Below are 72,089 nucleotides of genomic sequence, written 5' to 3' on the forward strand. Positions count from 1 at the left end.
TTTTAAATCTTTAGTCCTCATGCATTCCCTTGTGGTGACCACGTTCCCAAAGTCACTGAAATGAGTGTGGCTGGGATGATGGTGGAGTGGCAGGAAGTGGCCCTGGATTCTTCCAAAAGGAGTAAGATGATTTGAGTTCAGACAGATGAGACTGACCTTTGAAAAAAATATGTCTGTACAAATGATGTTGATTTTCACCCATGGAAGCTCCAAGTGTCCAACACAACTTTGCTGGACACACGGCCTTGAAAACTCAAGTTTGGAACATCGTCACACAGCCTCACAACTATAACCGGTCCCCGGATCCTCTTTCAATCTGAAGAGCAAGGATTAGTACCGGAAAAATCCTGTTCTCCCTCTGTCCTTTTCTGTCTTTTCCGCCTGGGCAACTGGGCTTTCATCTCCAGCAAATTGGGGAGAGACCCGAACACTCCCTCAGTGGGAACCAAAGCCGCTAAAGGACAAATAATGAAACTGCCTTTCATATTCCAGGCTTCACATTTCACTTTCCTTTCCCCTTTCTCCACGCTTTGCTTCATTTGGGAAGAAAACCTATTTTTAAAAGCACCAAACCCCCTTTCTGTCAGGAAGCCTGGCAGGATTGATAAATAAGGGGAGACATCTTAATGGGGGTGCTGTCAGCAAACTCCTTCTTTTAAACAAATAAATGTGAGAAATGAGAACATTCCAGAGGCCTCTGTGTTTTGTAAGAGAAAAGAAACAGAAGATTCATTTCCACAGCAATATCGGACTACTGAACTTGGCCCACAGGAACCTCCCTCGTTATTGGAAGGCCTGGTTAACCGGCATATCAGCACTAATCTGGCCCCTTCCCCCATGGAGCTAAGGGGTGGCCTCTGCAAGCTGCCGGGTGTCCCTGGCTCTCCAGCACTCTCCGCCTTCCCCGGTTCCTATCAGTGCTCTGGCGGCTCCAGGCGCTGCCGTCTGCTCCAACACAAGTCTGGTTGCCACAGATTTTCTGGGCTTAAATAAGAATCAGACCGCTCTCGTTTATCTCCACGTAGACAGAGCAATTTGTCAAACTCAGAAATGCCCATCGGTGTAAAGGATTTAGGGAAAGCGGAGGACTGAGTGAGGAACAAGAGACTGGTGTGGCAGACGGGCCTTTAAAGAAACCCGGTTTGATCAATCAACCGCGAGACATGAACGGCGCCCTCACCACCTCTAACCGAGCAGTGCGGAGCCTGTCTCCCGCATTCTCCCACCCAGAGTGCACAGGCCACTGGCTCTCCTCCAGGGAAATGCAGGAGCCTGGTCCATTCGACTCCAAGAAAGAACATTTCCATTCATTTCCAATTGAATGTGCTCTGCTCTCAGAGTCTACTTAAAAAAAAATAAAAATATATATATAAAAAACCCAAATCCCTGATTCCCCTCTGAGTCTGACCTGCTAACAATGGGGTCTTAGCTCCATGGGGTGGTGCCAACAGGGTGACTGACATGCTTTGCCACCGAATACTACTTGGCATGTGACACTCTGTCTCAATCCAGAGACTTGGATTCTATTGCTGTTTTTCTTGTTTCCAAGTCTATCTCCCCTGAACTATGTGCTACAACAGAGCTCTTAGGGAGATTTCAAGATTTTTTAGTCTGTGGGACAATTGAGTTAAATGCTCATCAAACTTGTTTCTTCTTCTTTCCAGGCTCACGGTTAAACTGTATTTTCAAACCGCCCTCCCCGTGAGGAGGAGCCACGTGGCAGAATTCTGACCAAAGAAACACAGGCACCAGGGGTCCCACATCCAGCCCTGGCGCATACATGAGCCCATGCGATGCTCGTTTCTCTCTTCTCTGGCCTGCTCACCTGATACGAAAATCCCAGCAAGGACTTGGAGGCCCCAGGGGACATTTGCGCCCTTAGAAGGAAACGTGGGCCCATGAACGTGACTGTGTGGAACAGAGCTTCTGCAGAAGCCTGCACTGGACCCAGACAGGAGCAACACGCAAACCTTTTTAAGTTAATTCACTGAGGCCTAACCGTTGGTTGTTACACGCTTAGTCTGCCCTCTGAATACAGGGTGGGGCAGAGCAGGTTTACAGTTGTGAGGACATGAAACCCAGAGTTTATGCTTATAGTACTATTTATTAATCATTTGTATTCTTTTCCATACAGGCCACTATAAGCCTACTTGTGCCCCACACTGTTTAAACTAAGAGGAGAAATCTCTGTGTTAGGTGTATTGCACCATGATTAGCTTGAGGGGTGCCAAACCTTAAGTCACTTTTATAGCCCCAGCCTCTGACAAAAAGCATACCTTACAACAGGAGAGGGTGAGAGGGGACAGGGGAACAGGGAAGCATCTATAAAGTATGTTAAGATATGGTATTGTATGCCATGTGCAACATTCAATTAGCTTTACAGTCAAAGGAAAGTATGCAGTGAAAAAAAAGAACAGAGAACAATTACTTATGACTGGGAGCATCTGGAAGGCTTCATGGAGGAAGGGGACAGGTAAGTAGATTTTCACCGCTACAGAAGCAGAAAGGGAACTCCGCTAGTTAAGAAAAAACATTTTTAATTTAATCTTTTTTCTATTTCTTCCATTACCATTTAGTCCCCTTAAACCCCCCATCCACTGCCATCACCACACTGTTTTCTGTGTTTTTGAGTCCTTTTTCCTTTTGGCTTAATCCCTCCGCCCCCTGAACCCCTCCACTGGCTGTCATCTGCTCTCCATCTATGAGTCTGTCTCTGTTGAAGCAAAGCCCTTTTAAATTCCGTGGCTGTTCTAAGAATGGTAAGTGATGAGCTGGAGGAATAAATGATTTCTAAAGAAGTGGCATTATCTTTACCCGAGTTTTAGAAAACCAACTCTGACAATACTATGAAAAATGGATTTGACAAGCACAAGAGTGGCGTTAGCACCTGCTGCAAGGGCATTGTGACAACGGATGGTAAAGTGTCCTGCCAGAGGCTCTGGGACTCTGAGCAGGGATGATGGTAGGAAATTAGATTGACAAAGACATTTGGATTAGCCAAGAATCACCAGAGTGCCAAGCCAAATAAAAACCACCGTGTAGATATAGATGAAGCTTAGCTGTGGTTAGAGGAATTTTAATTTTGAATCATGACTATGTATTTCCATTTATCATGAGGGATTTTCATGGGTAGCCCTGTGCAGTACACACCAGAGAAAATTTGACTTCCTGTTATTATTAATATTAATCTCCTGTGGTTACCAGCTGACAGTGACCGATGAGGCGGTATCCAAGACCAGGTAATCTACCATGGCATCAGTAATGCTAAGAATGGAGCAAATTAATGGAAAATTTTAGCTGGATCAGGGTAATGCAATCCTATAAGGTACTCCCTAGTTTTAAACATTCCCAGAGCTTCTTATCACCTGCAGCAATTTCTCAGATGGTGATTCTTAGACCGCTTGCATCTAAATCATCAGAAACACTGGAAGGTCATATTCTTGCTCACTGAAGTCTCACTAGTGACCTACTTAATTATAACCTAAGTAGATAAGATTTAGGAATTTGAATTTTAAATATCATGTCCCTCACTCCTATCACATGATCCTTCATCGCGTTGAAGTTTGGGAACCAGTACCCTAAAACTAAATTCATCTTTCTCAGCACAGTGGTTCAAAGGCCTTCGTAAACTTGCCCCAACCATCTTTTATCCCTCCTCACTCTTTCCCACTGGTCCTGTATTCCAGCATACAGAATGAATAACCATTCCTGAACATACTAGCTTTCCCTCCAACCTCAAAACCCGACATACATTATTCACATTGTCTAGAAAACTTCCTCTCTGACCATTTCCCAAAATTCCATTCATCTCAATAAATTATAGCTACTATACAACCTTTTGAAAAAAACTTAGAATCAGTACATGAAGCTTTAACTAGATCTTTGCTGAGTTTGTGATAAACTCCATGGCCGCGGTGCGAGAAGGGCACGTGACCGAGTCAGGCCTGGGTCTCCCAGTGCCAAGCAGATCCCGCTGTGTGACCGCGATCATCACTCTGAAAACCACTCTTCCGTGGAGTGAGACAGGCTCAGTGGTGCAAGATCGGTTTTCAGAAATATTTGAATGAATGATTAGACTGGAATAATTGTTACCAACCCCTCATTTCATTCTGGCTGATTTAAACAGTTTTTATGCTATTCAAATTACGGCCGGTTCAGTTAAAAGCCCAGTCACTTAAGTGTTGGAATACTAAACAATGGGTTGATTGAACAGATTTTTCACTCTTCAACTGTGCAGCTTTGCCGCATTGAACCTTGGCCTAGTATAGAATACAACGCTGGCCTTCTGTCTTCGCCGTGCAGCCAGTGCAGGTGCGGTTCACATCTACGCGCAATGGCAAAGGGGCATGAATTATTTATGCAGGCGGAATCCAGTCCATCATGCCCACAGCCCAGTCAAGCAGGTTAGGCTACAGGAAAACACCGCTTGCACCTGTCTCCATAGTTATGTCACAGCCTTGAACCAGCCAAATGCGGTGAGGCCAAGAGTTGAGGAACTCTACTCTTTTTTGGAGGATGCTGTCCTAGGGCAAATTTTCTATAACACACTGGCCGCTGCCGGCATCACAGTCTTTTAGACATAATTGCAAAACACAAAAAATGTGTTGTTGTCACTGTTCCCTTATCCTTCCCTCTGGCCGTAGCTTTCACAATGACCACAGACTGCCCACCACACTCTGCTTTCACATAACACTATCTGAGGTCCAAAATTACTTTGGATTTTTACTGATAATTGAAAAATGCTGTATTGTTTCAGACACATAGATCTTGTGAGACAATGTGAGTAGGACACTGGTAATTTAAGGCTTTCCCACACATAGTCCTTCATATCCATACTGCTCTCTCTCTCCTCTTGCATGAATACATCCTTCTCATCCCTCCTCTCTCACTTTAAATGCCAACTTCTCAATGAACCTCCCCTGACCACTCCAGCTGAGGAGGTTGCATCCTTCCCCCAGACTCTATCATATCACCCTGTTTACTTCATAGCACTTCTCTCATTGCTCTTGCTCAATTGTTTATTTACTTGTTTACTGCTTATGTTTTTTGAGATAAGCTTTATAAGCTCCATGAGGAGAGGAACTATGTGCAATGTACTGCTCTGGTCACAGCTAATAATATGAATGCCTGGCACATAGAAGGCACTTACTAAATATTTGTTAAGTGAATGGATGATTAGAAGACCTATCTCAAGAAGGACTTATACTCTTGGAGGAGTAGATCTTTAATAACCCAAATCAAGTAGATCTTTAATAACCCAAATCAAGGGCGAAAGAAATAACTCCCTTTACACCTTTCCTTTTGCTACTGTGCCTATGTAACAGGGTACAGCCAAGAGGGGGGCCCCAAATAGGGGTTTGAAATGGGAGCCAGAACTCAAGGTATTCAGGAAATATTAGGATGTACTTACCTCCCCCCACCACAGGTGTGGGTTGGGGGAAGGGACACATGGAGCAGGGCCATTAAGAGCTGTTTTGCATAGCAACAGCTTTGCAGCTAACCTCTGGTGTGATCATTTAACATATTTATAACCTTCAACTGGTTGCATAGATATGTTAAATAGCTGTGGCCATCCTCTGAGCCAGGGGAAGGGAAGTAACTTCCCCACCAAGATGTAACTAGGGGCCGGTCTCCTGAGTTACAGCTCCTGCGTGGGAGCTTGGAGAAGATTGGCTCCATGACATGGGGCCACACCTGCCCAGACTCAGGATGGCAGCCCAGTAAAGCTGGAAGGATATGAGTGCTGGCAGGTGTAACTGATTGTAGGAGGAGTCAGAAATGGGCTGCAGAGGAAGACTGGCGCGAGGATTTAAACCCAGACGTGTCAGCCATTGAGGGAAGGATCACTCGGCTTTGCCAGAGTAGAGACTCCCGTGGCCCTGACAGAGAGAACAGTCTTTAGCTGAGTGGGACTCCACAGCCCTGCGAGAGAGAATCACCATGCAGCTTTAGCAGAGAACCACCACTCAGCTTTGGCAGAGTGGTGACCCCCCTCCTTGCAGCCATTGAGGAGGGAGAACCATTTAGTTTTGGCTGAGAGGGGACTCCCTCGGCCCTGGGAGAGAGAGGACCATGCAGCTGGGGCAGTGGAGAGAGAACCACTCAGCTTTGCCAGAGTGTGGACCCCGCAGCTTTAGAAGGGGGAACCACCTACCAGCTTTAGCAGAGATTCTAGAGATACAGCTGATGGTGCCAGGAACCGAGGGAGACCTACCAGCCGAGATGGATTACTGGGAAGAACCGAGGGGCTGCCTGAGCCACAGACTTCTATTTCTTTTCCTGAGATACGGTACCCCAGACTGGGAAAAGGGGGGAAAGGAAGGACTATGTGTGTTTATGGGTGTTTTAAGGGACTTTGGGATTTTGATGAAGACATTAGGTCACTACTTTAAGTCTATACAGCATTAAATAAACATTTTCTTTCCTTTTCACAAATCTCTGGCATTGAGAGACGTCTTTCCTCTGGCGGCAGACATAATGAACCTGGGGGGTTCCTTTCGGGTAATAGTATATTGCCTCAGCACCCCCACCCTTGTTGTTCTGGTACACCTACACTAAATATTTGTATAATCTGAATTTGTGTTGTTCATGCCATAGACATAAGTATACATTCAGAGAGAGAAGTCAGTGTCTGCTGTGGTATGTAACACTCTGGAACAACACTTGCAAGGCAGGCAGAGGCTATGTCTATGCAGTGGGCAGTCGAATGGGACCACAGCTGATCCCTGACTTCCTTTGTCTTCCTCCCTGCTCCTGATTGCCTGGGCCAGGTTATTCATGGAGCAACGCAAGTGGATTGTAGAGCTGGCTGCAATGACTGATTTGGTCCATGTGCACGTCCCATAAGTGATCATGCAAGCAAAGGAAAATGAAAAAAAACCCTTCTTTAAGTTCTCAGTACTCTGCTTATTAGTGTTTACTATCATTCAACCCCGAGAATATAGAAGTAAAATATTAATGCATGCACTTAACACTAATGTCCATAATAATAACGAACGTCTTTGTAGCCGACTTAGTGCCCGGAGAACAGAATGTTATAAGCATAATTTCTTGGTTTTGTTTTATGATAATTGGTAGCAGTTGGTATTAAATTGCAACTATCCAGCTCCAAGACAGCATAGAAAAGCACCAGCCCTCACCGGGAGTTATCCTCGGGGTAAATACATGCTAGACTTTCATGATGAAAAACCCACTAAACAAGACAAACCTGTTTTTCTCGGCCCTTCGCATGTACACACACTCATTTCAGGAAAGAGACAACTAAGCGTGTTCAGGAAATATAAAGCCATGCCTAACAATGACAAATGTCAGGGCTACCGTCTTCTGCACAGCTAGAAATCACCACGCTGCGTGGGAATAAACAGCTGTATTGCAAACAGAGATGAAGAGCCTATCCGAGGCAAACAGCCCACAAAAAAATAGAGAGGAAAGGCGGGGGTGGAGAACACTGGCAAGCCTTATCTCCAATGAACACAATGAGCTTCTTAAAGATGGCAATAAGAAGAGTTTCTACCATGCGCCTGGAAAAGAGAAAGCACACGGCATTTCTCCAGGCCAATCCCTGCCAAGCCCCTGAGGCCTTCCTCAACACCCTCTGGGGGCGGCCAGGTTCTGGTGTTGGTTGTCCTGGACTGGGCGCTGTCCCTCGGCTGTCACGGAGGAGTTCCTCCGGAAGTGCCGTCTCCAGACCAGCAGCAGCGACAGCATCACCAGGGAAGCTGTTTAAAATGCAAACTCTCGGCCCCTGCCCTGGACTCACCGAATCAGAAACTCTAATCAGCAGTTTGTTTCAGCAAGCCCTGCAAGGGATTTTGTGCATGCGCGCTCAGACGGAAAAGGCGCAGCTCTGAGCCACGGCGGGTGGGCCTGGAGGACTGGTTCTCCGGTACATTACTCCGAGGGCCACGTCAGCCCCTCCGAGCCTCAGATGGCCCTTGTTAGACACTGAAGTGTGTCTTTCAAAATTCCCCGGTTGGGGTCTAACCCCCAGGACCTGAGAATAGGACTGTATTTGGAGACGGGTTCCTGAACAAGGTAATTACGTTAAAACGAGGTCATTAGGGTGGGCCCTCAATCAGCATGACTGGTGTCCTTATACAAAGAAGAGATCAGAACACATGAGAAACACCAGGCTTGCAGCCATCTGGAAGCCAAGAAAAGTGCTCTCAGGAGAAAACAGACCTGCCAAAACCTTGGTCTTGAACTCCCAGCCTCTAGAACTGGGAGAAAATAAATTTTTGTTGTTGAAAGCACTCAGTCTGTGGAATCTTGCTATGGTAGCCAGAGAAACTGGTACGGCTTCTTCACTTCGTATCTCCCCACTCAGCAGGCCTCTCCTCGTGGGCCCTCAGGGGTTTCTCGGAGGTTTGCCGTCACCGAGCTTAGAATGCCGTGTGACAATATCCTCAGTTCCATTCTCCCTTGCCTACAAGGCTGTCTTTATCTTTGACTCCCCACTGGATAGTGCATGCATAACTCAGAGAACCATTCAATTAATATAAGAATAAATAAAAGTGGCTTGGAGAATTACTAAGTAAGGCTTCATAATTTAACCATCTCTGATAGTAAAATTTATAGAGCTGAACAATGTCTTTGAGATTGGGAGCTTGGTGCAATCTCTGCCTGTCTTCAACCATACATAAAGACTGCGAGGAAATTCAGGTGACCTAGCTTTAAATCTCCACTTTGCTACTTATTTGTCCAGTGACCTAGAACACATTTCTAACCTGTTTCTAGCCACAGTCTCCTCATCAGTAACATGGGGATTAAACAGCACCTACTTTTCAGGTGAGTGTAGGGAAGATTAAGCCAGATAATTTTTGTCAATGACTTAGTGCTATTGCCTACACATAACTAACATTTACTGAGTGCTCATGATCAATGAAAAAGTTCCTTATAGAAGAAAATAATTCACCTACAGCTCAAGGTATCTTACACGATTTCTTACCTGAAAGACTGTGAGTTTTGCCGGTCACTAATTTATCTGGATCGCACCTTCCCATTTCCTCCCTGCTCTGCTCAGCCTGCGCCGCTTCTATGCTCCCTGCTCCTGCTCCTTTTCATTCCTCCCAATACTATTGTGCATCAGTCTGACAATTTCCCAAGTTTTGTCCTTTTTATCTATGCAAGAAAGAGAACTTACTAGTGATTTACGACAATTTGAATAAGATATCATCATTCTAAGGCAGCTTTGTGATTCAGTTGCCCGAGACCGATTCAGTTCTGATTACTTGCAAGGCTGGAACCGCTGTTAGCACAATGGAAATAATTAAGATAACATACTAGAAAAAAATATCAGGCTAAGAGTTAAGAGCCTGTCATACATACCTGGCTCTTTCGCTAACTGATTCCATAACTGAACAATCAGTTGCCTCTTTAAGCTTCCATTTCCTTCCCTGCAAATGGCACAGTGAGCTTTTTCTTGAAAAGGGAACATTTTTGAAAAACATTTTCCTAATGTTGTGCTATCAAGCTAAGAGCCTGAGGAGCTAGTGTGTAGGGAGAAGGATGTGGGGGGAAGAGACGAAACTCTGAGGAATGAGGTTCTCACGTGGTTCCTGATGATGGGGCTAGAGAAAGTGTGGGTGACAGGAAACGCAAGGAAGCTTTTAGAGTCACTAGGTAAGGCTTGTGTGCCCCAACCTGTAGCTAATGCTCACTCGTGCGGGTTAGTTAACATGGCAGAGCTAGGAGGTGCCAACAAAGCAGACAGGTCCCTGAAACTCGGGTCTCCAGAAAAAGGGATCTGAAATAGAATTTAGTTATATCAGGGATACTCAACTTCCTCTGCGCTATCGGTTGCCTTTATTCTAAGTATATCTGTACAATCATCAGCTTCACATTTTCAGGCTTATACAATCATTGGGTTTTATTCATAATGATTACCATCTTGGTACTTTTCTCTCGTAAGTGAAATTAGCATTCTCTCATAAACTGTAAACGCTAAATTGCTAATAGTCTCCCTGGGGTTTTCCTCACATGATGATGCCTTCAATGATTCCATCCCAGTTTAGTATATTAAAATATCATGATTTATACTCTTAAGCATAATAATTTCCCTAAGGTTTTATCTAAAAATGGTGGATGTATTTTTTAAATAACTCAGTAAAACCTTGGATAAATGCTAATCAAATGACCAGTCCCAAAGAAACAGCCAATTTTTTTTTTTAGGAATTGACATCACAATCAGAAACCAGTAATTCTTAGATAACTCAAAACTCTGTAACAAAAAACTGAAGTCTCAGACAAAAAAAACATGCAAATTACAACACTGGTTTTGAAAGAATTTGTGCATGTTAATTACCATCAGCAAGGTCCATAAAGCATGAAATTTCACACTTTGTCAGACTGGTTCCAGGTAGGGAGTGTCATAGAATCTAATGTTTATTCCATTGGAAAAGTAAGAAAACAATTTGCAATAAACCAATGGAAATAACTGCCCTTTTTTCTCTACCATTTTGGGGACTCTAGGGAACTAAGGTACACAAAAGGAGGCAGCAGCGACCAAAAAACAAATTACAGCATATGATCAGGGAATACAGGGACCTGCCTACAGTTTCCAAAATGCAACTCTGCTATGTTTGAAATTCCTGTGAGACCAAACTTCTAACTGCATTCTAGTTCAGAGGAAAACTTTGGAGAAATCAAAATAATTTATAGAAAGCTAAGCGCCCAAAAAGGGCCACATTGAAAATTCTTTTCCATATTTTCAACTAAAGGGGAAAAATGTGTGTGAGGCTGGGGACATCCAGAGACCTGGAGAGCAGGGTGGACAGGTGGTGAGCACAGCACCTCAGTGCGCCATCCCTGAGGGGCCGGCGCCTCCAACCCAGGGGTCCAGCCAGTGAAAGGAGACAGAGCATGGAGGAGTGCTCGGGGAGGGTCACTGTGGGGTGGGAGGGTAGGGAAGATGAAGGGGCAGAGGTTACAGCCCAGACCTGGAAGTGGCATTACATCATTTTAGCCCACTGCAACTCAACAATCTGGTCTCATCCAACTACAAAGGTGTGGTACCTATTTGGCCTTTGTCCTATTCCTTGCAGGAATCTCCTAAAACCATTGGGATTGACTGGGATGACAGTGATAAAGGTGTCTTTTGTTATGTTAATGAGATGACTTGGAAAACACCTGAGGATGGAAGAAGCTAATTGCCAGTGCAAACAACCTCTTGGTTAGAGGGTTGGAACTTTCAGTCCCTTCTCTGACTTCTAAGGAAGAAAGAGGGGCTAAATGTGGAGTTCAACCAGCAGTGGCTAATGATTTACCCAGTCTTTCCTACGTAATAAAGCCTCAACAAAAACCCAAAGAGTTTAGGGAGCTTCCCCCAAGTGGAGGTGCAGGGAGAGTGGTGGGTCCAGAGTGCATGGAACTCCTCATCCCTTACCCCGTACTTGTCCTATGCATGTCTTTCATCAAGTTGTCCCTGAGTTACATCCTTTTATGATAAACCAGTCATCTAGTAAGTAGAATGTTTCTCTGAGTTCTGTGAGAGAGATGCTCTAGTAACTTAATTAGATCCCAAGAGGGAGTCATGTGAACCTCTCATTTATAACTGGTTGATCAGAGGTACAGGTGACAATGTGGATTTTCATTTAGCATTTAAAATGAGGTTGGGGAGGGCAGTCTTGTAGGACTGAGCACTTAACCTGTGTGATCTGACATTTTCTCCATGTAGACGTCACAGCTGGTGTCAAAGAATCCCTTGATGTGGGGAAAGAACCCACACATCAGTACTGGCGTCCATGAGAAAAGGAGACTGCGAGATTTACTCTAGCTCTTGATGGAAATGAGAAGACAGAAGAACTGAGAGGAAACGACTCCTTCACTCAACACGAGATGGTGAAGTAGAGGGACTGGACAGTCAATATGGGAGAATGACAGTTTGGTTAAATAGCAAGAACCTTAAAGGGGTAGAAATTGTGTCAGAAGTTGTAGAAGTAGTGGACTTGGGAGTATCAATAGGAAGGAAAGGAGATATCATTGAATAGTATTTTCTTACAAAAAAAATTAAAAAATAACGTCATCTCAGAAGATGTCAAGATTACCTATTGCTCGTCTAAAGGCAACAGAATAGAAGCTCAAGCCTGAACCTTATACATAAAATCCCAAGTTCAAATCTCTGCTTTGCCTCTTCTTATCTATGTAACATTGGACAAGTTACTTAACTTCTCCAAGATGTGCTTTCCTCATCTACAAAGCGTGAGTGATTACCACCTTACAATGCAAAGCTGTTGTTAGGCTTATCTGAGATTGGTAATGAATATAAGAGTACCCGGCATATGGTAGGCACCTGGTAAATGTTTGCTATTATTAACTACATCACTACTAAAGATTGCTTTATATTTTGATAATAAAAGACATACATTTGTTTTATCCCACTTAAGTAGAAATTTCTAATGAGAAAGCTTCATTCCAAGACTATTTTATCTAGAGTTATCCTGTATATTTTGTAATCCAAAATAATCCTTTTCTGACTAACCATCTCCAGAGAAAATAACAATATACTGCAACAAAATGCTGTCCCTGGACGGCCTGAGACTTTGGAGGAGCTAGCCACAGAGGAGACTGAATGGACCTGGACCAAGAACAGAGCCAAGACCTGGCACCTCCACCCACACAAGAGAATCATGGACTGTCTGCATGAAACCTTTTCCCAAATTCCATAGTGAAATTCCCTTCCCTTTCCTGAGAAGCACCGATCTCTTAGGTCACATCCATTTCTAGGAACACATCCATGTCAGAGGGGCAGCTTCAGGGACTCAAGGCAGCAACATTAGTCCAGATGGAGTCCTTTGCCAAGGAAATGGGCCGGGCTGCAAACAAGGAAGATGAGCAACGGGAGGACTGCCGTGAGAAAGAACTGGCTGGGGACCAAGGGCAGGACAGACGCAGCTCACTTGGGTGGAGGAATGAAATGGACAGTGATGAGCAAGACCACTCTTGGAAACCCCAAAAAGTAGTGCGACCAAATAAGTGTGCTAATCGTACCTTACAGTGACACCCCAGTGAAGTACTGTGGGCTCAGGAACAGCTACATGCTAACCAGGCACAGCCTCCTTGCGTGGAGTGAACCTTCGTCCTCCTTTGCCTGGGGCTGTCTTGCTTCATAACTGCTGTCCCAATGGGACCCCTTTTCACATCCAAAAGTATCTTCAGAAAACCAACCTTTGATTTGCTAGAGCTGTGGGCCCTTCTAGAAAAGCTGGAAGCACTGTACATACTGAGAGGCACTCAAGACCTTTCTAGCCATATCAAGAAGAGCCTCAGGAGGCAAGCCAGTGGCCAAAAAGCAGCTTTGGTACCACCAACTTAATGTGCTTTGAAAACTCCTAATGCACTTGAGAGCACAGAGCCTTGTGACACTCTTGATTGTCATAACTTGAGTTCAAGGAGGCATGGAAAGCCCATGTTTGCACATGGACAGCTGACATAAGTCTGGTAGAAAAATTTCTCCTAAGACAGTTGAATGAAAAGAGGTGAGACTCATCTGAAAGGCAATCTGTACCCTTGATAGGCTTCTCCTGCTTATAGTACATTCAATTCCCTCCCAAATTAGGTGCTTGCAGTCAGAAAGACAGACCTTCATCTGGGTCACTGAGTCTGTCTCTTGTTGCAGCCCAATACTCCATACTTGTTATTAAACTACCTTTGGTCCTGTCATCTGCCCAGGTTGCCTAACGCCACAAAATGTTTCCCCACCGCTGTGACATTTAATTGGAATAATTCTAGCAATTACAGAATGTTGAACACAGTTCAGTTCCTGCAGTCTGTTGAGAGAAAAGGCTGCTGCTGATTCAAAGTGCGGGCCAAGTCACGGGAGCATCCATGTTGAGGCGTCACGTCAACCGTAACACATTTCACCCACAGTTATTAGCGACCTGGCTGTGCCAAGGGCTGGAGTCTCGGTCCTCAAGAAACTGACCATCTAAAAGAAGAGAAATACAACAGGAACTAGAATGCTACATTAACTTGAATGGTAATCTGTTCCTCGTTCAGATTTCATAATCATGATTTGGGGGACCCAGTAGGTCAAATAGTCTACCAGTACCATTCATGTTTATTCTTGTGTTTTGGTTTTCCCACTGACTGCCACAATAGATAAGAGATACTCTTAAGCTAAAGCATATTAATAGTAAATGTTGCTCCACTATTGAATTTTCAACATGTAAACCCATGTATGAAATGCTGATTAAAATAATGCAGCTTTTAAAAAACCATCAGAACATCAGCATCTAGTGAGCATTTTTCCTCTTTAAAATGACGATTATAAGTGCTCTTATTCTAGTAATGTTGCGCACCATGCACTCTTCAAAGGTTGACAACTGCATACACTTGGGATTGTTTTTTGGAAGCAAAAACTTCATACAGTTGGGATTGTGTTTTGGGGAATAGTCATAAGGCATGATGATGAATAACTTTTATCTAAACTGAGTAATCAGAATCAAAGAATGGCTATTATAGAAAAACATTACTTTTTTATATTTCATGAAATGATGACAAGTGTTAGGAATAAGTGGTCTTTTCATGGGTGGAAAAACACAAAACTATCGAGAAGGGAAAATAAGCCAGCATGGGCTTACCTGGAACTTAGCATTAAGAAGTGGCAGAATATTCTGGAAAAACACTCTGTAGAGTACACTGGAAAAGAAAGCATAAATCTTTTGTTTTTGAATGCCTATTGCCCAGCATAGTGAACAGCATATTGTAATCACCCCACAAATGTTTACAGGATAAAACTGTAACAAGTTCACTCCATTATCTTGTTGGAAGACAATAATGTTGACTGCACATGTGTGTGAAAGCAACACATACTGCACTTCACATATTACTATCCCATGATGTCACGTGTTTGCCAGTCCTAGAGTTTCTTTAATGGACTCAAATTCTCAACCCCATGTTTCAGTTTTGCAATTATCATGATTTTAAAACGCAAAAGGTGCAAGGATTACTAGAAACAATGTACTCATCAGCCAGATTGAATAACTGTTATTGTCCAGCCATTTTTTAGGACTGAAACACACACACGAAAATGACCGTTGATACTCACTGATGTTATAATCGGCAGGATAAAGAAAAGACACCAAAAGTGTACTTAGCAAATCGTGTCCTTTCCTATCTGGCTACCACTGTAAGCTTCCTCCTTTTTTTTTTTTTATTTGGATATTCTCCAGACTCTTGAAATTATATCTTTAAAACTTTGCTTTTACTTTGTGCCTCCACCTGGCTCTTGGAAAGACTTCCGTAATTTGGTGTTAATGGCATATTTTGGACTGTAATCTCCATTTCACTTCTTTGGAGTACATTTTCCTCCCAAATTTTTCTTCCTTTCCATTGAGCCCAAGCTGCAAATAATAATAATTTCCCCTAAACACCCACCTCGGCCGCTCCTTTATGCACTCCCTTTTACGCGTGGCTATGTCCCTCAACCAGACCCTGCAGAACAAAAACAACAAAAAAGCCTCTCATTTGAAGAGAGAATCAAGCCATTATGCTATGTTATTTCACTGTATTTAGGTACTATGTTTATCATGTTCTAATGTTCCATGCTTCTTGGCAGCAAAGAACACTGCTTTATTGTGACATTTTCAAATGAAAACTACGTGACAGTAACAGTTTCCAAAGAACTCTCATTTACCTTGGCAACATTTACGAGTGGTGGGGGAAAAACACATAAAACCACCGCTTTGAGCAAAACGCTACAATGATTATTTAGCAAACAAGCTCACATATTAGAACGGCAGAGGGAAGATTGCTTCTACAGACTAAATTACACTTCACACACAGGCGCCGTTGAATGGCTTTCTACAGAGGTTACGTTTAAATTATAGCTCTTGCTAAGCAAACATCTCATGGTTTGTATGTGAATTTGAATTACGCATCTAGCAGGCAGCATGTTTATGGAAAAAAGTCAAGTCGATAGATTGCTAAATTGCTACAACATTTGTAAGGGACAATGAAGAAGCTTTGAGAGAGGTCCCACTTACTCTCCAGTAAGAAAATGGTTTGGCAATTCTGGACCACAGTGAGCGATCAACCTCTGATTTCATTCAGAAGCACCCAAAATTTGCTTTAGTGCTTCCTCTTCAGAAACATAATCGAAAGCCTTATGCTTGGAGATTCTGGAAAAGTACATTGTATGACTTCCAATTTTATTTTAATTCCTAGAAATAAGACAAATCTATGAGTGGTCCAAATCCAGGAGAAATGTGTTCTCAGGCAGTCAAGACAGGCATACCAGGTGAAAGGACAACATTAGTTAAATGTATATATATTTATAAAAACATATATATATATATATATATATATATATATATATATGTATATGCAAGTGGCAGTAGACCTTTTCAGAACATGCTAAGCCCCCAAGCCCACCCTGGGTACACTGCGGAGTACACTACAGCAGAACATGCCTTACCTGTCTCAGCAGGAGTGCGTCCCCCATAAAGGTGAGAGGAGGGACAGGTGGCCTTCGCAATTCCATCTAGCTCTAAGATTGTGTGATGCCATTGCCAGCACATCATACATTTTTCTATCAAAAGCCCTTGGGAATTGGATGCTCCTTCATTTCTTAAGATCCAAATCAAGTTCCTGCTGCAGTGAGCACAGGTTTACCACGAGGAGTATGGTGGCAGCAAAGCCTCGGTGTGCGTACCAGAGAACAGCCACTTTTCGAGGTCTCCTGTCCTCCCTGGGTAAAGACAAAGAGGGAAAAGAAAGCGCTGAGGGACATCCTGTGCAGACCAGCAAAGACCACCCAAGAAAATAACTGGGGAAAATCAAGCTATACAACTTCTGACATTTGATGGTCCAGAAAATCCAAGGGCACCCAACTACATTTCCATATATTTGTGTGTGAGTGCAGGGCTTTAGCTTTCGAAGTGATCTCTGTATGGTTCCATTTACATAATATTCTTCAGGCGACAAAAGCAGAGAGATAGAGAACAGATGTGTGGTAATCCAAGGTGTGCAGGGGTAAGGGGAAGGAGGAGGAAGGAAGGTGTGTATGACTATAAGAGGATCTTTGTGGTGAAGAAATTATTTTTATCTTGAGTGTAGTGGTGGTCATGCAAATCTACTACATATGTGATCATTGCACAGAATTTCTTGTGGTTTGAATTGTATCCCCCCCCCAAAACATATGTTGAAACCCTAACCCCTAACAGCTCAGAATGTGACCTTATCTAGAAACAGGGTCTCTGCAGATGTCATTAGGTAAGAGAGGTCATCGTGGAGCAGGGAAATATCACGGGTGCCCTTATGAGAAGAAATTTGTACACCCACACACAGGAAGAAGACAATGTGAAGACACGGGGAGAAGAGGGGTGCGTGACAACCGAGGCAGACTTTGGAGTTTTGCTGCCACGAACCAAGAGAATGCCTGGGTTACCAGAAGCAGAAAGAGGCAAGGAAGGACCCTCCCCTAGCTGCGCCGGAGGGAGCGTGGCCTCACCAGCACGTTCATTTTGGAAAGCTAGCCTGGGGAGCTACAAGAGAATACATTTCTGTTGGTTTAAGCCACCAAGTTTGTGGCACTTCTTTACAACACTCCTAAGAAACAGAAACACAACTACATACGTGCACATACACATATAAATGCATTTAAAACTGGTGAAATCTGATAAGGTCAGTGGGTTGTATCAATGCCAATTTCCTACATATGATATTGCACTATAATTGTGCAAGGAGTACTCTTGGGGGAAAGTGAAGATATACAGGATCTCTCTATATTATTTCCTATCATTGTGAATCTACAATGGTCTCAAGATAAAAGAATAAAAACATGCCTGTCTTCAAGTGCATTGTCTCCTCCATATGTTCTTAGGAGGTAGGCCAAGAAGCTAAATCAATCCCATTTTTAAAAATGAGAAAATTGGGGCTCAGAGAAATTAAACAAATTTCGAAAATTCATAGGATACCAAGAAATTCGGTTCTTGAAGCTACAGTTCACAAGTAGTAGTCAATCTTGCTTTGTTATGCTATGATGTTCATGGGTATCATTCAATCATTTAAATGAACTTGGAAGGACAAAGATTTCAAATGGAGAGGGGGATCTCACAAGGTCACAGGACCAATGTTGATTGTAGAAAAGAGCAGAGAGAAAAACTGGGGGGAAAGAAGTGGAGAGCACCCTGCCTTTTCCCCCCACGGAAAGGAAATCTGATATCTTTTGTCCATGCTCTAAAGAACGGATGCTGAGGAGAAAACTGACTCCAAGGCTGGTCATGGAGAAGGGGCATCATATCCCATCCGGCCAATTTCCTCTTACAGCAAAAACGAGGGTAGAGTTGACTGCCAAGATCCCTCAGAAAATCCACCAGGTTAAGACAGGAAGCTGTTAAAGAAGAAGGAGAAGGTGGAGAAGGAGGAGGAGAAGGAGAAAAGATGTGAATCAAGGCATCTAGAGTTTGTTCATCACAAAGCCCTGTAACACCAGCAATGCTCACACAAGCTATCGCTTCTTAATTGCATTCAGAAGTGTCAGGCACAGGGAGCGATCTGTCAGCCTTATTACCTGTGCTGGGCAGCTATTGTGCAAGCCACGCAGGGAGCCCGGGTGGTTTATCTGGAGTGTGGAAGACACAGAAAACATCAGCATCTGACTGTAATTCTGGAGATGAATGACTCAATGCACTCCTTGCCTGAGTTTAAAAGGAAAACAGGAAGAAATGCAACAAATTATGTTTCAATGCATGTGTAAATTAGAAGTAATAGAAAGAAGACTACAATGACAATGACGCTGGTTATCCGGAATTAACATAGATCTTTTTCTCCCCAAGAAGTCTGATGGATTTGGAAAGCCAAGAGTAGATATCTTAAAGCAAAGGGATCATGAAGAGGAAGAGGGTAAAACATTTCTCCTAAGACACAAAGGAACAACAGGATTACAAATCCCCATGAACCAGAGCAAGAAAACCTTTTTGGTCCCTTGGGTTTCCATAGCCATCATCTAACCACCCTTTCTGAAAGGAGTTTCACTGGATGACAATTCAGTCCTGCTCCTCGGCTCTCTACTCCAGGCAGGACAGAGACGCCCTTCACATGCAGTCTGCGAGCCCTGAGCTGATCCAGGGGGAGTCCAGAGCAGATCCCTGCAGACGTGTGTTTTCTCCCTTCGAGGAAGCCCCTTGTACTGCAATCCTACAATTGTACTGGATGAGGGGAAATACAGAAGTAAATGGCACAGAAGCCAATCTGAATCTTGGCTTGCAGGCTTGTTGTTTATTGGCTCCTAGGCAACCTGCCCTGAGACCCGTATAATGAAGGAGCAATTATCCTGTGTTCCTCAGGGAAAGGAAAAAAGGTCCAGGGGCATATTATGTCCTGCTGTTTAGGTTTACAAAGACTGTAAATTCAGAGTCATAACTGCAGCATTAAGAAGTGGGACGATTATATGTGTTTCACTAAGAATTCAATTGTCATTTTGTCTTGGATCAGTATTTCTCAAATTTTAATGGGCAAGGGCATCACCTGGAGATCTTGCTGGGAAGTCCAAATTCTGATTCAGGAATGGGTAGCGCCTGAATCTCTACATTTCTTCTTTTCTTATCATTTAAGTTTTATTTTTATTTTTAAACACATTTATTCAGGTACAAGTAACATATAAAGGTGTATGTTTAATATGTACAGCTTGATACTGAGTTTTGTTGGAGGGGGGGTTTGCTTTTAATGTTTTTTATTATTGACATAGAATTTCCACTCAATGAAATGGATGGAATTCAATTACACAGTTAAGGAGTTTTGACAAATGAGTACAACTACACAAGCACAAACCATGCAACATTTCCATCACATCAGAAGGTTCCCACCTGCCCCTGTTCAGTCCGCATCTCCTACCAGAGACCACCCCGGTATGATTTCTATGACCTTAGGCTACTTTTGCCTGCTCTAAACGGATGAACTGAAAGCTTTTGTGCATGTACTTGACACTTATTCTCTAAACTCAGGCTTTGCTTTTTTGTGAAAATATTATTTCAGTATTTTTATAAACTGTTTTTTTTGGGGGGGGGGGGTTTAAGGAGGAGGTGATTTACACTAAACCTTCCAAGGATGAGTGTAACCGGTCCAACTACTTTTACCTTTTCATTTGCAAATATCCCTCTTCTGTGATGTGATTGGCAGCACTGGCTCCTTTGTTTTCTGTAAAAGGTAACCACCTAAAGTGAGCCTGTGCATAGTTAATGAGGACCTTCTTATAGTGTGTGGGGTAAGACAATAAAAGCTCATTAGAGCATGGGCTGAGTCTTTTGCTCCCCTTGAGAGAAAAGCCATGCGGTCCCTTTTCCTCCACCGGATTCTGTAGTCCTTGTGAAGGTCTCATTTTCATCCATAATGACTCGGACCCCACAAGCTGGGGTCCACATAGCTATTATGAGTTAAATTGCTATTAATATTGTTATTGATGTATAATTGATATATAACATTATATTAGTTTCAGGTGTACAACATAATGATGCAATATTTGGATGTATTTTGAAATGGTCACCAAAATAAGTTTAATTAACATCTGTTACCATATGTAGTTACAAAGTTTATTTTTCTTACAACTTGGTGTTCTGACACATATACCTTGTGAAATGATCACCACAATCAAACTAAGTAATGTATCCATTTCCCCCTCAGAGTTGCCATTTTCTTTTTCATTTTTTTTTGTAGCAAGAAGACAAGATATACCACCTTAGCAAATTTCAAGTATATAGTACAGTATTGCTAACTTACATGATGTATATTAAATCTCAAAAACTTTTATCATCTTGCATAACTGGAACTTTGTACCCTTTGACCAATACTACCCCATTCCCCTCTCCCCACCCCCCAAAGTCCCTGACAAACATCATACTTTCTGTGTCTATGACTTTAACCATTTTAAAGCCTACATATTAAGGGAGATCACACAGTATGTGTCTTTCTGAGTCCAACATTTCACTTAGCATATGGTTCATCCATGTTGTTGCGATGGATGGATTGCACTGAAATTATTTTCTTAAGCAATGCCATTTATTCCTTAAATGGCAGGATTTCCTTCTTTTTTAAGGCTGAATAATATGTGTGTGGGGTGTAGATTGAGAGAGTGAGGGATGAGAAAGAAAGGCAGAGAAGAGAGAGAGGGATGCAAACAAAGCAAAATGGTAACAGGTCCTGGCTCCAGTGGTATGTATATATACACCAGTTTGTCCTTATCCATTCATCCCCTGGCAGACATCCGGGGGGCTCCCGTATCTTGGTGACAGTGAATAGTGCTGCAGTCAATGATGCTGCTGATCTCAGACCACATTTTGTGCGTCAAGGTTCCCGTGCGCAGTAGCTGGGATAAAATTCAATTACACAATCACTGTTTACAAGAGAGCTATGTGAGTCTCTTTTCCTTCTCAAGAAATTGTTTTCCCAACTTTATTATGCACATGAAACATACACAAAAGTTGGAATAATAACACCAAGAATCTATATACCCACCAACTAGAGTTAAGAATTGTTAATATTTTGCCATTCTATCTCTCCTTTTCTCACCCTCGCATATATGTACATATATGTTCTCCAACCATGTAAAGGTGTAGATATCATGCCACTTCACATGTAAATACTTCATCATGCATCACCTAAGAGAATAATTTCCATGCAATTATTTTCCTTCAGAGAGTGAACAATAACTCTAATTCTGTAACATTGACTAATAACCAGAACATTATCAAATGTACCCAATTGTTCCCGAAATGCCTTTTATAACTACTTTAGAAAAATCCACTCAAGGTTAAGGCATTGCTTGGTTACTACAGAACAGTCTCTGAGCTTTTTCTTTTTTAAACTTTCCCATGACATTGACTTTTCTGAAAAGTGCAAAAAGCTGTCTTTGAGGATGACTCAGAGGCTATATTTGTCTAGCTGTTTGCTCATGGAGTATTTGTCTTCAACTAAAAAAACACTTGAAGAACTCATTCAAGTTAAACATTTTCAACAAGTGACACATTTGGGGCAAGTATATGATAGGTGTTGCATAATCACATGATACGACATCAAGAAGTTCATGGAGTCACATCATCCCACTGTTAGTGATGTTGACTTTGCTCATTTGGTTGTGATAATAACCCAGATGTCTCTACTATAAAAGTACCATTTTTCCTTAACAATTTGGCAGTCAGTAGTAATGAAAATAATAGTCTGTGAAGTGATATATCAGCCATTTGTAGATATTCTGCTTCCAAACAACATTTCATCTCATGGCTCTAGCTTTGATTGCACATGCTTACTTGAATCAGAAAATCAGTTATCTCATTGGAGATGAAAATGTGATTTCCTAATTCTGTCATTCCTTCAACATTTAGTAACTAGCTTTCCCTACCCCTCCTCTCTTCCCCACTCCACAGCCCCATCATAACAGACTCATGACACATTGTTTATTTAATGAATTATAGTCCATCACAGTTATTATTTTTTGATTATCAAATCGACCCAAATTTCTCCTATGAGACCTAATCTCATTCATCTTTGAGTGTTTCCTTATTTTCTGGCATGAGATGTCCCAGGCCTGCCATGTCTCCAAGGAGCCCTGGTTGCCTCTGCTAGAGAATGATACTTATAATTGTGAGCTAGCGGCCGGGTGTGTTCATTGCTCCTTATGTGTCATTGTTGCCAGGTATGTTCAATGACAGAGGTTGGAAATGTGTTTCTCTAATTGAAAGTTCACATTGATATTTATCATTTTAATTTAAATTACAGACTTTTAACATTATATGTTATTCCCTTATAAAACCTTAATATATTTATTCATTTGCTTTACCTTAAAATATATTAAAAAAGTCAAAATTACAATTGTTACTGCTAACAATAACTATGATATGAAGTTTAATAAATTTCTTTGCAGTCTTTTCTTTTTTAAATCTTAAAATATGTGTTACTAAGAGTGTGCAAAGTAGTGGGTACAAAAGTTACTTGAAATAATTATTTTCCCTATCAGTTTGACATAGACTGATATTTTTTATATAGGTTCAACTTTAGTTAAGCTTTTGCATATGTAAACTGTGTGGCTTAAAAGTCAAATGATTTTCAGAGAAGTCTCAGCCCATTTCCATCTGCTGTACCCCAACTGCCACCTCCTATTGGTAACCATTTTAGTTAGTTTCTACTGTTATTTATTCTTGGCAAAAAAAGAGTAAATTTATCTGTTTATCCTTATTTCCCCTACTTTATGACACAAAGGCTGTATACTACGTAGTCTGGTCTATGACTTGCTTTTTCCCCTTAATAAGATATCATAGAAATCACTAGGTATCATTTTATAAAGATCCTTTTCATTCTATCTTAACAGCTGCATAGCATTCCATTTTGGTGACACACCAGAATGTATTCCGATTGATCTCTCTTCAAAGACATTTGGGTTGTTTCCAATCTTCACTGCAGTGAACAGCTTCCTACATAGTTGTTTATATTAGTTGAGAAGCATCATCAGGATAAATTCGTAGACTCAGATAAAAGAATAGCTATACGGGCAGTTTTATCAGATATTGCCAAATCCCTCACTACAGGAGCTGCATCTTTTCTGATTACCACCCGCCTTGGACAAGTGCCTGCTTCTTTACAGTCTCATCAACACACGGGGGTGCAAATGTTTGAATATTTTAAAGTATGGTAAATGAGAAATGGTATCTCAGTGAATTTTTTTTTTTGCTTGTATTAATAAGGTTAAGGTCTTTTTATATGGTTAAGGGCAACTCATCATTCTTTTATCTATACAATGTCTATTTATGTCTTTTGTGCTTTTTTCCTCTCATGAAGTTGGTCTTTTTTTCTTCTAGCTACTATTGCTGTATGGATGGCAGACAGTATAGATTCTAAGGCAAAAACATATCAGAAAGGCAAAGGGATATTTCTTAACAGTGGTCGGTCCATTTTACCTTGGAAAATATGACCATTCTGAATCTACATTCACATAATAACATAATCTAAAAATAAATAAAGCAAAAAAAACTGGCTCAAGTAGTGACAACAACAATATGAGTGAGAGATTTTAACATGCTTTTCTCTGTAAATGATAAAGAAAAAAAGTCACTGGAAATGTAAAAGCTTTAAATGCCATTCCTACTAACCATGGTCTGATGGACAGATATAAAATATTGCAGTACCTTTGTAGAATCCACATTTTTATATTAAATGGGGAGAAACTCCTAGAGGATTATACACCACATGATACTCTCCTCATAGAATATAAAATTACTAAAAGATATAAAATTTTAACATATATATATAGAAGCAATAATACTATATAAAAGGGAAGAAAAGGACATGGGATTTAGGATAATGGTCACTGTAAGTTCAGGGGAAAAGGGAGGTAGGATAAAGAAGACATATGGTTAGATGAAGAGAGTCAACATCTTAGCTTTTATTTTTGGATGGTGGTTTTATAAATGTTCTCTATGTTAAATAAGTAATCGAGCAAACAATGTGAGCTGATGGTATGTCATGAACCAAACACTGATTAATCCACTTTTATGCATCTGAGATCTAGAGAAAATAAACAGAAGAATATAGCTTTCAATATGAAAGCTAATAAAAGAACAACACCCAAAGAAAAAAGGATAAAAGAGATTAATAAAGATAAAAACAGACATTAATGAAATAAAATAATAACAAAATGAAAACAGTATAAACAATCAATGGGAAAGAAAACCTTGTTCTTTGAAAAAATCAATAACAGAAAAAATCCTTTGGAGAATATAAACAAGAAAATAAGAAAAAGGGTCAATAATGTGCCAGGATATATATTAAATAAGCAATAAATGTCCACAAGTCATGTGTATAAGTTCTTTGGCTACTCAATTTCTTTTACTGTACTTTACATCTCCAGGGCTATTCTGAAACTACCTATTTGTACTTTTTAATCCCCTCACCTCTTATAGGCATGGCCTATGGACACGGACAATGGTGGAGAGATCACCTGAGGTAGTAGGGGGTGCTGGGTGGAGAGGTTAAAGGGGGAGAAATCAGGACAACTGTAATCGCATAATCAATAAAATATTATTTTTAGCCCTGACTGGCGTTACTCAGTGGATTGAGTGTGGGCTGCAAACCAGGCATCCCAGGTTCGATTCCTAGTCAGGGCACATGCCTAGGTTGAAGGCCATGGCCCCCAGCAACTACACATTGATGTTTCTCTCTCTCCCTCCCTTCCCTCTTTAAAAATATATAATATTATTTTTTAAAATATGCAATAAATCAGAATCTGTCATACAAAAATATATTCAAACTTTCTGGTCTACCAAATGCTATGATAAAGTCTGAGGAAGAAGATATTTTTCTGGAGTCAAAAAAACATTCATTCTAGCTCTATAGTTTACTAGCCATTTTTAGGTGGTTTCCAAATGTTCTGTCTATCTTTATATGTATATTGTTCTTTATGTCTTGCTTTTTAAATCAGCCTTTGTGGTAGCATGGAAGACCATGTATCAATTGTGAGTTTGCAGGCATTTGATCTGCTCTCCGAGGGAAAGAGGGGAAGAAATTTGGGAATTTATCAGAGGAGTTTCAAATATCCCTTGTTACGGCATTTCCTTTTTCTTGTTTATAATGCTAACTGGAAGTTTAAATCATAATTGTTTTACCTCTGTCCATTACAATATGCTATTAAAAATCATCTTAATGAATCGGTATTATTGAACTATCTGGTGGTGACCGCTCAGACCCACTGCCTAACAGGCTCCATTTATGTCTTCTTTGATGAAAGTCCTCCGCATCTGCAAAGCAAAAGGGCAAACTGATTTATGAACAAGACGTATTGTCACAGTGGCAGATTTGTATAATGAGAAATATATTAAATCTAATGAAGGGAGAGCGTGCCTACGAAGTCAGCAAGTCTGCACTGTGATTAAGTGAGTCAATATCCCTCAATGGATTCATTTAGACAGTGCAGTGGGCTATGTAGCCACACCAGACCCTTGTGCTCTAATGACAAATGCTAAGCAATGCTGCGTATTTGTGCATGTGTGTATTGCATTTTTAAGCTGTGATGATAAAGTAAGGTGCCACTCTCAGACCTCTACATTAACAAGATAAATCCCAAAGATGCAGACGCCCTACTGACGGAGAACTATGACGATCTATCAACAATGTCATCTTTTAATATCTGCTTATAGTAAAGCATTTAGTAAAAAATAGACACACTCTTTCACCTTTTCACCTAAGACTAGCTTACTGCATCTGACAAACACTACGTGCAACCTATGTTTATCCCCCCTCTGGTCTTCAGCAGGGCCCAAGTCAGACACAGGATGATCGACCGCAGGTTCTGGTTTCCAAATAGAAGAACGCTAGTCATGATTTAATTGTCTACATTTACATACCCTGTACAATAAGCAATGTCATTTATGAGATTAGAAAGCAACACTGAACCTGTCAGGGCCCAGCGATTTCCTTTCTAAAGTTTGGAACAAGCCCAGTTTCCAGTTGCTTCCCTCCATTGTGACCGCATAAAGCAAAATCCTGGAACCTTCAATTAGAGAGAATTCTATTCTGCATTAAAAATACCATGATTTCAACTCCAAACTCTTGGGATACACAAGTATGCTCAACCTATGTCATATCGACACAAACAGTCTCTTAGGCACTCAATGCCACACGGAAAAAACATTCAACACTCCATGAGTCTACTGGTAATAGGTGAAACATATTAACATTTTTTCTCTCCCTGTTATTTTCTTCTAAGAGAAAAGTATCTCAGGAGTCCCAGCCCCAGAATTAAATAACAATACAAGAATAACTACTTACTTGGGGTCCAGAAGCCTTAATCAGGAGAAGTGGAACTTCCATTGCCTTGGGCATCCATTCTGATGACTCAACGACCAACTCCAGGGTCCTCTCTTTATCATAACTGGAAGGAAGAAAGAAAATGTGACTTCTGCATGAGTCAGGTGGTAAAAAAAAATGCCACATACATCAAAAAAGGCGGGGCTAAGACTAGGTTTCAGCTTCTACTTTTGGATTGCCCCAGATTATTGGATACCTCCAGGCCCAATGCAACCATCTGGCCTGTGTGATGTGGGGACTATAGACAACTTAGATCTGGGGACAAACAAGCTGATGTTGGAGTTCTATTCTAAAACATACAATCTATGTGACCCTAATTGTGTTCTCGGTTTTTTACAGCATTATTTTTCCTAACCATGTCATCCTTTCTGAAAGACTTACACTAATATAATAAAACAAAAAAGACACTTTTATTTATTAATAATTCTTCCATGAGCTTTAAGGTAGTGGCTCCTTGTACTAAGGAAGCCTTTCTGGGGAGAAACATGGTAGGCAAAGACGTGCAAACAGGGGACTGTAAGTGGGAAAAAAGATCAATGGCTATTGTTTTGCACAAGCAAGCTGTGATAGAGTGAGAGGCCTTGGGAAAGATGGTGTAAAACACACCTTGGAACTTCAGCAGCGGAGTGTTAAAGCTGGTGTGGAAGGAGAAAGGAGAGTTTAGGGAGAGGGAACTGGTGGCTGAGTACCACTACTGAGGTCTGTCAATCAAAGGGCGGCAGGGCCGTGAAGCCGTAAGTAACAGCTGTGGGCTATTGCATGGCCCCCTCTGGCAGGATGCTGCTCAGGGGCCAGACGGCTCACCTAGAAAAGTGATTTTTCCTGAGAGGATGGCTTGATATGAACAGAAATTTTCTTTATTTTTTATTCATTTATCTTCACCTCAGGAAACAGTAAATTCACTTCCAAATATTTGTGAACGCAAGTTCAGATGCAGGTGGCTCCAAAGCAACAGTGCTCAGTTCCAGGGACTCAGGCTTTCCTCTGAAACCAGACATAGCTCCTAACCCGTATACATTAAATAGCCCTCACCATGTACCAGGCACTATTCTACATGGTTTACATACATTAATTCATTTATTCTTCACCAAAAAGTCATAGGTACACATTGGTGTTAACTCACTTTACAGGTGAAGACAGCCAAGTATGTAAAGATTAGATAACCTGCCCTCAAACAACTTATTTAGCAGAAGGGGATTCAAATCTAAGGAGTTTGACTCCCAAGTCTGTGCTCAAATACTAGACCAATCTGCCTTTCAGTAGCTACAATAACATGGATAGAAAGGGAAATAGGTAAAAATACAGATTCAAACAAATACATATATACACAGGAAAAACTAGAATATAGAGATTATATCTATATATCTGTAGATTATATCTATACAATATGATCTATATTGTATTTTATATTTATCAAACGTTGGTTCTCAAATGTCTCCCATTTTGAACAATTCAGTTCTCAGCCAAGTTGTTCATGGAAAAAATGTCTTGGCTGACAAACAAAATTTCAGTTCTCAACCTGACAACCCTTTCGTGTTGACACCTATATGATTAGTCATGTGTCTCTCAGGTGACAAAAAGAGAGAATGTGCAAGTATGAGTCAGTTTATCACTAAACCTCCAGGTGTTAACATCTCAGGAAATTGTGCTGTGAGTATTTTCATGTTTGGGGGTCTGAAGTGAATTAATTCAATTTACATGATTTCTAATGGGAAAAAATGATATGTTTCTTGAACAAATTTCTTCTCTTAACAGCTTTCCAGAATGAATTAAGTTCAAGAACCAACTATCCCTAGACAGATACAGAAAGAGATATAAGTGTGGATACAGAAATACAGACATAGATCTCAGTGGACTGCTAGAGGAAAAAAATATACACAAGTCAGCAAATAATAAGAACTGGAGAGAAAAGGATGCTGAAGAATGCAGAAAAAAATTACTGTTTCTTCATTCAAGAAACTTGGTTTTATATTTGAGAGATATGTTTGTATTTGTTTTCATTCTTATGCATATAAACATAAAAGAGTTCTTCAGGATACGAAGCTTAATAAGATCCAATTATGTTTTTTTAAAGATTTTATTTATTTATTTTTAGAGAGGGAAGGAAGGGAGAAAGAGAGAGAGAGAGAGAGAAACATCAATGTGCTGTTGCTGGGGGCCATGGCCTGCAACCCAGGCATGTGCCCTGACTGGGAATCGAACCTGCGATGCTTTGGTTTACAGCCCGCACTCAATCCACTGAGCTACACCAACCAGGAATATATTTTTAAAATGGAACTTCTACAGTTGAAAAATGCAATGTCAAAAATGATAATTTCTTTGAATGAGAGCTAGAGCAGAGCAGACACGGCAGAAGACATCATCGATAAACTAAACACATAACAATAAAAATGATCAAATTGACAGGAGAAAAAAGAACAAAATGAACAAACACACATACACACACAAAAAAACCGTCAGTGAACTCTAGGACAACATTTAGTGTGTAACATGTATGTAACTGTCCCCTAGGAAGACAGAAAAGAGAGAGAGAGTGGGACAGAAAAGAAATTAAAGGTCCAAACATTTTACAAATTCAAGGAAAGCTATTTGTGATGAAAACTTCCCAAGATGATAAACAAACCTCCAGCAAGGTTAACACAAACCCATACAAAGGCACATAAAATCAAGTGACTGAAACCAATAATAAGGAAAAATTTCTTAAAATCAGAGAGAAAAAATGAAATAAGGGAAGAAAATAAGAATTACCACCGAGTTCCTGTTGGGAAAAAAAAATGCAAGTAAAAAGAAAATGAAGTACCTTTAAAATGCTGAAAGAAGAAGAGGACAAATTTATTATCAACTGAGGATATCCAACAAAAGCATACTGCCAAAAAATAATGATTTTTCAGACAACCGAAAGCTGAGCAGAGTTGCCATCCGTAGCCCTGCTCTATCCGAAATGTGAGAGGAAGCTCTTCAGGCTGAGGGAAATGACACCAAGCGGAAGCACGGATCTACACAAAGGAGTAACGCTGAAATTCGAACTGTGAGAATAACCATAAAAAGTTCGAATTCTCATTTAAAAAATATCTTTAAAACCTAATGTAAAAGCAAAAATGTTAACATTATGTTGCACAGTCTGCAATAGATGTAGAAGAAAAATGTACAACAATATTTTGTGCAACAAAAGCCCAAAAGCCATATTCACAAAGATTCCGTGCAAACTCTATGCAGTGGAGTATTAAAAATAAAAAGAAATAACTATCGCTACGCACAACATGTAAAATTTCAGAAGGCATCATGCTGAGGAAAGGAAGCCAAGAGAAGAGTATACACTGTACTAAAATCCTAAAATAGACTCATCTACAGTGGCAGAAAGCGAATCAGGGGTCATCTGGGGCTGACACCAGCATGGGGATTAACTGCAAAGTAGCCCCAGGGAGCATTGTGGAGGGAGTGAAAATGTTATATATTGATTTGAGTGGTGCTTACATAAATGCATACATTTATCAAAATGCATTGAACTATACACTTAAAATGAGTTCAATTTATTGCATATAAATAGCTCAATAATTTGTTGTTTGTTTGTTTTTTAAGTTCCTGGAAGATCCTTACGGCCCTTGTACCTCCATTCCTCAGGGGGGGAAGCTAATAAACAGAGACTGAGTGACTGAGCAAACGTCCCACGGCCCCGTTAAGCACTGCTGAGAATAGGGCTTAAAACCTTAATATAAAGCATATTGCTTTTTATAACCAGGCATGGAACAAGAGGACAAGGATAAAATGATCAAATGTCCTGAAAAATGAATTTATTCACAAAGAAAAACAGAAATGTTGACAAGGCCTTGGGTTCTGTTTTTCAGGTGGCAGGAAAGGGTTTGTCATTGTTTGGGTGCCGGGGTGGAGAGGGTTGTTATGCCCCTTTGGTACAAACTGTCTTCACCGAGTAATTCCCCTTATTTCCTCTTCCTCCCTGAGATCCAAACAGACACCATTGAAGGCATTCTTCCTACATAGATTCCGCCCACTTCACGTTCAGGGTCATTGATTTCTTGTTTCGAAATAAATTTCAAAAGAAGCCTTCTTGTGTGCTAAATAAAAGGTTTGAGTATGGCGTAATAATGTTTTCAATTTACTTTAAAATGATTCATCAGAAACAAATATACATATACCTATACACATAACACATATCTAAACACGTGTGGAGACAAAGAGGGGTGGACAAAAATGGCAAAACAGTAACAACCTCTAGACCTGAAAATGGTTTCGAATAAAACACTGGACATGGCCGAGGTCCCTAGAAGAACAAAAAGAACTCGCAGAAGGCAATTTATTCCTTAGAGACCTAAGCTCATTGCAAATGAAGGAGAAGGGGGCACAGAGTGTAAGGGGAAGAGGTGGTGTAGGAGGAGGAGTGGCAGGATTGGAAGAAAAATGGAGGCAGGCAGGCACACTCCCCGCAGAATGGGAAGCTCTCATTCTTCTTAGGAGCATTTGCATTGTGCCACAATTCTTCCTATAAATAGTGGCCACAGACACCATGCGATTAGATAAAATTGCCTCTTTAACCAGAGGAGATGGGCCTGTCAACACGTAAACTGCAGAATCACTGAGGGACATCCCTGTGCTGCTACTGGAGGTAACTAAAGAAAAATGCTTTGGTGTTTTCCCACGCTGAGTGGGAAAGTGACTTGGAAACGTGTACCCTTTTCTTGGCACCCTGAAGTCATGGGACACGCCCTGAGCTTCGTGTGACAGCCTCACCACTGGTGTCGCCAGCCCCTTTTGATCCTGTCGAAGCCCCTGGTAATGGCCAGGTTCGCTGCAGGAAGGGTCCCCCACAGACCATCCCTGAGCTTGTCCTGGCTGTGGCCCAACCCCTTTCCTGGGCAACAAAATAAAATGAAGGAAAACTCCTCTGAAACAGTAGCGTTGTTTGGGGAGAGTCTGGAAAATGAAGGCTAGAGAAGCCAAACTTTGATAAACTTAATTAAATTTCTAATGAAAACAGAGGCAGCCTGTAGTGATTACTCTCTGTAACGGAGACTAATATTGCAATTAGGCTAATTCATCCCCTGATGCTCTAAACATAGTTAGAGGCTTAATCTATATTTCTTCCTTCTTGTCAACAACAGATTTCCATCATTTTGGAAGCTCAGGTTTCAGTGTGAAAAGCAAGGGCTCTTGGTCTCCTCGGAGCGATTTGTGCCTGGCTGAGCTCGGCCTGGGGCCTCCGCTGCAGCACGGCTGGTTTCCTCCTGCTCCCTTCCCTGCGAGACCAGAATTCTCTGCTCCTCTCAAATGCCCCGTGTCAGACACATTTAACCTTGTTTTTTCCCCCTCACTGCCTGGTTAATCCTCCTCCAAAATTTAAAAGCAAAATAAATGCGAAAAATAAAAATAAAATAAGTACAAAAAATAAAAAATAAAATAATATTAATGTCACTGAGAAAGTGTTTCACTCTTTCTCCTGTCCTAAAGTGGAGACAAACAGCTATAAATTTTGGCTGATTGTTAACCCAAGAGAGCCCATGGTACTCAGCAGCAAGCACACCATCCCCTCACTGGGTGCCCAAGACACAGGTTGCCCCATGGCCGACACCAAACAGAACACGGTGAGCCACAGAGCAAGGGATAGGCACAGAACCAGGCAGCCTGAGTTTGCTCCGCAGCTTCCCCACATGCACCAACAGGAATTACTCCATGTTTTGGAGCCCATGTTTCCTCTTGTGTAAAATGAGAATAATAAGCATTTTCTCAGGTTCTGTTGTATATGTTAAATGAGACAAAAGAGCTCCTTTTTGCTGTTAATTACTACATGTCTAGGACAATGAAAAGCACTTTATTTATATTATTTCTTTTGATCCTGTCAAAGCCCCTTTGAGAAAGGAGATCACAGCCTCTGCAGGTTTGCGGGGCAGGGGGGTGCAGGGAGGGGTACATTGCACAAGTGCACAAGCAGAGCCAAGACGAGATCTTAAGTCTGTTTCATTCCTGGGTTATCCCCTCAACAAACATGTTACTGACATGTTCTATCACAGCAAAGGCCAAAACTGCAGACTATTTTTTAAGAGCAGTTTTATTGTCATCAATTTCATACATTTACTTGAACTAATCATTCTTTTTAAAAACTTGTCAAACAGGAATCTTCCTCGATATGCTTTAAGGAACACACAAAAGTCGTATGTAATGAGCACATTGTTTATATGTCAATGGTATTACAAAGTGCTCGAAAATAGTTTGTTTTCTTAATTAAACAGGCTTCCTGCAATCTTCCTTACTTTATTGATTTACTTAATGAAGCTTTTTTTCATAGATAGTACAAACGTAAATTTCAGCTTGGCCCATGAACAAATTATCTTAAATTCTGAATCAGTGGGGCTTTAATTAATGAGGCTTTACTCTATATCACTAGTGAGGCAGTGAGATTTATTATGTTAAAATAGTCACAACGCAAACAATTCTCCATGTCTGGCTAACAAAGATGGTCTTCCTTTGGTCAATGGACAAGGAATTACTGTCCTCCCACGTCTACTCCATTTAACTGAACTGGCTGCCTTATTGTCACATAAGGGCCTGAGACAGGAAGCAAAAATGTAGGAGATAGGAACTGAGGGAAATGAGAAGAGAGGCCCTTTGAGAATAAAGGGTTAAAAGCAAAGCAGCACTAGGAGCTAAAACCTGGCAAGTGCTATGTCTGGGTCAGGGCCACAGGAAGAGGGACACAGCTGGGAAGCAGTAGTTCTGGCCACAGTGTTAAGCACTCAAGTTAAAGCAAAATGTGGTGGGTCGGATCAGCAGGTGGACAGAAGCCAAGGAGCAAGGCAAACAATAAAGTCATTGAGATGTTAGTTGGAGTCAGTGAAGTTCTCAGCAGGACCAGAGAAGAGATGTGGACATAATGAAGACAGCTTTCTGGGGCAGCCCAGCTACAGCAGCTCCCAAGACTGGCCAGCTGGGGGTTCCAGGGTTCTGAACTATCAACCCCACTCAGGCATGACCACCTTCTAGAGGACTTTATGAGGCACCTGGAACAGATCCAAATGACCTGGACACCCAAGACCTCAGCCATCCACTTCTCACCTCTAGGACCTTGTCTAGGGGCTGAGCGAGACCATTGGCCCAAGACATGGTAGTCAGAGTTCAGTTACTTAGAGAAGTAAAAAGCTACATAAAATGACAGACATTAATGCTAGTTAACCATTCATTGGCTGTTTTCTTTGTGCCTGGTAGTGTGCTGAGTATTTTATAAGCTTAAATTAATCCTCAAAACCAGTATATTCAGAAAACATGCAATTTAGTCAATTTGTAAACCTTTTGTTTACCATTCCTAAGAGTTCTGAGTAATATAAATTAGTAATTAAGAATTTTATGGAGTATAGAGACATAATTAAGGTGCTTTCCCAATGCCTAGCCCCATAAGTACAAGTAGACCATTTTAGATATGAAGAAGCTGAAGCCTAGAAATTTCCAATAATTGTCACACTACCAGTAAGTGGCAAAACTAGAATAGATCTGACTTCGAGGCTGGTGCCAGAGCCCAGAGTGAAACATGCAGTGATGTGCTACTGGGGAGAGATAAGGAGTCTGCAAGTCAAGGCCCTCAACCACAGTTAACGAGCCAGTGAGTAACTACGAGCAGATACAGTAGACTTCAGGAATCCAGGGCATCGAGGGAAAACTATGCTGCCCTTAGACAACCATGTCAGGGAATCTTAAGTGACAAGACATTGATTATCCAAAGTCAAAGGTTTGATCCAATCTGACAAAACATTATTTGTCTCAAGGCAGGACCCCGTGTCTGCATGAAGACAGACCAAGATTCCATGGATGAAGCAGGGAAGTGATCCCTGTGTCCAGTGTGTGCACCTGATGACAGCTGGGAGAAAATGGGATTATGGGAAATCCAAACAGGTGATGCCAAAAAGCCTCATACTACATGTGAAAAATGAGCTTCCACTACCATAGTCCCCAAAAACATCACCAACCCCTAGGGTAATAAAATGCTTTATAAGAAGTAGTTTATAGCAGTGGTGGAGAACTTGAGTTCCAATGTCCTCCAGCCTAGGGTCAGACCCTTGTTCGGCCAATAGTTAGTCATCAGTTTTGTGATACTGGACAAGCAACTTAACCTCTTCAAGCTCTTTTTTTCATCTATAAAATAGTGCTACTAAAGTAGTAGTTGACTTCATAAAGTTGTCATAAGGATCAAAATAAATCATGTATACAAAATGCTTAGCCAAGTGCTTGGTACACAATGCTCATAAATGTTAGCTGTTACTATTACTGATGCTTTTTAACACTCTTTAACATTTACATTTTCATCTGAATTGGGAAAATCTGGTATCAGGATCAGCATATAAACATGAGGGCATGTATAAACTATCAAAATTATCTTGTCTCTGTTTCTGTTCCATTCCTCTAATAAGTGATATTTCCAAATGGAGCTGGCAGGCCAGCAAAGACCTTGTCAGTGACCATCTACTGTTTCCTCTGCCCGAGTAGAAAAGGACAACAACAGGACATCATTCACTGACCTATGAAATTTTTCAGCAACTAAGCACAATAACTTTATGTTTTGAATTGTCTCTTGGCATAGATGCTGAGTAAACACAAGGGAGAAAATCCAAGCTGGCCTTCAGAAATTCGGAGTCCTTGCCTTCTCAGTACTTACAGCTTAGCAGAATTTAGAATAACTCCCTTTGGTGTGTCAGTTGACACTTAAAATTAACTGACTCATGTTGTTGCTATTTTAAAGTAAACACAAACTGTCTCCCTAATATACTGTAAATTCCTTGAGGGCTAAAACTTGACTTATACTCTCTTCACTTTCCCTAGAACATCTAGAAGAGTGTTGTATGCAGAAAAGAGTAACCAATAAATATGCACTGATTCATTAATAGAGGGACTCAATATTTAGAAAAGATGTAATTTTGTCAAGGTGGAGGGTGACTTGTGAACCCTTTGTTTAACCCCTTCCTAAGAGCATCAAGAAATTTGGATGTGTGATTAAAAATTTGGGGGAGTAAGCAGGAATAATTGGGAAGCTTTTCCAATGCTTAGCCCAGTTGTACTGGAGAGTAATGTACAGAGGATGCCTGGCCAGCATGACACTCTACCCACAGGACTGCAACACTAAGGTCCTGACTCCCAAATAGTTATCTTTCTGTACCTCAGAAAAATCACCATCATGGCCAAGGAGAGAGAATGGCATCCTTAAGTGCTTACCAGAAACCCAGCTCCAGGTGTCTCTCAGTACGAGATGTAAACATCATAGTCAGTAACTCAAAAGAAAAGAGAATCTCTTTGCCTGAATGTGGGTTTAGAAGAGCTGGCTCAATGTGGAAGAATGGGTAGGCACTGGGGACCTCTTCCGAGTGCCAACATGACAATTTTATTACTGTTCCACTTACCGTGGACTATAGAAGAGAGTCTGGCACTGAAAGCAAAGTTTGAAATACAATTGAACACCTGAGAGTCGAAATTTTAAAAAGACTCATTTGGCAACTTTTATTACTTGCTTGTTGACAGTGTAAACTTGGCTTGGCAAGTTGAAAAGCTATACCAAACCAACCCTACCTGTGGCTATTAGAAGCACTTAAGTAAGATAATATAATCAATTATATCTTTTCATTTGCCAGACAGCATTTACAGCATTTAATTTTTTGCTGGTACACCTTCCAAATTATGTTCAGGGGGTGTTTGGAGTCTAATAGGAAAAGTATTACAGTTATACTGATACTATCTATAATAATAGATAATGGGGAATGCTGGATTCCCCATTCATACTTTCCCCAATACCAACAATACCCTCTGTATCCCATACTAGAGGTGAAATAATTATATAGTGAAAAAGAAAAGTCATAGATGTTTACTTAATTTTCTTATTTTACAACATTCATATCATCCTCTTTCCGCTTTTCCCACAAAGTTATCTAAAAGTTAGTTGCAGTAATGATGGAATCCAAATACATAAAAATACTACTTAAAGAAAACACAAGGGAAAAAATGGAAGGGAGGGAGGGAGGCAGGGAGGAAGGAAGGAAGGAAGGAAGGAAGGAAGGAAGGAAGGAAGGAAGGAAGGAAGGAAGGAAGGAAGGAAGGAAGGAAGGAAGGAGAGAGGGAGGGAAGGAGGGAAGGAAGGAAGGGAAGGAAGGAAGGAAGGAAGGAAGGAAGGAAGGAAGGAAGGAAGGAAGGAAGGAAGGAAGGAAGGAAGGGGGGAAGGAGGGAAGGAAGGAAGGGGAAGGAAGGAAGGAAGGAAGGAAGGAAGGAAGGAAGGAAGGAAGGAAGGAAGGAAGGAAGGAAGGAAAAGAAAGAAAAGAAAATATTCCCAGACATGGAATCACTGGGTCATGAGGCAATTCTATTTTTAATTTTTTAAGGTTTCTTGATACTGTCTTCCACAGTGGCTACACCAGCCCACATTCCCACCAACAGTGCACTAGGGTTCCCTTTTCTCCAGTCCTCCCCAGCACTTGTTTGTTGACTTACTGATGAGAGCCATTCCGACCGGGGCCAGAAGATATCTTACTGTGGTTTTAATTTTCATTTCTCTGTTTATCAGTGATGTTGAGCATCTTTTCATATGTCTATTGGCCATCTCTATGTCCTCTTTGCAGAAGTGGCTATTCAAGTCCTTTGCCCATTTTTTAATTGGATTGTTTACTTTTTTTGGTGTTGAGTTTTGTGAGTTTTTATGAATTTTGGATATTAACCCTCTATCAGGTGTATCAGTGAATATGTTCTCCCATTCAGTGGGTTGTCTTTTTATTTTGTTGACGGTTTCCTTTGCTGTGCAAAAGCTTTTTAGTCTGATGTAGTCCCATTTGTTAATTTTTTTCTTTTGTTACCCTTGCCTAAGGAGATATATCAGAAAATATATTGCTATGAACAATATCCGAGATTTTACTGCCTATGTTTTCTTCTAGAAATTTTATGGTTTCAGGTTTAACATTTAAGTCTTTCATCCACTTTGAATTTATTCCCGTGTGTAGCTATAATCAGTTTTCCAAATTACTTTTAATTTAAAACAGTCTTTTGTAAATTTGATTACTGAGAGCCTGTCTCCCAGAGTCATCTCACCTTCTGAATACACAGAATAAATGGAGCTTCTGAAACCAACGGTGCATCACTGTACAGCCCCCGCAAAGCCAAGCTGAAGGAGTTCCCTAGAAACGCCAGCAGGAACAAGTAGAGAGCAACTGAAAGCCTTGGAGAGCCTCCTGAATTAAGCGGGAAAATATAGATGTTTAACATAAGCTGTATATGATAAGACATATATACAATGCCATGGTCTGAATGTTTGTGTCCTCTCAAAATGCCGTGTGTTAAAATCCTAATGCCCAAAAATGATAGTCTTAGTCACGGGGCTTTCGCAAAGATGTTTAGATCATGAGGAGGGAGCTTCCTAAGTGGTATTAGTGCCTTGTAACAGGCTCTTGTGACAGGCTCCTGAGAGCTCCCTAGTCCCTTCTGCTGTATGAGGGCACAGCGAGAAGTAGCCAGTTATGAACCAGGAAGAGAGTTCTCCCCACATGACCATACTGACACTTGACCTTGGACTTCCCACACTCCAGAAATGTGAAAAATAAATGATTGTTGCTTATAAACTACCCAGTCTGTGATATTTTGTTATAGGAAATGAAACAGACTAAGACATATATTATACAGTATAACCTTTTTTAAAGATAATAAAATTAAAAATAAAGATAATAGTAATCTAGATAGAATCTAAAAATTAAGAAAAACCATAAGAAAAAAAAATAATCATTTGTTTCAACCATAATCACTATTAACATTTTTCTATGTAGATAGAATCTTTTTGTTACATAGATATATAGACACACATATATACGTGCTTTTTAAAAAACACATTGGGATCTGCTCTATATTTTTTTCTTAATAAAATATTATAAGCATTTTCCCATAGCATTAAAAAATTCTTTGAGATCATTATTTTTAATGACCGCATGGTATTCTAGATATAGATATACTATAATTTATTTAACCAATCTCCTATTGTTTGACATTTAGGTTGTTTCTACTACTTGCTATTATAAAAAAATTACCATGATAAATGCCATCATGCATAAATCTCTGGGCACAGCTCTGATTCTTGCCTTAAGATAAATTCCCAAGCATGGGATTACTGGGTCAGAGGGTAGGAATGTGTTTAAGGCCTTTGGTACATATTGCCAAATTACTTTCCAAGAAGCTTGTTAAAATCTACAGGCCTACCAGCCACACAGAAAAGCACCAAAGAATTTTTGCTTTCATAATGAAAATCATTATAAAAAAGTAATTGTTAAACTATTCCATAGCTAAATTTATAGAACTTGTCCAGAAAATGTCCAGAGATGCATGTACATCTGTTTTCATGTAACATGACAAAGTCCAAGCAGTACCTTGCAACTCATTTATTCCCTCAAGGGCTACAGATGGCAGAAACAAATCCAATGATAATATTCCCATTTTCCAAGTAGAGACACGGAAACCCAGAGATGTAAATGGGCTTTGCTAAAATCACAGCAAATAGTAGAACTACCACAAAACTCCAATTTCTTTATTGTATCATGGTGTTGTCTTATATTCTACTATACTTTTTAAAAAATTCAGGACCTGCAATAACATAGCAGTACCTGTATTACACACATTCAACAAAGGAAGGTCTTGTCCAAGGGGATGGACAGCTAGCAGGAGCAGGGGGCCAGGCGAAGGATGCTCCAGCCAGGGCCTCTGAGGGATAGCTGGGTCTCAAGGCCCTGAGTGACTCAACCACATGCTCAGTGGTCCATGGGCTTTGGAAGAGGTCACTGCTGTTATCTGGCCTAGGTTTGCAACTGTACCCCACACAGACCCCAAGTGCAGAGATCAGAGTAACTACTGGCCAGAAATTGCTGTCTAATTAGAAGTAAGTGTGAGTTATGGGGAAGATCAGAGGGCGTTGATGAGTAAACCAGCTGGTCCCTTACAAGGGACCGATGTGCGGGTCCCTTAAGCACATCGCAACCTTAAGTATTATTAATGAAATCATCTTTGAGAGATGATTTAAGATTAAAACCAAGTTTTGTTTGGTCCTTTTGCTAGAAAGTGGTAGAATGGGTCATAATAAACCACTGCCCAGACAACTGTAATCAGAACAATGTTTTCTCTGAAATAGCAATGGGAAAAGTCATTTGATATTGAAAGATGCCCCATCCATGCTGCCGGTGTAATAATACAGCTCTAGTTTCAGAATCCAGGGTTTTTCAAACACCAGTTCGTGAAACTCTATGGTTTCAGAGAAACTTGCCAAAATTATAGCATAACAGCTTCTATAAATGGCTGGTGTTTTTCATATAACAAATTTACGTTAACGTATATCATAAAATACTCTATAGATTTGATAGATTTGTGCTCGTGTGTGTAAGTAATCTTATTTATATTATAAAAACTCAGTGTAATTTCAGTGATTTTTTATTTGCATCACCTGTCATGGGTAAGAGCTGTGCACAAGAGATTCCTACTTTCAGAATAACTGTCAATTTCTCACCATGCTGCAGTTTTAGCCTTAACTGTTTTTACTGTTAGGTGGTGCAAAAAGATTAATAAACTTTATTCCCAATGTGGTATATATCTTTTGCTAATATTAGACCCTTTATTTTGGTTTCACATAATGTTTTTATTTTGAATTCATTCTTTTCTAATATTAATAGTTATGCCTACTGGCTTTTGTCATTGTTGTTTGCTTTTGGCTTGGGGGTTTATTGTCTGTCTTTTACAGACTTTTGCCCATTGATTTATATTTAATCTTATTGATGTTATGCTATTTTAAACCTGCCCTTATTATATGATCTGAGACACTCTGTTTTAAGTTAATTTATTACACTTACATTCATAAGAAATGAATGTAAGAAATGTGTTAAGTCAATTTTTCATCATATTTTGTTACTGTTTCTGTTTCCGTACTGTTATTTATTACCTTTCTCTTGTAATCTATATTTTCAGTATTAATTTTTTGTTCCACTCTGATTATTTAAAAGATATACAAGATTCATCATCAGTCTCTTGTCAAGTTATTTTGAACTTTAAGTTACATGCTTAACCTTTATTTATTGACTTTTCAACTTTGTACAGCATCTTTTGACCTCCAGCTATTAGAGATGAGGAAACCAGTACCCTCTCTTGCACTTGTGGTTATGTTCCTAGCCTTTTACATTGTCAAGATTTACATCAGTTACATGCATTTCTGTTACCAAAACCTCTATAGCTGTAGCTTAAACAAAAAACTGTGTATATTGAAATGGGTGTGTTGCCTACCTCAGATCTTTCATAATGCTACTTTTCATCCCTGAATCCTTCATTTAATTTCATTGAGAGGGCTGCTGGATTCCATCCTGAAGTAATTATTTCAAGAATGTTTATGAGTTTTATATTCCTCTGTTGCATGCATGTTTAAGAATACCTTTCTTTTCACTCAAAGACACATTGGTATGGAGTAAAATTCTCCTTTTTACCCCTAGAGAAATCTGTAAACATTATCCATCCTACTTTAAAAGTAAATGATAGAGGGGAGTAAGCCGAAGTCAGCCTCACTGCTTCCCCCTTGCTCTTCCTACCTGTTTTCTGTAGAAGCAGCCCCAGCCTTTGTGGCACCAGGGACTGGCCTCACGGAAGACAGTTTTCCCACAGGTGGGGCTGGGGGGAGCGGTGGAGGATGGGGCTTAGGTGGTCATGAGAGTGACAGGGAGCAAGATGAAACTTCACTTGCCTGCTGCCCACCTCCTGCTGTGCGGCCCAGTTCCTAATAGGCGATGGACCGGTACTGGTCCATGGCCCTGCTAGTTGAGGAACCCTGTTCTACAGAATTTTTCCTTCCCTTGAAGATTACCAGATTAATTGGACTACATCTGAATATTTATTATTCTATTTTATTTTTCTTCTCTTGAAACAGTGTGCTTTTTAGGACAACGTATTCTTGAACGTTTTATTAAATTTGTATATTTTCTCTCATTAAAAATGATTATGTAAGCCCTGGCTGGCGTAGCTCAGTGGATTGAGCGTGGGCTGTGAACCAAAGCATTGCAGGTTTGATTCCCGGTCAGGGTACATGCCCGGGTTGCAGGCCACGGCCCCCAGCAACCGCACATTGATGTTTCTCTCTCTCTCTCTTTCTCCCTCCCTTCCCTCTCTAAAAAAATAAATAAATAAAATATTTTTAAAAAATGATTATGTATACAATGAATTCTGCTTTATTTTGCATTATCTGTTTTCTTTCTAGGGATCATCTTTATCTCCTGGCTCTTCTCCATTTGGTTTATGCGATTTTCCCAAGTCTCTTTTCTATATCCCGAACTCCATTTACCCTACTTACAGCTTCTACCATGGCCCTTTATTCCGGTGAAATGTTTATGGTTATTTTTATTCCTTTCCTGAACTCTCCCATCCTCTTTTTATGCTACTTTATGTTACCTTTGATTTTTTACTTCTTTTTATTTTAGGAGATGTTTTCAAAATTCAGAAGATTCTTTTTATTTTTATTTTACTTCTAGAATAAATAATAGCCATACAATCTTAAGCATACCCATGCTTAGGAAAACACTTTTCTCACTTCTGTGACAAAAGATAGTAATATCTCCCATTTCTCTACCTAAGTCACAGATGTGTTGTGAATATCAAAAATTAATTTTTTACAAAAATATTTCCTCAGCTATATATTACCCTACAAGCATAATGTCTTGTCCAAAAATGGCGCATCACAACACAGAGCAGCACATTGGTTTGTGACCACTATAGAAGTTACTATTGAAAATATAGCCACTACTGGCCATCACTACTAAGAACTTATGTGCTAAACACCATATTTACCACATAGGTTAGGCCATTTAATCTTATTGATAATACAGTGAAATCAGTATTAGAATACATACAGCATACGTTCTATAGATGGGATTACTGAGACTTAGAGAATTTAAGTAATTTGCCCAAAGTCACAGAGTTTGTAAACAGCAGAGCTGGGACCCAAATGAGTGTGTCTGATATCAAGTTCATGCTCTTTACTTCAGTCGAAGCACACATAAAGAGGAGCAAACAAAAAAATAAATTTTTAAAAATTCCATATCCATAAAAAGTTGCCCCAGTAACCTCAATATTATTTACTCATTGGCATTTATTCATATATATTAGGATGGCTTTTCAAAGACTATTTTTAGATGATTTTTAGGTTCACAGAAAAATTCAGTGGCAGATGGGAGATTTCCCATATACACCCTTCCCCCACAAATTTACAGTCTTCCTCACTATCAGCACCTTGCACCAAGCAGTACATTTGTTGCAGTTGGTGAACCTACATAAACACATCCTTATCGCCAGAAGCACATAGTTTGCACGAGCTTTTCTAATTCTCTCCTTTTCCGTATTCTTCCATTTCCTGATTCATTCTATTTCTTTATCGACCCCCCTGTTGAACACCCCGATTGAGAGACAAGTGTGGTAAAGGAATTAGTCTATAAAGGATTTCTCTCCCTCTACCTTCCTTGTCCTTCTGCTAACTACATACATTCTATTGAATTGTTACTTTGGTAGTTTGCTATTTCCTTTTAAATAGTATCTTGCCTAGACATGTGTTGCCATTCTCAAAGGCTTTCGCACCCATTGTGTCATGCAGGTCCCTTAACACCTCACTGGCAAGTTCAAGGAAGCCTGTTTGCCATGCCTTGTGGGAAAGAACAGTTTTGGACACTGGTCTCTGCAGGCTGGCCATTCCTGTTCTTACAGAGAGTTGGCAATTCACCCATCAGCCTTAATTTAAATGTTTCTAATTCGCTAACAATGCAGTTTTCAAAATGAGGTTTGCTATGACATGCCTAGTAACTACAATGCCTTATCAATCTTTTCCCGCTTAGAACCCAGATTCTACACTGGGACTGGAGAGAGCCACGCTCAGACACCACAGGGCAGTCCTTGGAGCTCAGGCATCAGAAACGTACTGACACCACCATCTTGAGCAGTTCATGCAATACATCCATAGGCTTCGTGTCACCTCACCTGGCCACACCTTGGGAGAGGGCCTGAGTCTCCCTGCAATGAGGCGAGCCCTGGGTTGCTGCTCTCCCATCTCACCTCGGAGGTGGCAGCCTCAGTCTAATGCAGACCGGGGCCTCCGGCCACAGCTGTACGTTATGCAGCACTAATGACGCAGTTAATTCCTACATTAGCTGACACATCATTGCTCAAAGTAAAAATTTCCAAGTTGAAACCCTAAGGAAAAAAAAAGTTGAAAAGGCAAAGCCGAGGGTCTGTGAACAAGGACTACATAAGGAGTGTTCGTTCATTCATTCCCAGCTTCTGCTTATTATATTGACAAATACACTTCTTTAATCTCTCCCTACCAGGCCTTGCACACAGCGGCCAAGAGGCTATTTATTAGAGTTTCCTTTTTTTTTTTTCATCCGATGGTTGTAAGGAAGGTTATGGTACAAATACCTCACAGCCAGTATTAAAGGGACATACTGGCAGGAAAAAAAAATTATATAGTCAGTCTTGCTAAATTAGTTTATCTAAAATTGTATGTGTGAGTGATTTTAATCAAAATCTAATTTCCCCTCTTTTTAGAGTAACTGAAATGAGATTTTTCTAATTTACTTTTTGCGGTTCAAGTTTCTCATAATTCTTCTATGGTCGTGACAGCACTGTGAACGTGTCTGGTGCTACAAAGCATTAAAAAAATTAGATTTTCAAATTGATGTGCTAAATTAAAAATGTTTAATGTTTCTCATCAAAAGGCACAGAAGTATGCAAGGGGCTTCAGTAAAGTTAAAGGCACAACATTTTTTTTTCCAACTGTTTCTTTAATTCACAACCCAGGGCAACTGTACTGTGAAAATTAACAAGCTGTAAGTACAGGAATTCTTGTGAGCTGTGTCCTCTGAGAAGGTTCCTTTTAATTTCCTTCCATCCCTTGACATGGTGACCTTAAGGATGTCATAATAAAAGTGGATGATGTTGCCTTGGGTTAGTTTCCTGCTCATTCGCTTGCTGTTGCATATGATGTGGGTTTTGATTTTGGGTTTTTTTTTTTTTCCTTCTTCCCCAGTTGGAGTTTCCAGATGTTATTAAGGCTTGTGAGCCTCTGAGTAATTGTAACTCTCAGGCTTGACTAGCTAATTCCAATGATTTAGAAAATCATATTACTTCTGTAAATTGGCTCCAGTTGTTATATTAAAACCCAAGCTTCTGCCTTCAGTAGATGTCTGCTGCCTAGTGGGGCCGTGGTGCAGCGTACCCCGGGAGCCGGGCATCCAGGCTTTGGAAGGTGCCTCAGCAGGCGAAAAGGCTTGCCAAGGGTTTGGGGTATGCAGCCTGCTACTCAGCCTTTGCAAATGCACTAGATTCTCCCCAGGTAGTATGTGGGAGTTCAGGGTCACATCCTGCTATGAAATTGAAGTCTATTTATTTTTGAAATGATGATGGGTAAGATCCAGTTCTCCAACACCACAGCCTTCTCTGCATTTATCAAATCCAGGCACAATTCCAGCTAGGAGCCAGGCAGCTGCTTCTATAAGGCCCCTCTTTCCATAACTAGCCTGTTATGGATTGTGCAAAGAACTGGGTCTTCATACAGAGGAATGGATTTCCCAAAGGCCCCACAGTGATTCCCAGCAGAGCCAGGCTGAAGACCCAGCTAACCTGTTGTCCGGTCCAATGCTCTGCCTTCCCCATGGAAACACTCTCTTGTCTCCGTGAAGGGAAGAGTCTCTTGGTGCCTTGCTGAGTTCGCAGCAGAGCCCTCGGCCCCAGCCCACACGCAGGTGTGCATACGAATGTCACGGTGGGATGCTCAGTGACCTCAGCCCTCTCTCTAGGTCAGGAACGGAAAGGACGGAGAAGGCAGGAACCATGGCTCCTTCAGCCCCTCAATGACCAAAGCCTTCAACACATTTTTTCACTGAGAATGTAGATCATCCATCTCTTCTCTCTCTCCCATTCACAATTCATTAAACCTCAGCAACTTCTCATACCTTTTCCGCAGATCACTTCTCTCCCTTAGGTGAAACTGAATGCCAATGGACTCTCCAGATACGCAAAACCCTGCTATATAAAACTACTCAAAACATTAACCGTCTGGGTAATAAGGGCTTAATCCATCACAAGGTAAATGTCTCCAGAAAGCATGTGCCTATGAACTCAGATGGTGGAGATGCTGGTGCTGCAAGCTAGGGAAAACAACTGAAAGTCATCCTGGCCTTGAGATGCCCTGGGGCATGCCTCACAGGCAACAGGTTTGGCTTCACTTCTCTGCCAACAGGTAAAACAGCAGGTCAGACGCTCATCTGCCACCTCTTTCTGACAGCATCAGGAGCCATGCAGTTATATGGAGAGATCAGCATGGACTCCATCTTTATGCAGGTGGTCAACACACCCCAATCCACTGGGCTTTTTTTCCTTCACGCTGACGCGACCCTAGCCAGATCCTCCCCCTCTCCAACCCAGTCCCAACAACTCGGTTTAATTTTTGTTTTTAAAGAATTCCATTATTCTTTCTCCCTGCTCTCTTATTGTAGGATTCTCCGTGTATTATTAGGCAATTTCGTGCTTTGTAATAATTCTGTAAATTGTTCCTTTTGTGGAAGCTACAATTAAGCCAAGTAATATTGTCTTGAGGTCATTTCTCCTCAGGAATAATTTAAGCCTAATGAAAAGTCCGTGCCTTTTGCTGTCACCAGTGCTGAGAAGGTGATAGCTTCCGCAGTGAGCGTTAGATATTGAAGCCGGAGGACAAAGGAAAAGCCAGTTCCCCTAGACAATAGCAACATAATTATGAAGGAATTCGTCTCCTCTGCTAGGTGGCAAGCAAGCTGCTCAGATTATGGCTGTTTCTCATTCATCTTTGTTCATTCCCCTATAGTTTATTCATGATAGGGATTCAGTAAATAGTTAATGACTTAATGAAGAATTCAAAAGCATGGTTGTCGGTGGCCATTAGTTATCTCCTAAGCTGTAACGCTTTGTCCTATAGAGACTGGTGTTCTCTGAGTTGTACAGAGCATCTCTGGAGTGGAAAAGTCCTATTCAACGAGGTAAGAATGGGCCCCACCTTCTAGCAGCTACTAAGATAGGAAGGAGCGTAAGAGCACAGGAGCAGAAGGGATGGCCAGTGACTCACGGAGTAAAAGAGATGCAACTCCAAAGAATCTTTTGGAGCTTTTAACTTAAGCTTCAACTTCACGCCGAGTCATGTCACTGGTTCAGGAAGAAGCAAGACTTCCGAATCAATGATGTGAACAGGAAAACACACCCTGCAGAGTCCAGGATTCCAGGGCTGAGTAATGATGCTTATCCGGGAGAAATATGCATCCAGGAAGATCTTGTAAATACCAACTCATCATCACTCAAAACATCATTTATCTCACATACCTTTCAGCGTTGAGACTAGAGGAAAACAAAAGTTCGCTTTTACCTTTGCACCAACAAAACTACACAGAGTATCGTGTAGCTAAGAGGCTGGTGGCTAATGTATTTGTGAAACTGTTCAAGGAAACAAACTGTTGTTAAGACTTTAGAAGCTCATGCTGATATATGAATAATAAAAGCTAATTACTTATCATTCTGATACATTCACACAAAGATCTATATTTGGCAAAACATCTTGGCATCATTTTGTTAGCCTAGCATATTTACTGTGCCCATTCAAAAGTCATAAAAATGGTATTTCTGAAAAAGTATCCCATAATTCAAACTATTCACTGCCCCTCTGTGAGCACAAACCAGGGAGATTTCACTGTAAATCTTGAGGAAATTCTCTGCCTTAGAAAGTGCTCGTGACCGGTGCTTTACGTGGTGTTAAGTACGAGAGCTGAGAAGTGCTAATGAGTCCCAGAGTTTGAGACCATTAGAGCCAGATGAGCAAACTCGGATCACTCGCTCCGACCCCCAGTGGTACTGAGGAAGTCATCTCAAAGGAGTCAAATAGTTTGCTGAAAATCAAAGAAACAATAGATTGTAGAGTTGGGACTTGAATCCTTGTGCCTCCCACCGCCCCGAACTACTGTTTAGAAGACCGCAGTTCCGGGGCTTTATGCTGCTGGCCTTTAATCTGTAACAGTGACTCTGGAATAACAGGAGGCTGCTGTGGGACAGAGGTCCCCACTGGTTGCGGTACCCTGCGTGCACAATGGCATTGCCTGCCCCCGTTCTCTTCTTCCGTAGAACAGCTAGACATAGTGTATTCCTCCTTTTCTAAAGCATAGCGTATGCTGCTCTGCCCGCCATGCGCCTGTTTTGTGGATGGGTCCAACATACAGAGGAAGCTTCCTTCTTTTCTTGATAGTTACAAGGGGAGATAATGTGTTCTTTTCCACCTTAGCCCCAAAGCAATTTGTTGACAAGTCCAGAATAGACCCCTGTGGTAAAGTTAAATGCAAAGACTCTCTGGGTAGCAGGCAGCTCCCTTTCAATGACAGCTTCGCTGTGCAGTGCCAAGCGGAGCACCTGCCTTTCTCCCTGCTGTTTGCATTGGGCGGGCAGCCAGCACAAACCTGCCTTGGTGATGTTTCAGGTCAGGCATTATGTCAGGACTTCCCCACACAGCCCGTGCAGGGAGGGTGGGCTGCATCCTGCATGCTTGTAACTAGGTTCAAAAAGAAGGAATCTAAAAGAAGGAGGCACTTTGGGGACTGTGGCCCAAGGATAAAGCCTGTAAGATGGCAAAAGAGACCAAAGTATGGCCCATTGACATGTATGGCATTGAAAAAGAAAATTATTCTGTAGGGTGATGGGATGAATGGAGAACCAAATGGAATTGCATTTAAGGCTATAGTGACTCTCGCCTTGTCATTCCTTCATTCAGGAGATTTGCGCCATTAAGCTCCTTCCAGTGGCAAAGTATCTGCTAGGAAGTAGGTGAGAAAATAAAAGCTAATACACCCTAGGTTCTATTCTCAGGAAATTTAAAATCTGGCAGAGTAGGAAAGATATATACAAATAACCTCTAAGCACAGTAAAATATGACCTAGAAACAGAGTCCTTTTCTAATTTAAAGGCAGCAGAGGGTATTTTTTCTTATTTGGGATAATAGGAAAGACTTAAAGAAAAAAAGTGAGTTTGTTTAAGAAGTAGAATTCCTATAGATCAGGGGAAATAAATGCATTTTTGACATTTAGTGACCAGAATAAACCAAAGGCGAACACAGGCTGTGGAGGACCAGGAGAGAACGAGGACCTTACTCTACCTGCAACAAGGCTGTCTGTAGCAGAGTCAGCAAGTTCAGTCTGAGGACAGAGGCTTGGCCAAGATGGGAAGTGCCTCGTGTATTTAAATGAGAAGCATTTTCTTTCATTGGGAGATTCCAAAGGTTTTGATTGAAAGGGTGACGGCATTGTCTAAACTTCCACCAAGACTAGCAGAGGAGAAAGGAAGGAACAAGACAGAAGGGAAGAAAAAAATAAAGAAGAAGAAGACAAGGGGGAAAGGAGATTGTGTGGGGTGAGGTTCATGGTGAAAGGGGGGAAAAGATACGAGAGAGGTGTCAGAGGTGATAATGATGGCGAGCTAACCTGAGACAAGGGAAGACAGATGCATAAGAGCATAGATGAAAGTCATCTCAGAAAACGGCAGGCTCAGGAAGCAAGGGGTAAGTCCAAAGGAAATAGCCAAAGATGTAATGGCTATGACATGAAAATTCTAGAGTGGCAACCAGGCAGGATAAAATAGTTGGGGCTCAAACTGGCAGATAGAAGAAAAGGCCAGGAGAAGTACTCTGAGTCAACAAAAAGAGGGAAGGAGGGTAGCCATCATGGTATACAGACTCCAGTGTCTGATGACATCACAATCGTTGGTTGGACAGATTAAAAAAAGAGAGAGAAAAAATAGAAAAGGAGAGTAAATTTAGTGAGCTCCATTCACCAACTCCCTTTGTATCCAGGGTGGAAGATAGGAAAGCTTAAACCAGCCAACAGCAATGGTAATGGAAAATAAACAGCCAAGTATAAAAAAGGAGCTCTTCGTGCAACCTGTCAACTCATCGGGCACAGGAGAAATGGGAGCAGGGAGACTACAGTCCACAATGGCTGAGATGATACTGATGACATTGATTTAAAACAATAAGCAGATCAATAATAAAAGCTAGTGTGTAAGAGGAAAGTGACAAATTCGGTCTGAGTGATACTGAGTTTGCGAGGCTAGTGCTCTGTTCGGACGGTGACATCTGCCAAATGAAATGTACGAATTTAGCTTAGGAGAGGAAATGTGTACAAAAGATTTAGACTTCAGGTGATAGCACCATTTTTCCCCTTTCAGTTTAAGCCCATTTCGTGAGGCTTCCAACAGCAAAGTGTTGGGACAGAGTATTCGGAGATTCACAACCTCTGCGGTCCATAGGAGCCGCTGTGAGGAAGGTCCAGGGAAGAATCTGCCGTTTTCAGTGGAAAAGAAGTGGTGGTTCCCAGCTATGAAGACTGTGTATGTTGGATCTAGATTTGCTACACCTTTTTTTATAGTAAGTCACCAACTGCTAAAAAACAAGGATGTTTCAGTTAATCCATGAGACAGATATGAAGAGGAGCATTTTAAGAGGTGCAGTCTCTTTGAAAAATGGATCAAACTGTTGACCTTCAACAACACACTAGCTGTGTTTGTAAATAAGCTTATGGCATGAATCCTTCATGCTTCTTCTCTGAAATATAAAATGTGACAACTGGGCATGTGTGTACTTTTTTTTATTTGAGTGTTATCCCAATATCAAAACATATGTGATTTAGCTTGTTACTTGGTCTTAAATTCTGAGATTTTATTTAATTATTAATCGCTAGGTCATGACCTTGTTGGTGCTTTCTGTTATAAAAGAGAAATGCAAACTTGACTTTAAGTCTATACTAATTCCCCTTTTATTTAAAGGGGGAGAGAAAATTTTATTTTTAGTCTTCCCCTTTACTTTGAAGGAGTACATGGCTTTTTGTCCATGAGCGATAAGGGGAAAACCGGTGGTATATACAGATTAAAGTACAAGAACTTCACTTTTTCCCTCTAGACCTATACCCTAAAACCAGAATTTTTGTCTTAATAAATGTGCCACTCACCAATAAGAGTCTTGTTTAGATTGAATAAAAGGGCCATATTTGAAATGGAATGCAATAGCACGTGAGATAGAACACAAGAAATCATTACCAGTCATTCTGGAGCTTTGGCTAGCAGAGATGTGTTCAAAGACAGCCCTCACTGGAAATTGTATCAGTGAATCGTTACATGAGTAGTGAAATGCTACTTGCCACTTAAAGCAGAGTGACTTCATTCCCAGGGCTTTGTACTGGGAATAGGAAAAAGTAATTAGCTGCTGAATATTTCAGTCTCAATGTGGTCACTTTTGGAGTATCAGTGGTGTTACAAGAACACCGTAAAGCAGGTGTGTAAACTGGTGGTCTGGCCCGACTGGCCACCAGACTTGGGTGCGTGTGTTAGGGGAACAGGGAGGGGAATGCTATGCTGTTTTTAAACAGTTATGTAGAACTAGCATATTCACTTATTATTCACATAAAAATCTATATTTCTGAATTCTTGAAAAAAATGATTTAGACTTCAAAGGCATGCACACATTGGTTATGGCTGAAACCAGAAGTTGTGGAGAGAGACAAAAAAATAATGAGTGATCTCAAATTTAAAGACCTAAGTCAGTACATGGGAACCACAGTGAAGTGACCGAAAGAGCTAATGAATGAGGCTGTCCTGAAGGAGATTGTACCGTATAATGACATGCAACCGATCCAAGAAAAGATACTTTGGAATCTTAAAAGGACAGAATGATTCCTAAAATGAGCTATATTTCCTACTTCTGGAACAGTATATATATCCTATTTATATATATAAATTACTTTATTGTTGTTTGGTTACAGTTGTCTGCATTTTCTCCCCACACCTCCCCACCACCCCAGCCAAACCCACCTCCCTCCCTTGCTTCCACCCTCCCCCTTAGTTTTGTCCCTGTGTCCTTTATAGTAGCTCCTGAAAACCCTTCTCCCCACTGTCCTCTCCCCGCTCCCCTCTGGCTGTTGTTAGATTGTTCTTACTTTCAATGTCTCTGGTTATATTTTGTTTCCTTTTTTCTTTTGTTGATTATGTACTTCTGGAACAGTTTTTGTCCATAATATGATAAACAAATCCTAGGTTGTTGAAATTAAGAATTGATTTTTATTAGACTGAAGAGCCATATCTAAGGAAGGTACCGATGAGAGGAGGAGCAATGGAAAGGCAGATAGATGTTGAATGTCTCCGTCCAGAGTGTCTGATCCTTCTCCATGGCCCCTGGGAAGAATGACGCATACTGTGCAATGGACAACAGGGACATTTCAGGCACAGAAAGTCTCCTGCTTATGTACCTAGGCACAGCTGGACGCCTTCTGGTTACAATTTTCTTCCTCATTCAGTCTTTTGACAGGGAGAAGATACGCTGTCAAATGGAAATGAATATTTATTCCCTTTGGTCATTGTATTTCTCATTAGAAATTAATAAATTGCTGTTGTGTATAACATATCAGTGTCTTATGAACTTTGTGTTCTGAGTCTTCCAGCATGGCCAAGTTCAGTCACTTCTGGACACCAAAGAAAAGATCAAGTACCTGGGTTTGCAGGGCTGAGAGCCAGAGGCCGGACCATGGCCATGCAGCAAGTTCACGGCAGTCTGAAAGAGCCCTCAGGAGCCAGGCAGGTGACATCCTTCAACTAGGTGATCCGCATGTCCTGTGCTGAACCACACCACACATTTTCAAAAATTAAATTGAAATGTAATAAATTTTTGCTAACTTTCCAAGATGAGAAATAAATGAACTTTCAAACTGCCAATGAAAGCATTAAAAACCTTTCTTTCCTGTAGTGACTGAAAGACAATCATTGGCAGCTCAGTATAAAGAGCATGCGTCCTGGAGGTCCACGGCTGGGCTTCCCACTCAGCTCTGCACTTACCGGGGGCGTGACCTCGAGATAGTCACTTCACGTCTCCTTCAGTTACAGTGAAACTGATGAGGTATTTAGGATAGTATTAAACAACTTAAATTAGTATAAAATTATTGTCATTAAATCTCTATTACTATTATTTACGGTGAGGTAAGTAATAATATTTATTTCATAGAGTTCAACGAGTTAGTATTTGTGAATATTTCAAATAGCAGCCACTGAAATTTTTAAAAACCGCCTATACTAAGTGGTAACAAGGAGGCAGAGCAATCGGACCCCTCGTAGATTACAGGTGGGAATGCAAAATAGTAGAGCAACTTTGGAAAACACCTTGGCAGCTTCTTATAAAATTAAAATTAACCAGATGACCCAGCCATCTCATTCCTAGTTATTTACACAAGAGAAATAAACATAGGTTCACATAAAAATCCGTATGCAAATATTTGTAGGTGCTTTATTCAAAATTGCTAAAAACTGGAAACAACTCAAATGTTTTCAGCTGGCGAGTGGATAAACACACTGTAGTATATCCATGTAATTGAATACTAGTCAGCAATAAAAAATAAAAAATAAACCCTACTCACCCACACAACAACATAACTCACAAGTGCATTATGCTAAGTAAAAGAAGCCAGACTCCAAGTGTATGTACTGCGTGATCACAGTCCTGTGGCACCGTGGGGAAGGCGAAGCTGCGGGGGCAGAAAACAGCCCAGTGGCTTGCAGAGCCTGGAGGCTGGGTGTGCACTTGCTGCAGAGCACTACAAGGGAGTCTATAAGGAGAGGGGTGATGAATCTGTTCTGGATGGCGTTGTTTACAACTGCTGTATGCGTTAAAGAAAACTCATAGACCTGTACACCAAAAATAGTGCATTTCGCCTCAATAAAAATATACAGGGAGACAGATAGCCTAGGAAACAGAAAAAAAAAAACCTATGTCAGGCATATAGTAATACAGTAAATGTGATAGAAATGATTGTTAAATAAAAAATTAAACTTTCTTTCTTTGACATGTTTTGTATAAAAATACAGCTCTCTGAAAAAATGTTGGTAGTATTCTTATCTTTGTAGTCATTATAAGGGTAATAACTGGGGTAGGTTGTTACATAAGTAATTCATGTTCCGGTGGGGTCATGTGGGGTTGGGGGGGATTTTAAAATGCACACAAGTAAAAGAAAGAAACAATCACCCCAAAATGCAGCATTTAAAAGTAGCCACAATTGAAAACTCACAGCCTGCCAGACTTTTTGTTAGAGATGAAAAAAATCATTTTAACAGAAAATAAATTAGGAAATAGCTTCAATCAGAAAATAACTTCATACAATACATTCTCTTTTGAAATGACTTCTTACCAATATATGCTGCAAAAGTATAAATCTGGATCATCACTTTCAATGATTGTTGATTTATACTGCCCAAGTCTCTGTTGTTGAACATTTAATTTGACTCTAACTTCTGGTAGCATCAGCCAACCTGTGTGGAACATCCTTTGTATATTCAATGCATCTTTAGGCATACAACATTATTTCTCCATTGTAAATTCCTAGAATTACTGTATTTTAAAATGTACATTATATGATATTTCATTCCTATTGCCAAATTGTCCTTTAGAAGATTATATAAATTACCTACAGCAACTGTGAGAAATAATTGGGGCTGTGTTTCCATGGTCCTTTTCCTTCGAGATCTGACAGATCCTTTTTCGGAACCACTTCATAGATTATAAATATTCATTTTTTAATTAAAAGATTATTAAACCCTGGGGAAAGTGGTGGCAGGAAAATGGTGACAACTGTACTTGAAAAACAATAAAAAATAAAAATTAAAAATTAAATTAAATTTTAAAACAGATTATTAAGCCAACCTTAAACATTATGAAAATGTGCTACATTTTTATTGGGTAGCAAGTGATGTAAAACATAACTAAGAAGGTAAATCCTCTGAGCATCAAAAGTTACTTTTGGATTATTTAAGGTTATCACCTACATTACTGCTGGCTGCCTTTACTCTTAGGGAAGAGTGGCTTCATTTTGTAGATAAGGACGCTCCCTAGAAAAAATGGTAGTGTTCTGTTATGAGTGTCTCTAAAACAACCAATCATGACACTTTCCAATCTGGTTTTACTGATTAGCATATTTATACATGGTCTTGAGTTACTCATCACAGTGGTCTTTGACTTCCAGGCAGGACCTTAAATCACTGACAAACTACTTTCCTCCAAGGAACAAAAGTGTATATTGTCCACATTTCTTTGGTGTATTTAAATCAAATATCTTTAGAAACCAATGAAGAAACACCACACATTACAATTTTCCTGAAGCTATAAACAAACTAAAATCTGAATTTCATTTTGCACAAAAGATTATTCTTTACTTTGTAAGACACTTATTTCATTCCCACACTCCAATCCCTTATTAAACCCAGACATGGTTTTACAAGTCACCTCTGGACTTGTTTCCAGTAACAATTGGTCAAGAGGAGAGAAAGTCAGTTGAATTTTCAACAGCCATAAAAATCAGAAATATACTTAGCTCAGACAGGAAAACTGGGTCACTTCAGGAAAATGACCTGTGCAACTGCTAGCCTGCAATTTTCTTAAGAATATATTACTTAGAAGATCTTGAATTGTTTTCCTTAAAACTTGAACACTCTAAATAATTAGATTTTAATTCATCCGACGTTAATATAACTAAGAAGATTTATTTGTTAATTACCACACTGAGCTGGAAATAATAACCTGATAAGGATATTTGTGCAATACATTCATTAATTACATAACACAATCTGGTTTCTCAATTCGTGTACATTAACATCCAAATAGGTACCGGGAGTGGCTGTTAGATGATGGAGAAACCTACAAGCTCCTGCAATAAGTCACCATTGTCGTGGAAGGGTGAGGCGCAGTCCCTTTGTGACAGAGGGACCTCATGCTTGCGTGTGACAGAACAAAGGCTAGACTGAACAGAATGAGTACCTGTCCCTCCTGGCTGGTCCCTGGGCCCTATAGTATCATTGTACCTTGATCGTTGAAACGTGTCAACTCCATATACTCTGAGAAATTGACTTGAGCTTAAATACACGAGCTGTTTAGAAAGTGTTGGTGCCCATATGAGTAAATCATAATGGCAGACATCACTCAAATAATTAGAAAGAGTGATATATCCTAATTGTTCAACTGTCTCCTGAGATGAGTGAGGAATGGATGACATTTGGATGGAGCCAATCACCTGTGAAAGAACCTAAAAATTCCAATGCTGAAATCTCCTTTTGTGGGCCTTGGAAACTTCCCAGGCCTCTTGTGCCTCCCATAAGAGAAGCAACATCTTCAACTGCCTTCAGCTCTACCTTTGTTGGAACCGGTTGAGAAATCTGAAAGCAATGCACTTGGGATTGAAATAAGAATAAACGACTGGGGCTGTGGAGGAAATGAGAGAGGGGTGCCTAGCCGTAAATTTCCTAGAACCAAATATGCAAGAAAAAATAGCATTGCTTCATAATTACCTTTTTCAATAGTTCAGTGTTTCATCTCGCCTTCTGTTTTCTTTCCATTACAGTATATCTTTCTTAGATATTTATTCACAGCATGTTTGTCTCCAGACTCATGAAGTCTTAGAGCTGAGAGGTGTCTTGGCATTCACGTAAATAAAATCCTTCATTTTACAAGGTGTTCCAAGGGCCTGCGGGACTGATAGGACAAGTCATGGAGAGAAACGGGCAGCCCTCTGTCTCCCGAGCCCCGACAGCACACATGACCTCTTTTCACTGTTCCAGCTTTCAAGTCTGATGTTACTTGTAAAGCCTTAAGGGAAGGAGACCTTCACTCCTCCAAAGATACTGCTGAGAGTCCCCCAGAACTTCTCAACTGTGTTTTGAAAGTGAAAAAAAAAAATTTGACAAACTTCGTGAACATGGAAAAGTAGCCAGGTCAGGCTCATAAGCAAAGAAAATGACTTTGGGAAAAAAATGCTTTCTGCATCTAATTATATCATCTTACATCTCCTGTTAACATTCCCTGAACGAGATCACCTTCAAATTCTTACACTGAATCTTCAATTTCAAGCAAAAACAAGCTGTTGATAGTCATCAATATAGTAACAAGGAAATACTTTTAGGATAAAATGGAACTTTGGGGGGTAAAAATCTCACACTAAAAATGTTTACTCCCTGGATTAGCACTCCTGGAGACTAGCCATTTACATAACCTAAAATGCTTAAACTTTTAAAAAAGAAACAGCTAGAGATATATTCATTCTGCTTTTAATTGTATTGTGAAATTTAATACATATCTTGTGTATTGAATGACCCAAATGGTGTAAATCATGGTACCTGCCCCCACGAATTTATAAACCAATATAGAAGCTGAGTGTAATATAGAGCAACTAGGTCTAACAGGGGCGTCCATCCTTTTGGCGTCTCTGGGCCACACTGGAAGAAGAGTTGTCTTGGGCCACACATTAAAGACACCGGCACTAACAGAAACTGAGAAGCAAAAATAAAAAGGTTTTAAGTAAATTGACGCTTTTGTGTTGGGCCACATCCATAGCCATCCTGGGCCTCGTGCAGCCCCTGGGCCACAGGCTGGACACCGCTGGTAGGATTTCCAAGAGGAAAGAGGGGTCGCTCTACTGAGGTGACAAGAAACTACTTCCTAGCAGAGGTAGCATTTATGCTGGGCCTTGGAGAACAAGATTTGGCCAAGAGACTGATGGATACAGCATTTCAGATAAAAAGAACACTAAAACACCAATACAAAAGAACCTTTGCACCCCGATGTTCATTGCAGCACAATTTACAATAGCTAGGTGCCAGAAGCAACCTAGATGCCCATCAGTAAATGAATGGATCAAAAAACTATGGTACATTTACACAATGGAATTGTATGCAGCAGAAAGAAAGAAAGAGCTCCTACCCTTTGCAATAGCATGGATGGAGCTGGAAAACATTATGCTAAGCGAAACAAGCCAGGCAGTGAAAGACAAATACCATATGATCTCACCTTTAACAGGAACCTAAACAACAAAACAAAGAAACAAGCAAAATATAACCAAAGACACTGAAATAGAGGACAGACTGACAGGGACCAGAGGGGAGAGAAGAGGGAATTTCAGGGGAGAATGGGAAGGGTTTACAGGAACAAATTTAAAGGACACATGGACAAAAACTAGGGGGAGGGTGGTAATGGGAGGGAAGTGGGGAGGGTTGGGTGGGTGGGCTGGAATGGGAGTAAAAAGAAGAAAACTGTACTTGAACAATGATTAAAATAATATAAAAAAGCAATAAAGTAACAAAAAATAAATTTACTCAGGAAAAGAGATTAATAAACTTTTATCTTCTTTAAGAAAAAAGAACAGGAAACTGTAGGGTTTACTTAACAACAGATGAGCTTTCCTGATGACTTCATTCTATGATGCTCGAATGTGCGCAGTGGGAAAAAAGATAGCAGTTAATTTGAAGACACTTTGTGGAGGGTATTAAGAGTCAAACTTTGGAGGGTTTCTTTTTTTTGTTTTATTTTGTTTTGTTTTGTTTCTTAATTAGGTGGGTATTTCAGGCCTCAGGAAGGTTAGGATACATTTATAGAACATTTGTTCCATTTACAAAGCTTTGCTCCAGTGGAGTTTGCATCCTGTTTGTAGTTTCATTGCTTTATCGATTAGCTAACAATTACCTCATTATGTTTGGGTAGACAGGAATCAAGGAGCCTGCGTTCTATTTTGGTGTGGTTGAAAGCTCATCCAAAAACTTGTTTCCTTTTATAAATACCCAGGACCTTAGTTTAAAGGTAGGTTCGGTCATCCTTTACCTAGCCAAGAAGCTTTGAGAGTTAATAGATTAAGTTTCATCATTTAATTGAGCTTCCTTTTTATATAACCTTCCAAATATTTTAGTGGCTGGCACTGTCACCACTTTAAACAATGACACTAAGGTGTTCCAGATCCAGGATATTTGGAACCTCAGCCTAGAGTCTCAGAAGAAACCACCCCCTCAACTCAGAGCCTGAGGACTGCTATGACCCTGAGTGGGGGCCAGGCTTTTCTGAACATTTTCCTGGATCCCACCCTCTCTGGGATCTGTTCTCCAGGGTGGTAGAGGACTAGTCAATACATCTGTGACATGTCAGTTTCTTTTGCCACTACGGTGAAATTCCTCAAATGACTCAGTTATTGGCACATGTTATCTCCACACCAAACCACAGGAAATTCACCCCTGTACCATTCTTCCACATTCAGCCGCCCATCGGTCTGAACTCACCCGAACATGGACAAAAACTTCTCTGTCCTTTAGAATTGACCCTAGACTGTCAGCCCCTTTGCTGAGCATTTCATGGCAATTCTATTCACCCCTCTTCCTCCTACATCAGTCTTCCCTAGCTCCCCAGCATATTATGCTGCCGAAGGAGCTGAAACTTCTGGAAAAACAAAGGTAAAAAGCCCCCCTAGGAGAACTAAGCAAATCATGGTCTACCCATTGCTAAAAAAGCCTTTGGCCCCTGAAGTTCAGATAGAATACAACTATTTAAGCTATATTTTCAAAGAAAGGGCAGCACTTTCTACCATGTTCTAATTGTTCTTCATAAAAGTCCACTCCTCCTCGTAGACATCTAGTCTCATCTGCTTAGTGTTGTACAATTTAATTTAAATGTTGGATATCACATAATAATGGGTAGAATGCTTAACTCTGTCCTGTACCAACTGCATTACATGCTAAATATCTCTAGTATCAGTTAATACACTACCAAATACTGAGCAAGTTGCAAAGTAAATATGAGATGACTTCTGTATCCTGAACTAGAGTAGAGACTCTATATTGTTTCCTCCCCAAATCAATGCTAGAATAATCTAGACAGTTATTTTCAACTCCAGGGGGCAAAGTAATAGCAGTTATCTTTATGGGTGTGTAATGTATACTATTGACAAAATTACCCTGTAATTGCTATGTGAAGTCAAGGTAATTACATAGCAATTGTCCTGTAATTATTGGATTCTGTATCTGATTTATAAACTGCAATATGAACTACATGGTAATTAATACTAGGTTTTTCTGCTGTAAGTTAGCTATTATTCATTAGTTTGTTAGTAAATCTTGCATTCATACAGATCAGTGTGTTTTAAAATAGCAATCAGTATTTAAACCTCTAAGGTAATCTAACTTATGCATTAAATAACTCCAAAAACTCGTGTACAGCTGTATATGGTTTGATAACATTAACCAAAGAAGTGTTCAAACATGATCTTCATCCAAATGACAATGTTTAAAAAATACACGTCCGCACCCACCCACACACACCCATATATATGTATTTATAGTTCTTATTTGTTTATTCCTGTAAACCACCACCAGTTCCACATCTGTTCCTACCAAGCTGATGAATGTGAAGTGTTGCTTACTACAAAACCAATGAGTAAAAAAATCCTATCAAATACCACTCAGAATGCTTTCATACAGCTGTCTTCAACTTCGATCATTTGTTGTAATCACCTAGGGAGCTTTAAAACACTGACACCTGGACCCACCCCAGAGGGCCTGATTTCATTGGCCTGGGGCAGAGCTGGGGCATTAGGATTTTCAAATCTCCCTAGGTGACTACGGTATATAACCCAGATAATTTTTATTCGCAGCCCAGGATGAGAGCCATTGGCTTTGAAATATCACTGGAGAAAGACCTAAAGGTTACTGAATATTTGCAATTTCCAGAACTCTGAAGCTAAGTTTTGTTGTATAGCTCGCATTTTGGGACAGTAAAGTCAAAGGACTTTAATTATAATACCATTGGTAATAAAGCTCATTTGGCTTGACTACCTTGCCTAATGTATTCTATAACACATGTTAATTTAATTATTTGCTTAAAAGTGCTAGCAAAGTATACATGTACATAGTTTAAAAAGTCAGATAATGCCAGGGGGTTTATAGGGGAAATCAATAGTTCCTGGTCTGATTTTGCCACCTCTAGGGATCATAATCCCTAGAGACAATATGAACTGTTTTAGCTGCACCTAAATATTAATATTGTTATATCTCGATTTTATAATTTGATACTTTATCATTTGATGTCCTACTCACCCAAGTCATCCCCATCACACATAAACACACATAGCACACACCCTCTACCAACCTTCCAAAACACTTAAACCACAATGTTCCTTAAATCAGTAGTTAATGCTTATAATGCCTATTTATGGTGGCAAGTAGCTTGACCACTGAAACTTGTACTACAGTACTATTTGCAATTGTTTCATGGAGAGGTATATTTGTTCACTATTACATATGCCTATCAGTAATTCCTTCCCCCAAATATTCAACAGAATTCTGAAACATTTTTAATAATAAAAAGATAATGATGATTGAGCATTTACATACCAGAAACTATTTTAAGCACTCTACATGTATTAATTTAATGTTCACCTCAGCTCTATAAAGTGGCAATATTATTTTCGTTCTGCAAAATAGATAAGAGTTACATAGCCCTGGTTGGTGTGGCTTAGTGTATTCAGCACAAACCTGTGAACCAGAGGGTTGCAAGTTCGATTCCCAGATCAGGGTGCATGCCTGGATTGCAGGCCAGGTCCCCAGTGGTGGGTGAGCAAGGGGTAACCACACATTGATGTTTCTCTTTCTCCCTCCCTTCCCCTCTGTATAAAAATAAATAAATAAATATTTTTTAAAAAAAGTTAAATAATCTGGCTGCACTGTTAGTAAGTGATGAAACTGGGTTGAAACCCAGGCATTCTGGCATCTTACGGCTGAGTTCTTAACCCTCACATGATGCAGGCAAATAAACAGTTAACCATCAAGCCTTTGATATCCCTGCCTGGTGTTCCTCCAATGTAGATGTGTTGCCTTTCAAATTCCACACAGTTACTTGCCTGGGACTTTCACTCACATCACGGGAATGCCTCTCCCCTCTCCCCATCGGTCTCTTGTTTCCTGGACCGTATATCCTACTCTTTCTCATTCTAGGCCTTCATTTAGGAGAATGCATTTTCTAGTAAATTCCTGATGAAAGGAAAAGGGAGGTGAAATTTTTAAGGTGCAAGAATCTAAAGTGTCTTTTTACTTTGCATACACCGTTAATAATTTGGCCAGTCTATTGATTTCCTCTTGCTTTTGTAACAAATTACCACAAACTTGGTGGCTTAAAACACAATTTATTATCTTACAGTTTTGGAGGCCAGCAATGTAAAATAGAACCACTTTCCTTTGAATAGTTCCGGTGGAGAATCCACTTCCCTGCCCACTCCAGCTTCCAGAAACCACCTACTTCTTTGGCTTGTGGGTCCTTTCCCCTATCTTCAAAGCTAAAGCTGGCATCTTTAAACCCCTTTCTCTCTATCAGTCTGCTTCGTCTTCACATTGTCCGCTTACCTTGCCATGCCGCTCTAGAGAGGGCTTTGTATAAGGGCTGGTAGGAGTACCTGGCTGGCAGAAGACACTTGATATATGTTCACTTCCTTTCCCTGCTGATTTTGAAGACCAAATATGTTACATGTAAATATACATCACCAGCACTTTGAAAATACAGGCTACTTCACAAATATAAAACAGTACTTTCCTCAGTGAATGAGAAACCTGTATCCAAGAGCAATCCTGTATATCAAGTTGTCGATAATCATTGAACTTTCTCTTTATCTTTGATAATCGTTCTCAAAAATTGTGTGCATAAGAATCTTTTAGGTGCTTATACAACAAATAGATTCCTTGCTTCCACCCCAACCTGAGCCAGAATTTTCCCAGGAACACCAGGAATCTGTATTTTCACAAGTAACTTTAACAAGAAGTAGCATGTGTGTGTCCCTGGGTACTACAAAGATCCTAGTAGAATTAGATTCATTGATCTTCAGACTTGTATTCCAAATGTACAGCACAAGCTTGTTGTTCTTGTGTGTTTATTTACTTCCCAGGTAAACTCTAGCACAGCCTTGGGAGGGCAAGTGCAAACACATTACATGGCCCCTGGAGTGTCATTCGCCCTCAGCTGAAGCACAGGTCTCCTGGCCACACTTTAAGAAATACCCCTTTAAAATCAACTGTTGTACCATCATTTAACCTGACCTTACCGAAAACTTGCTGTGAACAGTCTCACCATTGACACTGGCTTACTGATTTCTTAATTTTTGCAGAGAATGTGTTGTGAGTGGTGGAGGTGGGGGTGTAAAGTGACAAGAAAAGGGAAGAGGTAAGATTGTAATTCAAAACTTATTTACGAGCACAAAGAAGAGCCCTTAAGCTAATTGTTTAGAAATTGGGTTCTCCTTCACACCCCTCTCCTGAATGCCAGGTATCATTACACCCCCAGCGGCATCTGGCACAGTGCGCCCAGCAGCCACACCTGCTTCCTTTCCATTTGTTCTCATCACTTTCTGGGGTGAAAGCTGTCACACCTGGCGACTCTGGATGGGGCGTTCAACAAACAGCATTTTGCTTCACATCAAGTGATTTCTTCCTAAGAAATCATCACTGTTATAATAGCAAGACAATTAGGGAAACAGTGAGAAGGATTTGATTGATACTGCTTCCAATTGTTCCCATCAAACAAAAGATGTGGGGTTCTATTCCAGAGCAGTCCAGAGGTTGATATCCCAAATGGGTAGTATCTTTTCAATATGTGTGGTGTATCTCTGTGTATATGTGTGTGTACACTTAAATTGCTTGTTACAAATCAAAAGTAAAAATTGGGTGTATATTTATGCATAGTGTCCTCACTACCTTGCAGATCTGTGGGAAGTGGTTATTGCAAAAGAACTCATTTTGTTTCATTGCAAATGGGTATTATGTGCATTTATGGAAAGAAACTGCTCAGACAAGGAGTTGGCTAACTCATAGGCAGACTACTACTAAAGCCTCGGTGGCTTGGAGAACTTTTTAGCTACTGAAAACATGTTTTGCAAAACACAAATACATATACTTGCACACACACACACATTAGAAGGAATGTTTGAAATAAAACTGAGGATTGCTTTACAAACATAACTCTGTGAATATCCTTCTATGTATTCTCTTTTCCCATTTATTAAGAAAATTTTATTGCTTCTCTATTCTGTGTAGTTCAAAACAAATCCACAAGATCATGGGACAGTCCATATGTGGGCAATTTGGTGTCAAAATAAGATTATTTGTATTTTCAATGTCTCTTTTCTTCATAGCTCCAGCATTACACATTTAATTTGCAAAGAAGTTCAAATAATATAAAGACAAAATACAATGAATCCCCTGGAACACCAATGTTTTTATTAACTTGACTTTTAATTATAAGCCAATGCCACACATGGAGTACGTTAATCACTAGGTCTTGAACTGCAAAGTTAACATATTTCTGCCACCTATGCTGTTGAGTGCATCACCGCCCACCAAGAACCATTTCCATTTCACTAGCTTCCTCTGTTTCCCTGATAATTGCGCCTCTCCTTCTCACTGAATGTGTATGCAACAGACACACGTGTGTGCACCCTCATCCATACCCACATGTTCTTCCGCCCAATCTGTATCATCTTTTGACACCTTTAATAATACAATATATGCACATGGAGTGCTGAGAGATGGGCCCGATTTTGGGTGTGCCTTATGGAGTGCAGTCGCATTTCTAAATAGCCACTTTTTAATTTTTTTTCCAGATTGCATAAGATACAACATTGTGTACGTTTAAGGTACAATGTGATGATTTCATATACATATATATTACAAAATGATTACTATAATGAGGTTGCTTAACACTTTCATCACTCACATAATTTCCTTTGTGTGTGTGTGGTGAATACACTTAAGAGAAACTCTTAAGTAAATATAATTGACACACTCTTAAGTAAATACATTTAAGAAACGCTTAGAAACTTTCAAGTACATAATACAATACTATTAACTATAGTCACCATGCTGTACATTAGATCCCAGAACTTACCTTATAACTGGAAGTATGGACGCTTTGGCCAACATTTCCTTATTTCCCCAAACCCCAGCTCCTGGTGCCCACCATTCTCCTCTCCCCTATAGAGTCACATTTTGATGCATATATACAGGGATGTCTATAGGTCCACACATAGAAAGTCCCTGTGAAATATCATAAATATAATTACCCTCCAACATATGCAAGAAAATGAATGTGATATGAGATCTACATGGTCCAGGCCTGTTTCAGTTATCTATGGTCGTGCAACAAAGCACCTCAAAATTTACTGCTTTCGAAATAAAAGTGACCTTATTTTTCATGATCCTGTAGACTGACTAGGGGGGTTCTTCTAGTGCTCTCTCCAGGGATGACACAGGCAGCTGGCAGGACGGCCAGTGACTGGGCTCTTCTGAGACAGCTGGGACAGCTCAGCCTCTCTCTTTGTGGCCTTTCGTTCTGGGCTTTGACATGGCACCAGCTCAGGGAAACATTCCCAGAGGAAAGTCCCAGCATGCAAGTGCTGGACAAGGCCCTTCTTGGGTCACAGCTATGGCGTCCTATTGGCCAAAAACGAGCCAGTGGCTGAGTTCAGAGTCCACATGGGAGAGAAATACATAAGTAGTCCTTGGATGCTGGAAGGTGTGACTCATTGGAAATCATTATTCTAACAATCACTACGTGGCCCCATGTCAGATACTTGCCCAAAGAGACTGGATCTTGTCCCTTCGTATAAAGGCTGAGATGTCTGAATATAGACAATCAAAAACCTTTTTATTGTGTGTTCTGTAGGGCATATTTTACCTCGAAGACAAGCTTAATAAATGAACTACACGCCTGGGTTATACAAAGCAATTGATAGCTTCTTTAACACAAAACACACATTACTTCCTGCTGTGAACGAAAATGAGAAAGAGAATGAGCAAGAGAACCGTGAGGAAGACACTTCAGGATGGATTCATGTTCCTTGTCCGGCAGCATCTCCTGTTCCTGTGTTCTGCCTGTTACCCCGTGCCAACGACCGTGACTCTGCTGAGACTAGTGCGAGATTTGCGAGTGTCTGGCTCCAGTCTCTTCTCTCTGTCCAGTGAACTTACCGCGGAGTGTGGGACGAGTTGTTATGGAGAACAAGAGCCTCCGAGGATGAGGAAAACAGGCCAATGAGGCTCCAGCTTTCCAGGAAAGAGGAAACTAAGAAAGTCTGAGAGAATCTAGCCACCAACCTGGGGGAGCTCACGGAGGAACGGGGAGGCTTCTTACAGGGTGACTGTCTGCCGGAGTTACTCCTTAAGGGATGCCCACCAACTGCTTTGTGCCTCTCTCCCTTCTTGGTTGTTCCCTAAGGATCAAGACGTTTCACTGTCTAACAAGTCGCTTGAATTTCATCCAAAGGATTAAACTTCATAAACTGAACCAAACACCTTTATTTTGAAGCACATGTGTACATTATTGATAAAAAGTTTAATGCTAACCCCAGGAGGAGAAGTTTTCCCTGGCTGAGTTTTTGAGGTTACCTCATTAACAGACTCCCTGCCATGGCCTTCGCTGCCATCTCCTTGGAAACTCGGCTGCGGCTCTGTAGCTGTTCTGTAAGACCAAGACCTTTCAACGTAACACAAGATGTGACACCAAGCACTGTCATGAATGCATTTCAGATGAAAGTCACTTCCCGGAAACAGCCTGCAGAAGCGAAACTTTCCTTCCTGACGCATGTCAGATCCCAAACACAAGCAGCTAGAGCCCAGAACTTGGGCTCCAGTCCTATTTGAATGGACTGGGCCAACTAATCTTACACCCAGATACTCTTCACTATTAATTACGTGTTAAATAAAGTTAGACTCCCTTGGAGGCAGAAACATCTGCTGTGGTATAAAACTAAATCTCTGTATTAATAGAAAACCAGAACTGAATGGGAAATACTCAGGTGGTCTGGTTCACCAAGGATAATTGTGTTGGACTATGAGGTCTGACATTTAAGGAGCTATGAGGAATCAATCAAGCCAGATATCTTAGCCCTGCAAAACTAATGTATGCTTTATGGAGCCAACTCTAAATAAAGCCCTGAATTAAAATCTAATCTCCATGTAAGCCTCATGATATTTAGATGTCAGGGTCCATGCTGTCAGTTCGTGTCTGCCCCAGCCATGCCAAAATATAGCTGCAAAAGACCTGAGGTTTATTGTTGCAGTGCCATCTGGGCCCAGGAACAGTGGGCACTAGCCCACGCCACAGGTTGCCTCTCTTACTGCCTTGTAAAACCAGCCCTATCATTTCCCCTTAGTAGTTCTCCCTAAATGTAACAGTGATTACACCACAAAATGCACAGATTATATTTGGCTTTCACCCAATTTGACTTCTCTGATAATGTCTCTCTCTCTCTCTTCCTCTCTCTCTCTTCCCCCAACCCTTTGGCTTTACAATCTGTATTTTTTCTTTTCAATTTTCTTTTCCTTTTTAAATCTACACAGTTACTCTCGTATGTTGCCATGGTGCTTGTCTTTTCTGTGATTCCATTCTCTAGAAACTACTTAAACATTTGTGCATAGTGTGATAGACAGAATATATTGCCCCCTCCCCTTGGGAGTCTTCGTTCTAATCCCCCCAAAACTATGACTACATTACTTTATATGACAAAAAGGACTTTCCAGATGTAAGGATCTTGAGATGGAGAAATTATCCTGAATTACCCGAATGGGTCTATAAAATCACAGGGGTCTTTATAAGAGAAAATCCAGAGAAAGTGTCAGATTAAGGAGACGGGGTGATGAAACCAGGCATTGAAGTGATGCATTTCGAAGGTGAAGGAAGGGGCTATGAGCCAAGGAATGCAGACAGCCTGTAGAAGCTGCGAAGGGCAAAGAAACACATTCTCTTCTGAGGCCTCCAAAAGGAACACATTCTACCCAGCAGTTTGAGTTTATATTTCTGAAGTCAGGAACTGTTAGGAAATAAATTTGTGTTTCCTTAACCAAGTTTGTGGTTATATGTTACAGCAGCAATAGGAAACTAAGACACACAGTTACCCTATACCCATAGATAATAGTTCCATCACCTGAAATTCTTGAGGAGCTAAGTCCGTTGTTTTCTCCCTCAGGACAATCTGCGAGCTCATATTGATTGTTTTGAGCCTGTGGAAAACCTGGGAATCTAAACTGAAAATACATTCTTTCCAGAGATTATCTGGGTTTGCTTCTCCTAGAAGCCAGAGGTGTTACCTATCTGGAATGGCTCCAGTTCATTTCCAGTATCACAGGTTAAGTCTTGGAGTCTTGAGTTCAACTTCCTCATTTTGCCATCTTCCTAAAGTTCTTCTCTACAGTAGGGAAGGTGTGCTCGCCTACCCACAGAGAAACAGGCCCAGAGAGAACACTTACGCAGAGAGTGTAAAAAGCTCTTCAGAGAATCCCTTCAGATATGCTCACTGTGAAACATTTTAACTTCAGCTTATATTATAACCTTCTCTTTTTCTTTGCCCAACTCTGCAATAAATTTTTTCCTTGCCCAGCTATCCAATGAAATCTTTTTACATGAAGGCTTCCATTTTTTTTAATTTAAAGAAAATGCCTCCCCAGAACATCTAATATGTCAAACCTACTGAAGCATAAGCTTCTACTCCATCCTTTATAACATGTTTTTTACTTCCTGGGCACAGCACTCTTCTGGTTCTTCCTCCACCTCTCTGGCCATTTTGGCCTGGCCTGCTTTTTAGATTTATTCTCCTCTGTTTGGATGAGACGTTTTGGAGTTTCTCTGGGATTTGTCATAGAAAAATTTTCCCCCTTCTAGTATTCTCATTCCCTAAATGATTTCATCCACTCAACTACAGTGGAATTTCCCTCTTACATGAAGATTAGTATCTCATATCACCCTGTCAGGCCAAAAAAAAAAAGTCAAGTAGTCAAAATTACCCAAGAAAACCCCTCAGAATTTCCATATTTGAGATTGACATGCCATCTCCTAATAAACTCAATGTTTTTTTAAATCCACGTTGTGAAAGATTGCTTATTCTTTAGTCTCTAGGAGTTGGCTTGTATTTAGGTGTTATATTATGTGAAAACTATGTGTAGTATTTTTCAACATTGGAATCACATTGAATTCAGTGACATACTCACAGCAGGCTTAGACTGATTCATATCTCCCAAATCTCACTCAATACATAATGTCTATTCATTGAAAGGAATGGGAACAAGAAAATTCAACACTATTGGAATCACTGCACTCCTTTTTTATTTTTATTTTTTGTTTTCTGACTTAATGGCTATATCTGAACTTCCACAAAGTGTGATCATTTCCACTGGACCACATATATGCATTGCCTCCAAAAGTTATATTTCTAGCTCAGAATTGAGGGCTATGTTCTAGACCCCAGCTTCTTAAAGAGCATCTCTTATTGGGTGTCTCAAAAATACCCCAAACTTAATACATCCAACATCAAACTCATAATCTTCCCACTTGTATATCTTGTGATCTCTACCACTCCAAATCAAGTTATCATCATTTATTCCCTAGAGCAATACACTAGCTATCTAACTGGTCTGCTTGCATCCAGTCATGCCCCCTACAATTGATCATCTGCACTAAAGCGGGAGAAATGTTTTCAAAATATAAATGTAATCATGTGCCACACATATATGTGCAATTGTCACTGCCTTCAAAGCCTCGCATACTTTGATACTTATGGGGCTTTCTAGCTCTTTTCTACCCCATGATTCTATTCCAACTCTCTGCTCCAATCACATCGAGCATCTTTAAGTCCCTCTCATTGACCATTTTTCCCTCCCACTATTGATATCCTGTTTTCTCTGTCTTGGATACTTCAACTGCCTTCTTATCTATTTACCATCTTACTCTCTCCAGTCCTCAGTCCAATCATCATTTGTTCCATATTCCTCAGTTGCACATATCTCCTCATAATCAATTCCCATACAAAACTTTTATCACATTCAAACATTAGTTGGGATTTACTCATTAAAAAAAGAGTCACTGTGAGTGTTATTGGATAGGGGAAATTAGAATAAGAATTAGACTTTACGAAAATGGTAGGAGGAGCAGGGGAAGTGAAGACCTGGAAGTGGGGAGTTGGAGGATCAGAAGAGAGTCATAAACAAGTTCTCCTAAAGCACAGGTGTAGGTGAGAAAGCAGAGCTTCCCAGGTAATCCAAGAAACTGAGTAAGTTAACCTGCCAAAGTGAAACTGCAGGCAGAGCTTGCGGCGAGGTCTGTGGCCATTGCTTCTCTGTAGCTTCTACCTTTGTGGGCTTCTACCTTTGTGGGCTCACAGCCCAGAGAGAAAAGGGTTCTAGGCAAAGTAATTTCCAATTTAACCAAGTTGACAATAGAGCGCTTCAGCACAACTTACAACAGATTGAAATTTCCTTTTATTTGGAAGATTGTATATGTTTAATATTTCTCTCTTCCACTTGATAAAAAGATGATTCTTTGTTCATTATTTCAACGAATATGTATTGAGTACCTCCTGTGAGCCAAGTACTTTTCTAGAAGCTGAATATACAGCACAGAAGAAAACATACAAAATATCCCACTCTCACTTTAGTATGTAGAATTGGGCAGTAAACAAAATAATAACATAATTTGTATATCACATATACATATATATAGTATCTTTAATATAATAAAGAACAAGAAGAATCAAGCAGAAATCAAGAATGGGGAATACTGGTGCAAAAGTTGAAAGGCCACCCAGACTCATTCAGTTACCCCAAATATCTCCCAATCATGCAATATTTAAGCTTCATTTTCTACCATTCCAGGAAATTCTGCAAGTTAATATATTGATTAAGTCACTTTGTGCTTAAACTAGCTAGGATGGATTCTGTTTTCTGTACTTAAGAGGCCTGATTTATAAAGTAATTTATAACAGAAAAGGTTGCAGGCAACAAGGCCTTGAGGAAATGAAAATCTGGAATCAGTTACCTAAACTGGTAGGGTTCTGAAGCTAGTAAATATGTGTTTAGTCTCAGAGGATGAGATATTGGCATTCTATGGCACACAATGACAAAAGCAATTACTTAAATTATTACCCACGCTCACCTGAATTAAGAGCCTATTGAAGCCAAGACTTTAAAGGACTGAGGAATAGCTCCTATAGACCTTAATGAATAGCATAGGAAGTACAGGGACACAGGGAAGAAGGAAGGAAGGAAGGAAGGAAGGAAGGAAGGAAGGAAGGAAGGAAGGAAGGAAGGAAAGAAGGAAGGGAGGGAAGGAAGAAGGGAGGGAAGGAAGTGATACAAATAAATTTTTAATTCTCAATCAAAGTATATTTTTTTTAAAAAAACCTAGCCTAAATGTGTATCATATCTCCTGGCATCAGCTAGAATCAAACTCACATTCTGATTCTGTGTGTATATGCCAGATGTTTCATGGGTTAAATTCCAGTATGAACACATCTCTTATAAAGACCTGGAAGACCAGAACACTGAGAGTGTGAATGAAGATGTTTGGCAGAATTGAATGACTTTGTTTTCCCTAAGTGGCGAAGGTTGATGAGCCCTGTTACCAGTAGAAGCAGTGATCTCTTACTCTCAGATGAGGCTGGTCCTGCCTTGCTCAAATACCTTGACACAACATCGCCTATTCAAGTGACCTAAAAAACAGGTGACAATCTTCCTTATCCTCCACTCCTATCATGAATATGTTTCAGTTGACTGAAATATAGATTCAGTGTGGACTACATGAAATAACATTGAGATGCTGGAAATTCCTGGATATAATAGAGAGGATGGAGATAATATGGGAATGGACTTATCACAGGTGATATGATGGTTAATTTTATGTGTCAATTTAACAGGGTCAAAAGGTGCCCACATTAAACATTATTTCTGGGTCTGTCTTGTGAGAGTATTTTGGATGAAATTACCATTCGAATCAATGGACTCAGTAAAGTAGACTATCCTCCCCAATGTGGGTCTCCATCCTCCAACCCACTGGGGACCTGAATAGAATAATAAGCAGTGGAAAGGAGGATTTGTTCCTTTCTGCCTGCCTGTTAGATCTTGGACATGCCTTCTCCTACCTGTGGGCTTGGATTTACACCATCAGCTCCCTTGGTTCTCAGGGGTTTGAACATGGACTGAAGTTATACCACCATCTCCGGCTTGTATATAGCAGATCATGGGACTTCCTGGCCTTCATAGTCACATGAGCCAATTACTCATAATAATTCTCAACATATGTTGGGGCCTGCCATGCCTGGTCTCAGGAAGCTGTAACCTCCCGCGATTTAGGCTCAGTAAGAGACCTCCAAACCAGGAGCCACTAAGGAGACAAAACTCATTTCCCTGGCATGAACACTGCCTGTTCTGTGCCGGCTGCCAATGCTTGATCAGTTAGCCAATGATGGGTAAGATTTCCCCAGGGGGGAATCATCCAAGACAGGCATGATCACGTGGAGGCATCAGGGAAGAGACTCAGGGGGCTGTGGAAATGAAGGGGTGATCAACATCGACCCCTGCCCCCTCGGCTTTGTCAAAGCCTGAGTCCTTGTTCTCAGTTGTGA

At 40.5% G+C, this 72,089-nt stretch overlaps 1 protein-coding gene across 1 annotated transcript; it reads left to right on the plus strand.

The window, feature by feature from the left end:
- The first annotated feature begins 41,564 nt into the window (after positions 1–41,564).
- Positions 41,565–50,875, plus strand: LOC114508396 (cytochrome c oxidase subunit 7C, mitochondrial-like). The gene is made up of 2 exons (XM_036011106.1): positions 41,565–41,572; positions 50,047–50,875. Exons 1-2 carry the CDS (start codon positions 41,565–41,567, stop codon positions 50,291–50,293), a joined length of 255 nt encoding a protein of 84 aa, XP_035866999.1. The 3' UTR covers positions 50,294–50,875.
- Positions 50,876–72,089: the final 21,214 nt, after the last annotated feature.

Source organism: Phyllostomus discolor, chromosome 11 (genome assembly GCF_004126475.2).
Source record: "Phyllostomus discolor isolate MPI-MPIP mPhyDis1 chromosome 11, mPhyDis1.pri.v3, whole genome shotgun sequence".
In the NCBI taxonomy this organism is placed as follows: Eukaryota; Metazoa; Chordata; class Mammalia; order Chiroptera; family Phyllostomidae; genus Phyllostomus; species Phyllostomus discolor.